Below are 72,089 nucleotides of genomic sequence, written 5' to 3'. Positions count from 1 at the left end.
ACATCCCCAAACACATTGCTAATGGTTGTTGTTAAACAACGACGGATATATTGACAAAATAATATATATATATATATATAATATAGTATAATATATATAATATAATATATATATATATATATATAATATATATAATATAATATATATAATATTATATATATACAGGGTGTCCTAGACCATTCGTACACCCCTTTTCTTTCAAAAACTAAGCATTTTAGAGAAAAACGTTTTGAACAAAAATTGTATGGTTTTGAGGGGAACATAAGATGGTGTCATTGGTTTGACCTTGGATGGCATCGTTAAGGTCAAATCAAGGACACCTTTAATTTCTTAAATGGAACCCCCTACTTCTTATTACATATTCTTATGACTTATCTCAAGAGCTTTCCAAAACACTATAATAAAGTGTTTTTCCATTAAATACTTTTTAAGTTATTTTATATTTTAATGTGACATGTTTTGATATAAAAAATTAAATATCTTGTAAAATATTTAGTTTTCGATAATCTTACCGTAATACTTTTATGTACAGAATAACGAAACAAATCAATTAGTATAAAAAAATAATTGTTTTTAAGAAAATTATATACAATATATTTTTTAAATAATTGTTTTTTTTTGGCACTAATTGATTTGTCTCATTATTCTGTACATGAAAGTGTTACGGTAAGATTATTGAAAACTGAATATTTTACAAAATATTTTATTTTTTATATCAAAATATGTCAGATTAAAATATAAAATAACTCAAAAAGTACTTAATGAAAAAAATACTTTATTATAGTGTTTTGAAAAGCTCCCGAGATAAGCTACAAGAATATGTAATGAAAAATAAGGGGTTCCATTTAAGAAATTAAAGGTGTCCTTGACTTGATCTTAACGATGCCATCCAAGGTCAAACCAATGATACCATCTTATGTTCCCCTCAAAACCATACAATATTTGTTCAAAACGTTTTTCTCTAAAATGCTTTTTGAAAGAAAAAGGGTGTACGGGTGGTCTAGGACACCCTGTGTATATATACAATATATACAGGGTGGCCCATTTTAATCCATCCAGTCGAATATCTCAAAAACCAAGCCCGGAAGAAAAAACTGTTTCAAACAAAAGTTGTGTGGCTTCAAGGGGGCCATAAGATGGTGATAATGACTTGATCTTGGAAAATCATTTGAAGGTCATGTGAAGGTCAACTTTAAAATCTTAAATGGAAACCCCCATTTTTTATTTAGTATTCTTGTAGCTGACATCGAGAGCTTTCCAAAACACTATAATAAAATATTTTTTCATTAAGTACTTTTTGAGTTATTTTATATTTTATTCTGACATATTTTGATATAAAAAATAAAATATTTCGTAAAATATTCAGTTTTTGATCATTTTACCGTAATACTTCTATGTACAGAATAATAAGACAAATTAATTAATGCAAAAAAAAAACAAATAATTGTTTAAAAAATACATTGTAAATAATTTTCTTAAAAACAATTTTTTTTTATACTAATTGATTTATCTCATTATTCTGTACATAAAAGTATTACGATAAGATTATCAAAAACTAAATATTTTACGAGATATTTAATTTTTTATATCAAAATATGTCAGAATAAAATATAAAATAACTCAAAAAGTACTTAATGAAAAAATATTTTATTATAGTGTTTTGGAAAGCTCTCGATGTCAGCTACAAGAATACTAAATAAAAAATGGGGATTTCTGTTTAAGATTTTAAAGTTGACCTTCACGTGATCTTCAAATGATTTTCCAAGGTCAAATCATTGTCACCATCTTATGGCCTCCTTGAAGCCACACAACTTTTGTTTGAAACATTTTTCTCTTCCGGGCTTCGTTTTTGAAATATTCGACTGGATGGATTAAAATGGGCCACCCATATTATTTTGATGTAATGTATGTAAATGATAATATATGTAGATAATATAGTTTTTGGTAAAGAATAACGCTATGAACTTAATGGCCGGTCATTGCGGGTCATCTTATATATAGCAGATTGATCATATGGGGTGCGTTTGGGGAGCTTACTGTCGCGATGTAGATGCAAACGCTGCAAGATCTGTTCGGAGAGCCAATAAGGCACTGGCGATTATGAACTCCATGAACAGCCTTAGCGCAGTATCATGACGCCTCCTAACACATGATACTGTACGTGATAGTACCCGTTGAAATCATGGAGCAAGATAGACAAACTTTATTAACAGCAGTAGCATTTATAGCGCGAGAATTTATAGATTTATCAATAAAACCATTTATAAAATCTTTTATAAATCATATAAAATTATATTAGCATTTATTATCGTTACACCTTTTACATTTCTTTTCTTCTTATATTTTTAAATCTTTTCCAGGATTTTGTCAAGCTTCTCTATTAATTGAAATTTTGTCTCCATTCTTTCCTTGTACCTTCTTTCTTTTTTTAGTTCAGCCATTCGACGACTTTCCAAAATTGCTTGAGCAATATCATTAGTTTTACATTTACCTAAAAATAAATAAATTTGAACTGCTCTTCAGATTCGGCGCCCTGACGATTTACTTCAACATAATAGTCATCCATAATGCAAAATCAAATCAATCAAATCAATAATGCAAATCGCAAATCAAAAGTCACGTCTAAACTTGCACCAAAAAGGTACATATGTACAACTTAAATTGATAGTGCTACCACCGTTCAGAGAGCTCACAAACGCTAACGCTATCATTACACCACCTCGAAAGAAATTGCGTTGATAGCGCGCAGTTATGACATAGCACACTACCATTAATGACGTCATGATTGCGTTTGATAGCGCTATCAGCTCCGCGAACAGCTGATAGCGCTAAATAGCGCGAATAGCGTCTCCCCGAACGCACCCATAGTATATCAAGCGACGCGGTAGCGTCGCGACGCTATATATATGAAAAATTCGTTCCAGCTTGTCAACGGTTTGACTATGTACAGGGGCTGCGGCGCGCTACCGAATTTTAATAGGTCTAGTAAACCTTCGATTAAGATTTTAATAACTAAAGCCGTAATAAAAAAATCTAATGGCACTTTTATTATACAATGTAAATACAAGCTTTCGATTGCGACCGGTTCGAATAAGATTGGTGCAGTCAATCCCGAGAAATGATAATCGTATATCATAGAATTGTGACATTTTTTGTTCTTCATCATTATTATCATCATAAGTTTCAGACTCTCACGTACGCTTGCACGCACACACGCAAAGCGATTTTGTCCTTCAAGGTGCGTTCGCAGCGCTCATGTATGATTATTCGTTGAGTGTGCAAATACGCCTTGAGAGACAATGTGTTGTGCCTCCGGAGAGGCATGGTAGTTGGGATCGTTTGCCGGAAGGAATTTGGGAATTCGGGCTCCGCCTGAGAACTTTATTTAAGTAATTCGGACACTTTCCACATTAAATAAATAGATTAATATCAGATTTATTTGTGGTTTGGTTTATTTACAATGTTCCCGCACTTTCGCTCACGTCGCGTATCACGATAACGGTTATCTTAACGTGCGCGTGTCTAGAGTCGAGTTTCGGTCTCGAGACTCGCCTCTCGCTTCTTCGTGTATATTTCTGCCGACTGCGTGGCTATTTAATATTATAATAATTATTGATATTCGTTTTGACACTCGCGGTTGTTAGAGATATTACTCGCGTAAAGGAATAAAGATTGCCCGCGTAATATTTATGGTAAAGACTGCCCGCGTAATATTAATGGTAAAGACTGCCCGCCGTTCGTTAGCGGTGGGCCTTTTTATTAACTCCCCTTGGCTTCCCGGGAGGGGGTCGTTTAGCGACAAGGCTGTGTGTCGTGTCGCTTGATTTTGGCAATATCCGGATGCAAGCTAAGAAGTTCTAAGTAGGACTTCTTTGCTTGCACTTTCGCAATTTCTTTATTCCTTTTTATTTCGCTTTTAAGTAGGACTTCTACGTTGCATTTTCGCAATGTCCTTCTTCCGCTTGCCCTAATTTCCGCGTTTTCGCAATGAAATGATTGCACGGTCGCTCGGGCTTAGCACGTGGCTCGCGTTGTCAGCGCTTTGTTCGGTCAACGCTCGTAACGTGATCTGTGTTCGCGTTACACGTTGAGCAATCATATAAAATAATATGTATTTAGAATAATATATTTAATAATTCGTGTATAGCCTGTTCGGGCTATAACAAATGTGTATGTGCGTGCATACGTATATGATATGTATCAAGCGACGCGGTACGCGGTAGCATCGCGATGTTAAGATTACTTCGTGTAATTTTATGATTAGGACTGCCTGGCGCTCGTTCGAAATGGATAGTTTTACCTCCTTTTCGATTAGTTTTTGAAGGGAATCGTTCAGCGCCAGGACCATAGATGGTCGTGTCGCTCGTTTTCGGCTGGAAGAAACCCAGATGCAAGCTATGTAAAGTCTTTGCTTTGCATTTCCGGCACGTCGTCCTTCGAGTCTCGCGATCGCGTGGTCTCCGCGCGTGACTCGCTTGTCAGTGATTGCGTTCGTAACTCTATACGTCTTCCTCGGCTTCGAGTTATAGTCAGAAGATGTATGTTAAATAATATTTAATAATTAATAATTATATTAATTTGGTTGTAGCCGTTTTGGGCTATAAGTGCTATAACATCCCTCCCCCGTTGAAAAAAGAAAAACGGGGATAGAACGTTTTTCTTTAGTTATATCCTTTCTTATTGTAATATATATTATTTCTCCCGTGTATAATATTTAATATAATCGTTTTTTACTATCTAAAATCGCGTACTTATTGTTAGACTACGCTTTAGTATGCATCTTGGGAGTCCGTAAGATATGCGTGGTTCTTCATCGTATATCCTGATAGTCGTTTTATTTTCCTCTTTTTATTTTTTATAATTATATAAATTATTACTATTACTTCGTTACTTACATATTTCCGCGTGAGTAAATATATTCTTGTGGTAGTAAGTAGGTGTGGGATTACCTTTATTATAAAGGTTGTGAAATTAGCGGAATACAGTAAATATGATTGACCCTTCACATAATTATTTTAACATATTTTTCTAATGCTAACCATTCATCGTTTCGGATTTCGAAAGGGAAATATAAGCCGTGAGGTAATTGAATAACTGCTTCTTTTAAGTGTGTTATGATATTGTTGATAAGCGTTAGTACGGGATGCATCGTGTGCTTGCGTACATACATAAGATATTCGCATCTCGAATAAAATCTATGATCATTGCAGTGATTAACAGTAACATATTCGGTTATTTCTTCACGAGTATTATATTCTCGAACATAATGATTTAATTATTTAATAATTTGCCGTTATGGTCTAATATATTTTCTAATTGGTCTAGATGTATTATTGTACTATTTAAGATTTTTATTTGATTTTTCGCGACATGTTGAATGGTTTGCTGGTTATTTTGTAAGAGGTTTAGGTTTAACTATTCGTTTATTAATTCTCTATCGTTTGCATCCATTATCCCGAACAATGTTTTTGCTATTGTACCTATCTTGTCGACAAAGTCTCTACGTCCATTCGTCCGTCTCTTGTATAGCGTGTGTATTAAATTGATTAATTTTGCTAATTGTTTCGACTCATTTTTTATGATTTTTTTTTAATTGTCACAAGTACGTCTATTGCGGAGTTCCAATTTTAATTGTTTGTACCTTCCGGTCGTTTGAATAACGAATAAGGTGTGTTTATTTAATTTTCGATAAATTGTTTTAATTTATTTGTATGCATGCGCACCGCTTTTCTTCCTTTCCTAATTGTATAATTCACGTCCGAATTTTTCTCGATTATTGTATACGGTCCGATCCATAGAGATTCGAGTTTTTTAGATCGTCCGCGGCGGAGTGTCTCGTCGTATACTAATATTTTATCACCGACTTTAAATTTTATTTCCCTAGTATTTTTATCGTACTGTTGTTTAGCTTTAATTTTTTCTTCTTTAACATACTCTTTTGCGAGCTGGTTTGTTGCCCGTAACTTTTAATTCTTGCGCGTAATCGTCATAATTATATGTCAGCTTGTTAGGCGGTCTCGTCAGTGACGTAGATAGATCCGCTTAGTGCCCGTAGACTAATTCAAAGGGTGTATATTCCGTAGCTGTATGTGGCGCCGTGTTATACGTGAACATCGCAAACGGTATCCACTCGTCCCAATCTGTCTGATCTTCGTTTATATAATGTCTTAGATATTCAACTAATGTTCAATGCGATCTGACAACGTCTAACGCGCCATTACTTTCCGGATGATAGGCAGTTGTTTGTATTTTATTTATTTTTAATAGTTTGCATGTTTTTTTAAATATTTCTCTAAAAAAAAGAACAATTTTTGTAACGAATTCTTTATTGACCGTGTTCGCTTCTTGATTTGGAATCGGTATCGCTTTATTGAATTTCGTTATATTGTCTGGAAAAGTTAATAAATATTTATTTCCGTTGGTCGTTACTGTAAACAGTCCTACGATATCTAACGCGCATTTTTCGAAAGGTTTTGTCGGTGTTTCCGTGATTGTTAACGGTACTTAATTTTTTCGCGATAATTTATTTTTTTGGCAAAATTCGCATTTTGATATATATTTTTCGACGTCTTTTGTTAATCCATGTCAATTATGATTTAGGCGGTTTCTTTTTAATGTTCGCTCCTTGATGTCCTCCTGTGGGTGCATCATGATATTCGTGTAGTATCTGTTTCTTCTCTTCCTCCGTATATTTTTTCTCTTCGTCAGAATTCGTCTCTTCTTCTATTGCAAGGACTTCTCGCTCTTCTTCTGTTTCATGTGCGTTTCTTTTTACATTGCGGCTTAGTGCATCGGCATTCGCGTTCGCTCGTCTAGCTTTATGAATGATTTCATATTCTTCGAGTTTTAATCTCCATCGGATTAATCTTGATCCAGAATCGTTCACGTTAAATAACCAGATTAATGGTTTATGATCGGTTACGATTTTGAATTTCGTACCGTATACATATGGCCTAAAATGTTTTACAGCCCATGCAATTGCTAATAATTCTTTCTCTGTTGTATTACAATTCTACTCCGCCCGGGATAAAATTATGCTAGTGTAAGCAATTGGCCGGTCATTGCCTACTTTTCCTTGTGACAATACTGATCCAATGGCATAGTCGGAGGCATCGGTGGTCGCTATAAATTCTTGAGTAAAGTCTGGATATTGTAGCACTGGCGCTGTCATTAATATTTCTTTTAATATTTCAAAAGCATTTTGCTGTTCCATTGTCCACTCGAATTTTTCTGTTTTCTTCGTGAATTTAGTGGCTTGGCTATTCTAGAAAAGTCTTCTATAAATTTTCTATAATATCCGGCTAGTCGTATGAAAGATTGTACATCCTTCACTTTCTTCGGCATCGGAAATTCTTTTATTGTCGTTAATTTTGACGGATTCGGGGATATTCCATTCTCCGAAATAATATGACCTAAATAAATCACTTCTTTGCGTAAAAATTCGCATTTATCCGGCTGTAATTTTAGATTTTTTTTTCGAAGTTTCTGTAGTACTTCCTTGAGTCGTTTGTTGTGGTCCTCTAGACGTGATCCATATATAACGATATCATTCAGATAAATTAGACATTTTAGTCATTGTATTCCTGTCAAAACTGAATTCATCAATCGCTGGAATATCGCTGGCGCATTCTTTAGTCCAAACGGCATTCTATTAAACTCATAATGTTCGTAGGGCGTTGAAAATGCTGTGTTCGTAGTAATTGTCAAATTTGCGAATATCGTGAGGAAGTAGATTTAGAATTTTTTCTCGTTTGTATGATGTGTATTCCGGATTCGCGGTCGTATTCTACATCTTCGAGAATAACATACGGCATCTATATTTCGACTTTTGTATCAGTGTCGTGTTCATTACACTAAGGGGGTATGCGTTATTTTTTGATTCTACTATGAAATTTCCGATATAGATTTCTGGAACTGTTTCTTCTACTCGTACTATTCCTATCCAATTTTGATTGGTCGCCGCTTTAACAATGGTTTCACTGCGCGTTTTTAGAATTATGTTATTAAACGAATGGAATTTTAGCACAGCGTTTCATTTTTAATTGATTTTGTTTGTAGTCGCAGGATACTGAGTGTTGTCGGAGGAAATTGATCTCTAGAATCCCTTTGTATTCGATCGGAATGTCATTCTTTATTTTTATTACATAAAATGCATGTTTTAATTTTTGTCCATCTACTTTAATTATGACGTACATTTTTCCTATTGTGTGTACTTTGTGTCCGATTAATCCGGTGAGCGCGATTTTACCCTCGTATATGAGGGTGTCATTCTTTAATTGTTTTAATTTTATTAACAAGATGGTCGATTCTGAATCGTATAACATCCGAACTTTTTCATTCTTGGCGCATGGGTAATGCTATTAACAATAAATCCGTCTTCTTCTGTGTGGTCGGCATATCTTTAATATGCGTAATGCGATATTCGGATGCAGGTCATGGTTTTCCTTTAGATTCGCTTTTATCGTCTTCGCTGCTGTTACTGTCGGATTTGAAATCTCGTTTTAGTAGTCGCAGATTCTTTTGATCGCATATATTTTCTTCTCGTTTTTTCTGGTTTCCGTCTTTTATTTTATTTGTATTAGTTTTCGGTTTACCGTTCAAACTCCAGCATTCATCGCGAATGTGCCCGGATTTTTTACAATGTTTGCAATATTTATTTATTGCATTTATCCGCGAAAATTTTTCCGGTTTAGGAAGTGCGTATCGACTACTTCGACAATCGCGTCCGTAATGTCCGTCTTTTCCGCATTTAAAGCATTTTGGAGTCGAACTTCGAATCTGTCGCGAATTACTCGATTCATATTTATTTTTATTCGGAACGTTGCTTGTTCTTACCGTCGGTCCGATAAGTTTTTTTTGGCGTTCGCGCCCGTTATCGCTTCTTGGAGCGTTGTATATCGTTGCGCGCGTGTGAGTACTAATAATTCGTCGCGTAATCCGATTTGGAAGTTTATTAATGCCTGTTTTTTAATCGTGTGTTGGATTTTGATGAATGAGGAGTTCTCTTCTCCTTCAATCATAGAATCGTACAATTTCATTGATAGTGACTCAACGCGTTGTCCAAAAGCGTACGCCGTTTCATTAGATTTTTGTCTTAATGAATTGAACTCAATTTGTAAATGTGTTACTTTACTTAGACTGATAACAAGTTTCGAGTTGCTGTTTTAATTCGTCGAACGTTTCATATCTCGCGTTTCAAAATCCTGTATCGCTTTCCCTTTTAATTTGTATATAAAATTGCTTGAATTAACGATTCTTCGTCCGCGGGATTTATATTCTGAACAACGTACATACATGCGTTTAAAAATTCTTGCAATTTATGTCGCGATGTTCCGTCGAACGAAAAGTTAATGAAAATTGGCGCCGTAAGAATACTCTACTCGGAGTTCTGCTAATATATCGATCGCGTTCCTTTAGTCTCGCGTTGAGTGTTGTCAGCGCTTTGTTCGGTCAACGCTCGTAACGTGATCTGTATTCGCGTTACACGTTGAGCAATCATATAAAATAATATGTATTTAGAATAATATATTTAATAATTCGTGTATAGACTGTTCGGGCTATAACAGTATGTATGTATGTATGTATGTATGTATGTATGTATGTATGTGTGTATGTGTATGTGTGTGTATGTGCGTGCGTGCGTGCGTGCGTGCGTGCGTGCGTGCGTGCGTGCGTGCGTGCGTGCGTGCGTGCGTGCGTGCGTGCGTGCGTGCGTGCGTGCGTGCGTGCGTGCGTGCGTGCGTGCGTGCGTGCGTGCGTGCGTGCGTGCGTGCGTGCGTGCGTGCGTGCGTGCGTGCGTGCGTGCGTGCGTGCGTGCGTGCGTGCGTGCGTGCGTGCGTGCGTGCGTGCGTGCGTGCGTGCGTGCGTGCGTGCGTGCGTGCGTGCGTGCGTGCGTGCGTGCGTGCGTGCGTGCGTGCGTGCGTGCGTGCGTGCGTGCGTGCGTGCGTGCGTGCGTGCGTGCGTGCGTGCGTGCGTGCGTGCGTGCGTGCGTGCGTGCGTGCGTGCGTGCGTGCGTGCGTGCGTGCGTGCGTGCGTGCGTGCGTGCGTGCGTGCGTGCGTGCGTGCGTGCGTGCGTGCGTGCGTGCGTGCGTGCGTGCGTGCGTGCGTGCGTGCGTGCGTGCGTGCGTGCGTGCGTGCGTGCGTGCGTGCGTGCGTGCGTGCGTGCGTGCGTGCGTGCGTGCGTGCGTGCGTGCGTGCGTGCGTGCGTGCGTGCGTGCGTGCGTGCGTGCGTGCGTGCGTGCGTGCGTGCGTGCGTGCGTGCGTGCGTGCGTGCGTGCGTGCGTGCGTGCGTGCGTGCGTGCGTGCGTGCGTGCGTGCGTGCGTGCGTGCGTGCGTGCGTGCGTGCGTGCGTGCGTGCGTGCGTGCGTGCGTGCGTGCGTGCGTGCGTGCGTGCGTGCGTGCGTGCGTGCGTGCGTGCGTGCGTGCGTGCGTGCGTGCGTGCGTGCGTGCGTGCGTGCGTGCGTGCGTGCGTGCGTGCGTGCGTGCGTGCGTGCGTGCGTGCGTGCGTGCGTGCGTGCGTGCGTGCGTGCGTGCGTGCGTGCGTGCGTGCGTGCGTGCGTGCGTGCGTGCGTGCGTGCGTGCGTGCGTGCGTGCGTGCGTGCGTGCGTGCGTGCGTGCGTGCGTGCGTGCGTGCGTGCGTGCGTGCGTGCGTGCGTGCGTGCGTGCGTGCGTGCGTGCGTGCGTGCGTGCGTGCGTGCGTGCGTGCGTGCGTGCGTGCGTGCGTGCGTGCGTGCGTGCGTGCGTGCGTGCGTGCGTGCGTGCGTGCGTGCGTGCGTGCGTGCGTGCGTGCGTGCGTGCGTGCGTGCGTGCGTGCGTGCGTGCGTGCGTGCGTGCGTGCGTGCGTGCGTGCGTGCGTGCGTGCGTGCGTGCGTGCGTGCGTGCGTGCGTGCGTGCGTGCGTGCGTGCGTGCGTGCGTGCGTGCGTGCGTGTGTGTACGTGCGTACGTGCGTACGTGTGTACGTATGTACGTGTGTACGTATGTACGTGTGTACGTATGTATGTATGTATGTATGTATATATATACAGGGTGTCCCATTTTAATCTCCTTAGGAAAATATCTCAAAAACCAAGCCCGGAAGAGAAAAATGTTTCAGACAAAAGTTGTTTGGTTTCGAGGGGGCCATAAGATGGTGACAATGATTTGACCTTGGAAAATCATTTGAAGGTCATGTGAAGGTCAACTTTAAAATCTTAAATGGAAACCCCCATTTTTTATTAAGTATTCTTATAGCTGACATCGAGAGCTTTCCAAAACACTATAATAAAGTGTTTTTTTATTAAGTACTTTTTGAGTTATTTTATATTTTAATCTGACATATTTTAATATAAAAAATTAAATATCTCGTAAAATATTTAGTTTTTGATAATCTTACCGTAATACTTCTATGTACAGAATAATGAGACAAATCAATTAGTATAAAAAAAATTGTTTTTAAAATTGTTTTTAAAATTATTTACAATGTATTTTTTTAAACAATTATTTGTTTTTTTTTGGCACTAATTAATTTGTCTCATTATTCTATACATAAAAGTAAGTAGTTAGAGTAGGCCGTTCCTAACTCACGGCTCCATGAGTGCGAGAGAGAAGTACCCATAAGAGAAAAAGAGATAGTGAACGCTTGTCGGCAAATTCGGGGAGGAGTTCGGGCCGGGGGGAGCCGGGAGGAGGATCAGGGGGTACGTAGGGAGAGGGGGAAGCGTGGCGCCAAGAGTGCTCAAGAGATAGCGCTCGGCTCGATCGGGGCCATGCTTCCTCCTCGCCCTACGTACCCCCTGATTCTCCCCACGGCTCCCCCCGGCCCGAACTCCCCCCGAATTTGCCTACAAGCGTTCGCTGTCTCTCGTTCTCCAAGGGTACCTCTCTCTCGCACTCATGGAGCCGTGAGTTAGGGACGGCCTACACAATTTCTTTCACTCGCGAGGCAGAGCGATCAACGCGCTCGGCGTACCCGCGACAACTGACCGTTCTACGGTGCGGCTAAGTTATTAAATTCTCTTCTATATTTTCCCGCGCGAAGCGTTTCTCCCGGCGCGACTCGACCTTGATGCAACTCGTTTCCAAGGGGGGCGATGACGATCTCTCGCGCTGCTTTTAGCGCGCGATCCGCTATCGCGATTCTTAAGGAACGCGCGTTGCTTCTAGCGCGCGATCCGCGAGCGGACGCCGGGTATCCGGCGTCGAGGGAGACGGAGGATTATCGGAAGACAGTCGAACAAAGAGAGGAACGGTTAGCGGCGATACGAGCGCGCTTCTCGCGTTTCGGGGCGAGTTTTTCTTCGTTTTCCAGCGATACGAGCGCGCTTATCGCGTTTCGGGGCGAGTTTTTTTTCGTTTCTTGGCGACGACGCGCTTCCGGTGGCGAGACGCATCCGAGAGCGAATATCTAGCTCGATTAATCGGGGTGCGTCATCGCTATTTGTTCCGTTATAAAAGGATGCCGCGACGATCTCGAGATATTAGTACGTTCGAGAATATTCGCGGCGCGATGAAGCGCGCACCGAGCGCTTTATCGAGATTAGCTGGAAAAGTGGTGAATATTCGAATTAGAAGTATCGAGAATATACAGAATTTGGAAATACCGAATTGTTTGAAGAAGGAACTAAGCGAATGTTATATAGAGGACTGTCTGTACTGTAGAGAAAAGATCGGCTTCGCGGAAGAGTTCATGCGAGAGGCGAGCGAGGCGCGATTCGACGAGCCTTTCTCGAATGTCGGAGCCGATGGCTATCTGCTTTATCGCAATTGGAAACGGAGATACGGAGTTCCGAGATTTTCGTGGGAGGTGAATCACGTTGTGCATTGCTTCTATACATTCGGTTGCCGATTCGAGAACGGAAATTATTTCGAGGAGGACGTGAGATATTGCGTGGAATGCGCGCATAGATCGAGCTTCGTGAGAAGCGTATCGACGCATATGAAAAAATCGGTGTATAGCGAGAGAGTGCTCGCCTGCGATCTTATCGACGAAGTCTTCGACGTGTCGAATAATTGGTGCGGCGGCTGCGCGACGAGAGCTTTGTTCTACATCGAGAGTTACGACGAGGAAGAGACGTGGTTTATCAATAAAAGATTTTGGTTTTCGTTAAACGACGAGTGATGAATCGAGAAACGATAGAGGAGCGCGATCTTCTTAATAGCGCGCGGGATGTCGCGACGGTGGACGCGTATCGCGCGTGGGCGAGACGGTGCGACGAGTGTCGCAAGTTTCTGCGGGAGGGGTGTCGAGCCGCGCGCCGGGGGAGATCCACCGGAGCGATCAATTCTCTGATCGCTCGAACCGTTCGATTGACGGGCGCGAGAGACGATCGACGTTTCGAACGCGTGGGAGGCGGCGTAGAGAGGCGCGAAGGATTCTCGTGGTTTGAGATGGAGACAGCTTTCTCTAGACGCATTTTAACTGGCGCGGTTATCAACTTCGATTATATCGAACCTTCGCGATTTCTCGAGGACGCTAGAGATACCGTGCTCGATAGAGTACGTGATGCTGTACATGAATATAACAGTGTTAAGGTCAATACCGTGTTTATCGGTGAATTCGTCTCAGACGACAAGATTGATATTAAGACTATCGCCACGAAGAATTATCCGCTTTTACCTCTTTCCGATTTGCAAGAGTGGTACGGAAAGCGTGTGATCGACGCTACTTTAGCTTCGCTGGAGGAGTTTCAAGAGCGTGAGAGCGGATGGGCGTTATCGCGAATTCTAAATTTAACGGTGAATGTGAATAAATATAATCCTATGCATGCTGGATGTCACGTCCAGATACCGCGAGAGATTGCGTTGAAGAAAGCAGTGGTTAATGTGCGATCTGCGGATAACGCGTGTTTTGCGTGGGCGATAGTCGCCGCTTTATATCCGGTCGAGAAAAACACGGAAAGAAGCTCGCGGTATCCTCACTACTCGACGGTGCTGAATTTGGAGGGTGTCGAGTTTCCTATGAGTTTAAACAGAATTACTAGATTCGAGCGTATTAACAGCATATCTATCAACGTGTACACCGTTCGGGATAAGAAGGACGGGAAAGGTAGCTGCCGTATCGTTCCTCTGCGTCTCACCGGTGATAAGAAGGACAGACACGTTAATCTGCTCTATTTGAGCGATATGACGCAACGAGATAATACGGCGCATTTCGCATGGATTAAGAATTTGTCTCGACTCATCGGATCGCAACTGAGCAATAGGCAACATAAAACGCATATATGCGATGAGTACGAATTAAAAAATTTGTCGCGTAGTGTGGATAATATACTCGATTTAAAAAATATGTTTTATGTCACAGATGCATGCATTATTTTCGAACGAGCGATAAATTATCAGCTCACAGCGCGGACTGTGGAAGGATGAATGAGTGCGCTATAGTTCTTTCTACCGAAGATGACAAATGGTTAGAATTTTGCAATTACTGTAGAAAGGAGAGACTTCCATTCGTGGTGTACGCCGATCTCGAATGCGTGCTGGAGAAGAAAGAGGAGAAGAAAACGCTGAACACGTCTATCGTTCAGCATCACAAAGTCTATAGCGCTGGATATTACGCGCGATGCGCGTTCGATGATGCTGGTTCGACTTATAAAGCCTATCGCGGCGAGAATTGCGTATCATGGTTCGTTAAAGAATTGTACGATTTAGCGCTTCGCGCGAAGACTATTCTCAGCACCGATGCGCCTATGACGGATCTTACACCGGATGAATGGGAGAGATTCATGAGCGCGACACACTGCCGCGTATGCGAAAAACCGTTCGAATCGGAAGACGCTCGCGTGCGCGATCACTGTCATCTAACTGGACGGTATAGAGGTCCGGCGCATTCGAATTGTAATTTAAATTATAAGGAGACTTACGTAATTCCCATATTCTTTCACAATTTATCGGGCTACGACGCGCATTTCATTATTAAAGATGTGGCTAATGCTTTTCCCGGCAGCATCGAGTTATTGCCGCTAACGAAGGAAATGTATATCTCTTTTACGAAGAACGTTGAGGATGCGTTGAACGAGGGATGGTTCGGGAAACGCCTGAAATTGCGCTTCGTAGATTCTTTCAAGTTTCTAAGCGCGAGTCTCGAAAAATTGGCGTCGTATCTTGACAAGAGCGAGCTGAGGATCGCGCGTTCGGAATTTTCCGATCTTGACGACGTTGATTTCGAGCTTCTCGCGCGAAAAGGCGTGTTTCCTTATGAGTACGTCGACGACGTCGATAAATTACTGGAGACTCGTCTACCACCGCGCGAGGCTTTCTATAGTTCGCTGACCGGTGACGCAATATCCGAGAGCGATTATGCGCGCGCGATAAGAGTCTGGGAGCGATTTCGCGTCGAGACGTTGGGCGACTATAGCGATTTGTATTTAAAAACCGACGTTCTTTTATTAGCCGATGTCTTTGAAAATTTTTGCGACGCGTGTATAAGAAGTTATAATTTAGATCCCGCATACTATTACACATTACCTGGATATACGTGGGACGCTATGTTAAAGCACACGGATGTTCGATTCGAGTTATTAACCGATATCGATATGGTAATGTTCGTGGAACGCGGGATACGCGGCGGGCTAAGTCAATGTTCCAATAGGTACGCGCGCGCTAATAACAAGTATTTGCAGACTTACGGTCCTTCGGAACCGTCTTCTTATCTTATGTATTTCGATATAAATAATTTATACGGATGGGCGATGTGTCAATCTTTACCGTACGAAGATTTTCGATGGGTCGACGATGTCACGAGTATCAACTTAATGTCCGTGACATCGAACTCGCCTATCGGTTACATTCTAGAGGTCGACCTTGCGTATCCGCCCAACCTTTACGATTCTCACGCGGACTTGCCATTCTGCCCGACGCGCGATAAGCCGCCCGGAAAACGCGACGAGAAACTTCTCACCACGCTGTGCGATAAGAGTCGTTACGTAATATATTATCGCAATTTGCAGCAATGCATTCGGCACGGATTACGCGTTACGAGGATACACAGAATATTACAATTCGCGCAATCTTCATGGCTGTGCGGATACATCGAATTAAACACGCGACTACGAATTAACGCGAAAAACGAGTTCGAGAAAAATCTTTACAAATTGATGAATAACGCCGTGTTCGGTAAGACTATGGAGAATGTGCGCAATCACTCGAATGTCCGGCTCGTGACTCGATGGGACGGGCGATACGGCGCGGAGGCGATGATCGCGGAGCCGAACTTTCATAGTAGAAGCGTCTTCGCGGAGAATCTCGTAGCCGTGGAATTGCGCAAACTCGAGGTTAAGTTCAACAAACCGATCTATGTGGGTATGTATATTCTCGATGTATCTAAGATTCATTTATACGAATTTCACTACGAGTATATGCTACCGTTGTATCGAGATAAATGTAAAATAATGTATACCGATACGGATAGCCTCATTTATCGCATCGAGTGCGAGGATGTGTATGAAGATATGAAGCGCGACATTGACAGATTTGATACGAGCGATTACGCGGTGGACAATGCGTATGGTATGCCTCCAGCTAATAAAAAAATACCTGGTGCTATGAAGGACGAGAATGCCGGCGCGATTATGACGGAATTCGTCGGGCTTAGATGTACGCTAGAGCGAAGATGTACGCGCTACGAGTCGAAGGTAGAGACGATACGAAAAGAATTAAGGGTGTTAAGAGCGGCGTTGTCGCGAGAACGATAACGTTTGAAGATTACGCGCGCTGTCTTCGACGAAGAATCGAGATGAGGCGCGAACAATCTTGCATAAGATCTAAGTTACACGAGGTGTATACGGTGTCGGAATTGAAAGTTGCGCTCAGCCCACATGACGATAAACGATATGTGATATCCAGAACTGCGGATACTTTACCATGGGGGCATTATAAAATACCGCGGTAAGGAGCGAGGAAAACGTCGTATATCGAGAATGTAATAAATAATATTTGCGTTTAATATAGTTTATTTTAATATAGCTCATTTTAATAAAATACTCCGAGAGCGCGATATAAGAGAATAACGAGTGCATGTCTCGCGAAAATCGCGAGAATATTGTAATAAACCGCTTTCGCGAGGCGGTCGTGGATAACTCGGTCGGGATCCGGGGCTCATGAAAAAGTATCGAGAGACGAACGATAGATACGTTAGGTAAAATATAATTTATTTCGTGTAAGTATGTGTGTATACAGAGTGAGTGTATGTGTATAAATGTTGTGTGTGTGTGAGCGTGTGCGCTGGTGTGGGAGTGAGAGGCTAAACGAGCGAGTGCGTGTGCGAACGCGGAATATTTACGTATGGTTTACAATGTGTCGAAAGTATATGGGCGAGGCGAATGATGATGTGTATGACAAAACGCACTCGTGTATGCGTGAGTGTCGGAATTGGCTAGCGGTGTGGTCGTGCCGGTCGCGATGCATCCGGATTACAATGCACGGGGTGTGTTGCGGAGCGCGCTTTCAGCGATTCGATACAATATCGATTACGTGCGCGGATCGGGATTTCGGCAGAGGCCGCTAACTACCGGGCGGTAATTTCGGTCGGGCCGGTGGGCGGTCCTTAGACGTGTCGGTATCGATCTGATTGCGTCGATCGATGTCGCGGCCGGGTTAGATCCTCCCCCTTGAGCGGGATTTGGCGCGCTGTATTAATGGCGAGTCCGATCGCGGTAATGGCGGTCGCGGAATTACTGCGAGTTCGTGGCTATCGCGGTATTGTTTCGTCGGGGATGGTCTTCCCGTAGAATGCAGAAGTGCAACGGCCGACGGAACTCCCGTCAATGGCAGGGAACTCCCTACCACTGGATGATCGCCGTTGCACTTAGGTGGACGGATGCGTGCGAGGTGTCGAGAACTCCCGACGGAGGCTGAGTACGCCCAACCTCGTGTTCCTCGGTCGCAGAGATTTCAAAGGATCGCTTTTAGAGATGCCGCAAACTCTCGGCGGAGGCTGGGTACTCCCAACCCCGTTTTCTCTCTCTTTGAGCGTGTTTTCAGGATCGTTCTGGATTCCAGGCGTCTTACAGACTCTGGCGGTGGTTGCGGAAAATCTGGTCTCGAGATGGAAAATTGGCTCTTATTTATACCGCTTTTTCCGGCGGGTGCGCGTGCGTAATATGCCTGATTGTTTTAAGGCATATTGTTTCAAGTTGAACCGTCGCGCGCAACTCGGGTGGTTTCGGGAACGGTCGGTACGGTTACCCGAGCGCGGCGACGATTCCCGGTAAACAACGCGTCTTGACGGCGGTTATAAATTCGAACGTCTTGCTTTATATCTTAAAAATGGGCGCTCAGCGCCTCCGCATTATGCCCGACCGGTGTTTGTCGGGCGGCGGACTTCCGGCGGATCGACGGCCGGGTAACGGTGGAGGGATGTGCATCGTTACATCATTTATAAACGAACGCGAGGATCGAACTCGCGAGATCGCGTTTTTTCGCGAATGCTTTGTAATTTCGCGAGACGCGCGTTCGCCATTCTATTTACGACGCTCTCGGAGATGCTTTTTAAAATGTTCAAACAATAGTAGTTTATTGTTAGTATAAACATATTTTATAAATAATATAACATATTTTATATATTCAGCATAGTATTGCCATCGCATTTTCGATATAATATTTCGCGGTCGCGCCGAAGATAGTTCGAGAAGAATCGAAATGTGTGTTTTTAACCAAGATTTTCGAAACCTGAGGTTTCTATATCGAAGGAAAGTATATTTCGATCTAAAATGTTAGGGTGAGAAACATCGGTTAACATTCTACGAATTATCGCGTCGAAAATGGTTCGAGAAGGACTGAAACACATGTTTTTAACTCAAAAAGAAAAGATTATATATTTCGATTTGAACTATTTGGGTGAGAAAACGTTGGTTAACATTCTACGAATTATCGCGAAGAGACGCGCTTCTAAATTTCACATCAAAGTATACAAGTTTTACATCACAGGCTTGTATTCTTTGACTGGGAATTTCGAGATTCGAAACATCGGTGGACGTTCTACGAATCGTCTCGAAGAACGCGCGTTTTGCGCGAATAATATAATTTGTTTTTATAAATAATATAATTTGTATATCCGAAAATGTAATAAATATTCGCGTTTAATATAGTTTACTTTAATAAAATGCTTCGAGAGAGAAATAACAAAGGCGGGTCGAGTATTTCTACATTATAAAAAATTGCGGAAACATCCGATCAGTCCTATATATAATAGATTTTAAGTCAGATCCGACAAACTATTCTAGCTCAAGATTTGTAGAGCTAGAATAACTTTTCATTCTTGCTAAAGATTTATTCACAAATCTTGAGCTAGAATAGTTTATCGGATCTGCATCAAAATCTATCATAAATAGGACTGATCAGACATTTTCACAATCCTTCTATTATGTTCTCGGAAGTATTATATATCGAGCAACGCGAAAAAAGGTTAATGCGAGATACGACGTTCGCGTAACAATGTGATAAAAGAATTCATATAGAGCGTGAGAAAGAGTTCGTATAAAGCGCGAAAGAGAAAACGCAGGAGGCTATGTAGCGGCGCGAGAAAGAATCTGTATGAAGCGCGAGAGAGAACCCGTATGGAACGCGAGAAGGACGAACGTATTATAAAAAATCGTGGAAATCGCCGCTCTGTCTAATTCGCGGCGAATCTGGATCCAGATTTGGTAAGTTACTCCAAATTTTGACTGGAACAATTTACCAAATCTAAGTCAAGATTTGTCGCAAGTTAAACAGAGCGACGATTTCCATGATCTCTTTATTATGTTCTCGGAAGCATTATATATATCGAGCAACGCGAAAAAAGGTTACCGCGAGATACGACGTTCGCTTAATGACGCGATGAAGAATTCATATAGAGCGGGAGAAAGAGTCCGTATAAAGCGCGAAAGAGAAAACGCAGGACGCGGCGGCCACGTAGCGGCGCGAGAAAGAATCTGTATGGAGCGCGAGAGAGAACCTGTATGGAACGCGATAATTTTTATTTTTCTAACGAATAATTTTATTTAATATATGTAGTTGTATTTAAAATATGTAGTTTTATTTAATATATGTAGTTTTATTTAATATATGTAGTTTTATTTAATATATGTAGTTTTATTTAATATATGTAGTTTTATTAAATAAAAATACATTTTTATCATAATACAGCCGTTTTATTTATCCAAGAATTGTGCGACTCGTCCATTCCCAGCCATTTCACGTAAACTTCGTTGCCTCTTCGACGCAGCACCTTTTCCACGAGATACACGTCGGGATCGTTGACACGCATCAACTCGTGCTCGTAAAATCCTCCGGCGATTGGTTCGCCGCGCGAATCCTTCAGCAGATACGTTACGGGATTAGTTCGTTGTATCTTGGCTATTCGAAAAATCTCGGTGGTCCAGTTAAGTGTGAAGCCTTTCTCGAAGATCGTCTTAAACTTGCTGACGCGTACCGGATCGGCTACTTTGAATTTCGCCGGAGTTGCGATTTTTATATTGCTGTATACCGTATTTAAAAGTTTATCGGCGATCGCTGGAGATACGTCGACGGGTCTCATACCTATAGTGCGATGTTTTCGCGCGTTATATTCCTCGATGAGTTGAGGTAATTCGTCGATCCACTTATACGTTCCTCTTAGCGTGAAATATTTCCACATAGAATTTTTGAGCGTGCGATTGAATCGTTCGACGATCGACGCTTTCATCACCGAGTACGTCGAGTAATGATTCACTTCGCGCTTTTCCGCGAATTTTTTCACCTCAGCGTTGTAGAATTCCTTTCCTTTGTCGGTCTGCAGATTGTTCGGACACCGCTTAGAGCACTATCTTATACCCGTATTCATAGTCCGTCCTTGAGGAATAAGGATTCCTTGTTCCTCGTTCCACGTTTCATAAACTTTCCTTGACCGAACAAGAAATCTTATTGGCTCCCTTATCTCAAGGAAGGTCACGAGCTTCCTCGAGGAGTGATGCGACCTTTTTAGCAGATGATACGCAGAATATAACCAAATATAATCTCCAAAAGTTAGTTTCGTTACATTTGTGGTTTTGTGGTTATTTGTTGTCGCGCTCTCAAACTGAAAGTGTATAAAGGAAAAAGGGATAATGGACAATGAATTTTTAAATGATTCTGACGATGGATTTGAACACGAAAATCCAGAGAATCGGATTCTGTGGCGGATTCCGAAAAGATACATTCGCGATTGGGAAAATCCCGTGGAATTTTTTGAAGATACGAAAAAGTTTTCATATGTATTATATGAAATTAGTTGCAGGCAGCATAAAACGGTGCTGCCTCCAGTCGGTCACTAAAAATCCCTAAAATATTCCTTCCTTCTGAAAGGGAGACTCGAGGTCCATCCATGAAACAAGGTGGCCTTGCAGATTCAAGGAATCCTTCATGGAGGCTTCCTCCGTCCTTAAAATAAGGAAGGACTATGAATACGGGTATTAGTTAACGCTCGGATAACCTCGTTCGCGTTCTTGCTTTTAAGCGGTACGGCCCAAGCGTATTTGCTTAACGCGTCGATAACGGTGAGTATGTAGTTGTGGCCTTTGTTGAGTCTCGCGTAAGGACGCATCTCGACCACATCCGCTTGCCATAGGTCGTCGTACCCGCGTATCGCGACACGACGACGCAGAAAGTTTCTTCTCGCGGGCGCGTGCAATTCCTCGACTAGTCTTCGTTTTTCGGCGCTCATAATTCTCTTTTCTTTCTCTCAAGGATGATGTTGGGCGTGATCTCTCTCTCGAGCGACTCGCCGCTCCGAGTGTCACTGCTGGTCTCGCGAATCTTTGCTAGTTCCGTCACTCTCCCCGATAGCTCGTCCGCGTCTCTCTTCAATCGCGAGGTTGAATTTTCCAATTCTCGTATTTTCGCCGCGGAATTCGCCGCGACGCGCGATTTTTGGGTTAGTTTCGACTCTCGCCGTGACGGCTGTATGGATAGCTATGAAATCGAAAACAAAACTTGGAATGGGCGCGACGAGAATCAAGAGAAAGAAGAGCAATAGGAGGACGACCGCTACGAGGAAAAGAACGCTTCCGATAGCGAAACGCGGCGGCTTCTTGTCCCTGCTGCCGTTATTGGGAGCTCTCGGTTCTTTGGCTGGAGGAGCGGCGGGAATCGCGAAAGCGGTGAACGATCGCAAAGCGGCGCGACGACAGCTGGAGGAATTGCAGCGTCACGATCGCGCAATGGAGAGTCGCGGTTTATACCTCGCACCGTACAAGCGTGGAAGTGGCGCGTCCATTGCGGCGCGCCCGCAATGAGAGCGGCATTGTGAATTTAGACGACGCATCCGGCCCGGGTACTCATTGAGTGGCATATGCGAAAAAAGGGGGCGACGCGATCTATTACGACGGTTTCGGCAATCTTCGTCCTCCGCGCGAACTCGCGCGTTATCTCGGGCGCGATGCAAATATTCGATACAATCGTCGCTCTGAGCAAACGTGCGATCAGAATATCTGTGGACAATTGAGTCTTCGATTTCTCCGGGGGGGTTGATTGGAGGAATCGCGCGCTATAATATCGACCGTCGCTCGTCGATTGAGCGCAGTTCGACTGTTCTCGTCAATCATGTCGCTAACTCTTATTCTTTCCGGACGAAGCAGCATTCTCGCGGCGAGTTACTTTCCGCCTCTGGATTTAAACGACGATGATTACGAGTTAGGTTTAACTAATTTTGAGACTTATAACACGATACCGAATGTAAATTCCACGAATAATAAATTTTACTTCGACGAGATTATCGCGATTCCAGTGGGATCTTACGAGTTAAGCGCTATAAGCGCGTATCTAAGAGCCGCGATTCATAGCAAACGACGAGCGACAGAGGAGATACGAGAGCGCGGGAACGAGGAACCGGAAACGAGCGATGACGATTATATATACAGTGTCGACGACAACCGCGACGACTATTTCGAAGACGATAACAACGGTGATAAGAGTGAAAATTCTATAACGCTTCGCGGTAATGATAACACTATGAGAAGCGAGATTAAGTGCGCGTATCGAGTAAATTTTACAAAACCCAATAACATCGGTTCACTACTGGGTTTCTTGTCTCGCGTATTACAATCGAATAAATGGTACGCGTCCGATAAGCCGATAAATATTATGGCTATTAATCTCATTAGAGTAGAGTACAACGTCACGACAGGGGCGTATCACAATGACAAATCCGCGCATACTATACACGAGTTCGCGCCTAATGTTCCACCCGGATATAAAGTGTCGGAGATTCCAGCGCAGATCATTTACCTCCCGATCATCGCGCGGACTATTACTGATATAAATGTGCGTGTCGTGGATCAGAACGGAAAACTAATCGATTTTCGCGGCGAAGAGATTACGGTTCGTCTGCATGTGCGGCGAAGACGATATTCCTTTCGACGCGCGATGCTCGTAGTGAACGGATCGAATGCGAGAAACGCGCCCATCGTCGCTATCGCGTCGCCCCTAGACGCGAAAAAGAGAAAGAAAAAGGGAGGAAGGTTAACCGCCTCTAACGCGGCTTTCCTGCGCTCTTTAGGCTTCGTCGTACCAAGAACTGTTTCTCCATAAAAGCGGAATGTGCGATATTCTAAGCATTGGCGGGGAGCCGATCTTCGACGATCGTATCGTCAAGATCGAAACTCACACTAACAATCCTTACGCCAATACTACGTTTGGGAATAGCGACGAGATACGAATTCCTATACAACAGCAAGATCTGTACACATTACCATGTGTTGCGGCAAAAACCGCGTATCGCGCATTTGCGACTACCCGCACGCTCTCCGCGGTGGTATGCGTACTCGCGCGCTCTGCCTGTCCTCTCCGCTCCCCGCGATCCGGTGGATCGAGGAGCTGGTGAGCGGGGACGGAGGGGCGGTCAGAGATGTCGCGCTTTTCCGCGCCGCGGTGGGCCTATGTGCGCTAATCTGAGAGTTCAATGGCCGCCCTTGGGCCAAGTGCCACGCGAACGTCGTCGCTCTCAAAAGGTTACCGATTTTGCACTACCGCCGCGCGCTTGCATTGTATACCGGCTGGTCAGCGTGATCGCGCCCCGCGTATAATCTCGCACGCCAGAAATTGAGTTAATCGCGCTCGTGATGGATAAGGTTTACGAAACATTCACTGTGCGAATAAATGCGCTGCAAGGAAAGGACCACGGTAGTGCGCTCATCATTAACCCGTTCCACAATTTCCCGATTTCGAGTGTCTGACTCATCAGCATCGCGAATTCTTAAAGCCCGCTGCCGCCCAAACCGGTCGACAAGGGTGTAGAACAAACATTTGGTCCTTCGAGCCGGATACGATCGGATTCTCGATATCGGTTTCGTTAAGGAAGGACGTGGAACATTCGATCCGGTGCTTTACTGCCACGTGGCAGTGTTCGGGACGACCAGCATCGCGCGGGACCTTCGGCAGCCTGCTGAAGGACTCCAGTGGAGTGAAAGTGGTGGTGTTGCAAACACCGATAGTGTCCGCGACACAAGTGCAAGCGCTGATTGCACAATTAATCGTGGTGCATCAGCGACGTGCGCGCTCGCGCACGCGAAATTGCTCCCCGCGCCTCTCACGCCTCTCGCCTGCGCGCTCGCGCACGCGAAATCGCTCCCCACGCCTCTCGCGCCGAACGCCTACGAGCTCGCGCTCCGCGCCTCTCGCGCCGATCGCCTACGAGCTCGCGCTCCGCGCCTCTCGCGCCTCTCGCGTACCACGAGCGCGCTCGCGCTCTACGATACGCGCATCCACCGCGTCATCGTACAGAACTTTGAAACGTTAACTGGACGTTTCGTTTTATTGCACTGGTGCAGTGTTAATCTTGACTCCTTTGTTAAACTACGTTCTACGGACATGGAATCGACATTGAAGATGCAGATAGCCACAGGGGGCTACATTGACAGGTTTTGGGATAACCTCGTCAAGGCCGGAAAGGATAAGATCACGCAATCGTATTTGAAGACACGTCTCGCACTATTGGAGACGTACTGGCAGCGGTTCGTGGATGGCCACTACACCTTGATTAAGAATGAGGATGCAACGGCGGCCGCTTATTTTAAGGACGATGTCTACACGCGAACGGAGGATAATTATGTGTCAACTAAGACGAAGATTACGTCAACGTTACGTGATGCCTCGGCTGATGTACGGCAAGATTCTGGCGCGACCACTGCGTCGTTTATGCGACAAATCCAATTACCCAAAATAAGCCTGCCTACCTTTTCAGGTGAACAATTGGATTGGGAAGGCTTCCGGGATCTGTTCCGTTCGTTAGTGGGTGACGTGCCGGACTTAGCGCCTGTTCAAAAACTGCAATATTTGAAAGCCAGCCTCACCGGTGAGGCGGCGGCAATCGTGACCAGTGTGGAACTCAGTGACAAGGGTTACGAGATGGCGTGGACAGAATTAACCTCTCGTTACAATAACAAGCGAGTTCTGCTCACAACTCACATGCGCGCGTTTCTGAACAGTGCCGCGATAGTAAAACCTTCCTCCACGGAGATCAAACGCTTGATCAGTGTCGCACTTCAGGCACGCCGGTCGTTCGCATCTCTTCAGCGTCCGGTGGACCACTGGGACGACTGGTTCGTCCACGTTACAGTGGAAAAATTGGATTCGTCCTCGCGCCTCTTCTGGGAGGCCTCTCTGCAAACGAGTGACGAGTTCCCGACCTTTGGTCAGCTGCAGGACTTCCTGCACACGCGCATCCGCGCGCTGGACGCGGCCAGCCTCAAGCCGATGTCTGCGTCGGCCGTGGCCACGAAAGCTCCAGATCGAAAGGGCAAGGTAAATGCGCTTACGACTTCCGCCTCTGGAGAGCAGAAATCGTTCAAACGCTGCTCGCTGTGTCAAGGTACCCACGCATTTAATTACTGTTCGCGCTTCAAGGCTCTTTCGGTGCCCCAACGTCGGGAGCACGTGAAGAAACAGGGAGCTTGCTTCAACTGCCTCAGATTGAAGCACGGTGTGTCGAGCTGTCCGTCTGGCTCGCGGTGTTTACGTTGCCAAGGCAAGCATCATTCAATGCTTCATAATTCTGATGACTCTTCTCATGCTAGTACAGATGCGGGCGAGAGCGTCACGACAGCGGAGACCCAGGCCAAGGCGAAGGACGCCCCGTCCACAACGGCGATACACTCAAACGTCGCAGCTCTTGCGGCGGCCTCGAGGCGGCAGATACTCCTGTCTACCGCTCTAGCGACGTGCTCCAACGACCAGGGGAGGTCGGTGGTAATCCGTGCGCTTCTGGACTCGGGATCCGAGGCGACATTTCTGAGCGAGCGCGTAGCTCAGGCGCTGAGATTGCCAAGGCGGCGAGTCCACGTCCCGGTTGCGGGAATCCAGGGAGCGCCCTCGGGCGTGGTCTACCACTCCGTAGCCCTCACGGTGGGCTCGCCTCGCGCCACAGGACTGCAGGTCCGATTGCCTGCGGCTCTGGTACTGCCAAGGCTGACTGCGATGCTACCGTCGCGCAAGGTGACGCGAGGTGACTGGCCTCACTTGAACGGATTGGCTCTTGCTGATCCTCGCTTTGATCAGCCCGCTGGAGTGGACGCGATTCTTGGAGCTGATGCTTATGGGCTCCTTCTGAGAGAAGGACTGAAGACGGGACCGGCTGGCGCTCCCTCCGCACAGGCGACCGCACTCGGTTGGGTGCTGATGGGCCAAGCGTCGAATCCCGTTCCGGCGACCACGGACCAGGGTGTCTCTGCATTGCACGTTGCAACAGCGGACGTCGATCTCAATCGGGCGTTGCAGCGATTCTGGACGCTGGAGGAGGTGGAGGCTACTCCGATCCTAACGCCGGAGGACGACTACTGCGAGTCGCTCTTTGCGACCACGCACGCTCGCGATACGCATGGGCGTTACACCCTCCGTCTGCCTCGACGACAGGATCCACAACTGAAATTGGGCAACAATCGTTACGAAGCGCTCAACATATTCGTCCGATCGGAAAGCAGGTTGCGGCGTAACCCGTGTACTCTAAGGCTGTACACGGACTTTATGGACGAATACAAGGCACTAGGCCACATGGAACTTGTTCCGGCTACGGAACTGTATCGCGAAGATGCATACTACTTGCCGCATCACGCGGTCTTCAAGACTACGGGCGAAGAGAATAAGATACGCGTGGTATTTAACGCTTCGCATCGTACGGACACCGGGGTCTCTCTCAATGACACGCTGCTTGCAGGGCCCAAGCTGCAGTCGGAGCTCTGGTTGATATTGTCGCGCTGGCGACTCTATCGCTACGCCTTTACGTCTGACATCGTTAAGATGTTCAGACAAATTCGTGTGCATCCAAAGGACGTCGACCTTCAGCGCATTCTGTGGCGTTCTGACCCCACGGCGGAAGTGCAGGATTTCCGTCTAACGACCGTGGTCTACGGAACATCCTCGGCTCCTTACATGGCATTGCGCACGCTCAAGCAACTCGCGGATGATGAGCGGTCCGCTTATCCTCTGGGGGCCAACGCGATTGATTCACACTCTTATGTGGATGACATTCTTGCAGGTGGCCACACTCATGTAGATGCGATGGAGGTTCAACGTCAGCTAGTGGCGCTCCTCGCAGCTGGTGGGTTCCAGCTGAGCAAGTGGGCGGCGAACGCTCCGGAACTGTTTCCGGATGGGGAAGCAAGCGACAAACTATTTCACGCTCGTGAAGGAGTGAGTACTCTAGGCGTGCTGTGGAGCCCGTCCACTGACAGTTTTTCGCTGCGCGTCACCCCCTCGGTGAGTTCTAACTCGTCTACTAAAAGGTCAGTTCTTTCGGTCGTCGCGCGATTTTTTGATCCCCTCGGTTGGGCCGCACCAGTTCTCGTCTACGGGAAGATTTTCGTACAAGATCTCTGGGCACACGGTCTCTCATGGGATCAACCTCTTCCGACGGAGTTGCAAGCTAAGTGGACAAAGTTCGCGGATTCACTACCGCGATTAAATAAACTGCATACGCCTCGCTCGGTTAACTATTACGGGAATGGAACTACCGTCGAGGTTCACGGGTTCTCGGACGCATCTAGTCGTGCTTACGCAGCTGCCGTGTACTTGCGTACCACGGGTGTTAACGGCAACATCCAAGTCTCCCTCTTGGTGGTGAAGACTAAGGTCGCTCCGGTTAAGTCGGTTACTATTCCGAGGTTGGAGCTATGTGGCGCGTTGCTGTTGGCCCGCTTATTGCATCGCACGATCAAGGGTCTCGGCCTCGACGATGCGCCTGTATTCGCCTGGACTGATGCTGCGGTGGCTCTATGCTGGATCCGAGCCCACCCCTCCCGGTGGCCGACCTTCGTCTCGAACAGGGTGGCTGAGGTACAAGGGCTGGTGCCCCCGCATCGATGGCGGTATGTGCCAACAGCCGACAACCCGGCCGATGCCGCAACCCGTGGCATAGACCCGGACGAGCTGATGTCGCTTAAACTCTGGTGGTCTGGACCACCCTGGCTTGGTCGCGAAGATTATCCGGAACCCACTCACCCCTCGCTCAGTGGCACCGGTCATGTGGAGGAGCTGCGCGCAACGGCGACTCACCTTGCGCGTCCCATGGAGGAGAACGACGTGCTGTGTCGTTTCTCCACAATGCAACGCTTACTCCGAGTAACCGCGCTCTGCGCGCGGTTTTTGAGCAATGCGCGGCATGCTCAGGATCGACTTCTGGGCTTTATAACGAGCGCCGAACTGAATTCGGCCCGTACCCGCTGGGTACGCGTTGCTCAACGCCAAGACTATGAGGAGGAGATCACGAGGCTTGAAAGGGGACAACCACTTCTGGCCCGGTCTACCCTCAGGCCGCTACGGCCATTCTTGGACGACGAAGGACTGCTGCGCGTCGGCGGACGACTTCAGCGAGCCTTGCTGCCGTTCAACGAAAAACACCCGCTCATCCTCAGCAAGACCAACCACTTATCCTTGCTCTTCGTGCGGGAAGCGCACGCTATGTCGCTTCACGGAGGGCCTCAACTTACCCGGAGTCTTCTGCTGAGACGGGTGTGGATCCTGAGAGCCAATTCATTGGCTAGATCCGTAATCCACGCGTGCGTACGCTGTACGCGCTTCCGAGCTGTTGCTGCGGACCAGCAGATGGGGCAGCTCCCTGCGGAAAGACTTGAGCCCATACGACCCTTCCGGAGGTCCGGGGTCGACTACGCGGGTCCTGTACAGATGTGCGCCTCGACTGGTCGAGGTCACAGGACCGTCAAGGGCTACATCTGTCTCTTCGTTTGTTTGACGTCCAAAGCGGTTCATCTGGAACCTGTAACTAGTCTTACTTCTGTCTCCTTTTTAGCCGCGTTCAGGAGGTTTACCTCGCGACGGGGCCATTGCCAACAATTGCTCAGTGACAACGGCACCAACTTTCGGGGCGCTGCCAAGGAGTTGGCTTCCATGTTCCGAGCTGCTTCCGACTTCTATAAGGAGAGTGTGACGTCCCTCGCCAACGACGGCACGACCTGGTCCTTCATACCACCAGGAGCGCCGCACTTCGGCGGCCTTTGGGAGGCCGGCGTGAAGTCGGTGAAGTACCACCTGCGGCGAGTCATCGGCGACCACACACTCTCCTATGAGGAGCTCGCGACCGTGTTAACTCAAGTTGAGGCCTGTCTCAACTCGCGTCCGTTGTACGCCCTTAGCAACGATCCCTCCGATCTAAGCGCCCTGACTCCAGGGCATCTGTTAATTGGCGAACCCCTTGTGAATATCGCGGAAAAACCCGCGCAAGACGACCACCTATGTCGTTTAACAAATCGCTGGGCACTGACCTCTGCCATGCGCGATCATTTTTGGAAAAGATGGTCGACCGAGTACCTTCACCATTTGCAACAGCTTAGAAAATGGATGAAGCCGGCGTCGAATCTCTCGATAGGCGATCTAGTATTAATTAAGAGCGAGCTTCAACCCCCCGCGAAATGGGCTCTCGCTCGTGTTACCGCGTTGCACCCGGGACCGGATGGTCTCGTCCGTGTCGTTTCATTGAAGACAGCGAACTCCACTCTAAAACGACCGGTCGCGAAACTGTGCCCGTTGCCACTTGAACCGACGCCTATCGCCTAAAGTTCTTTATGTTTAAGCTAGTTTGGGTTGCGCTGTTTGCGCCTCGCAATTGTTAAGGTTTATAATACTGCGCCTTTTATTTGTAGTTCGTAGTTCTTTAAGTGCCTTATTAACGGCATTCCGCGTTTGCCGTACAAACTCTGTTTTGGATCAACCCGGCCGTCACCTTATGGCGGGCGGCGCTCCACTATAACCGTTTGTTTCGTCCACTGGACGAGGCGGGCTGTAATGTTGCGGCAAAAACCGCGTATCGCGCATTTGCGACTACCCGCACGCTCTCCGCGGTGGTATGCGTACTCGCGCGCTCTGCCTGTCCTCTCCGCTCCCCGCGATCCGGTGGATCGAGGAGCTGGTGAGCGGGGACGGAGGGGCGGTCAGAGATGTCGCGCTTTTCCGCGCCGCGGTGGGCCTATGTGCGCTAATCTGAGAGTTCAATGGCCGCCCTTGGGCCAAGTGCCACGCGAACGTCGTCGCTCTCAAAAGGTTACCGATTTTGCACTACCGCCGCGCGCTTGCATTGTATACCGGCTGGTCAGCGTGATCGCGCCCCGCGTATAATCTCGCACGCCAGAAATTGAGTTAATCGCGCTCGTGATGGATAAGGTTTACGAAACATTCACTGTGCGAATAAATGCGCTGCAAGGAAAGGACCACGGTAGTGCGCTCATCATTAACCCGTTCCACAATTTCCCGATTTCGAGTGTCTGACTCATCAGCATCGCGAATTCTTAAAGCCCGCTGCCGCCCAAACCGGTCGACAAGGGTGTAGAGCAAACACCATGCGATAGTTTTCTCTACATAGAAGGTAGACTCGAGTCTAAAGAGTCGCCGAATGCGCAAGAGGAAACCGCGTCGGTGACGAGGCTAGTGAACAATTGTGCGGCATTTATGTTCGAGGAGATTCGCTACGAGCTCGACGGAGTGGAAATCGATCGAAGCAGAAATGTTGGGATAACGAGCACGATTAAGAATTACGTGTCACTGTCAGTCGAAAAAGGCAAGATATTAAATAACGCCGGATGGGACTTATCGGCGGCAACTCATTCGTCGATCAACGATTTCAACTTTTGCGTACCTCTCAGCGTGTTATTAGGTTTTTGCGAGGATTACAAGCGTGTCGTGATCAATGCGCGACACGAACTTATTCTGATACGAGCGCGTAATGATAATAATTATATCATATCGCGCGAAACGCATAGCCTAAAATCGTTTTATTAAAGATATAGTGGCGAATGCCTCATATAGTGTTGTAACGGGGTTACTTTTCGCGAGTGCGTGGATGAGCTCGGTCGGGATCAGGGCTCGTGAAAAGGTGAGACACACGAAAAGATTTAGTTAACAGATATCGTCTTTATTTTCCTCGTTCGGCAATGGTCGGTTTACAATAGTTAACGCGTGGCGAATGATGCAATGCGCTAGATGCAATGCGCGTTTGTGATTCGGGGCGCGATATTCGATATATCGAACCGCTTATAATATTCGCGAAACTGTGTTTATTTTGACGGCACGCGGAACGCGCAAGAAATCGGGCGCGGTCGGTCGGCGCGTGTATGGCAAGGCCGTGTTTATTGTGACGGCGCGCGGAATAGAATGGAATATTAGGTGATAGGTATTTCGGCGCGGTGATTATAATTCGCAAGTATTAAAATAGCGTTGATCGTTGTCGCGGGATTTATCGCGTATTCCCAGTGGTAGGGGAGTGCGATCGGAGATCGAGTACCCTCGACCGGGCGGAGAACTCTCCGTCCCTGCTTCCGTTCGCGGAGTTGCGGATAGCGCGGCGGAGTCGAGAAAACTCGACGGGGCAGCGAACTCGCAAACCCACGGTCCGGCTGGCTGGAGTGGTCGGATGAGTGACCGTAAACTAGGAGAGCGGCGAACACTCCGCTCTCATCGAGTTAGTCGGATTCGTGTCAGGAGTTCGGAAACTGCACGGAAACGGAGAATGCTCGGCGGAGGCTGCGAATACGTCAACCTCACGTTCCGTCGTTGCTGCGAATTTCAGGATCGGTTCTGGTATCTCGAAGCGTACTGCTCGAGCGGATTCAGGAATCGTTCTGGTCCCGAGATGCCGAAACGCTGTCTTTTTATACCCGAGCGTCTATCGGTAATTGCGTCGTTCGCCCCCGGGTGGGGATAACGACGCGTTGTTTTCGGCGGGTAATTACGGTAAACGCGTCGCTTCCCCTGGGCGAAACGACGCGGCGTTTCGGCGGGTGACGCTTGGGATCTTCCGGCAGCGTTCAGCTATGCTCGGTCTTCGGCGTAACGGCGGCCGTATAACGGCCGTATGGTTGTTTATCACAACCGCGGTGATTGAAGTCTTAAAAAAGGGCGCTGGGCGCCTCTGCCACTGCTCAGCTGGTGTTCGCCGGGCGGCAGACTTCCGGCTGGCTACGTGCCGGGTAACGATGGGGGGTGCATCGTTACATCACCCCCCCGCCTACTGTGCCTGAATTTTGAGGCACTCGCTGCGTCTACTCTATTTTTCGGCGGTAACGCAGTTTTCCGGCGCTGTTAAACCGCAGCGTCCATCGTCCGTGCGGTGTGCGGACCTTATATCGCCGGGACACGTGGATCGCGAAATACGGGATCGGCGCTATGAGTCCCGGCTCTACTTCCACCATGATCGGCAGTGGCGGCGCGGGGCCCATCGGGACCAGGATTTCGGGCATGGGAGGGCGGGTGGTGTTTCCCCCGTTGCTCGTCCCTCTGGCTGCTCCTGGCCCGATGGCGACCTTGGTCGCTTGGCTGGCGTCCTCCTCGGTACCCCGGCGTGGCATCGGCGTCGACAGGCGGATAGCGGCGGCGGCTGTGTGGCCAGCATGGCCAGCTTCCGTTGATTCGTCCTGTCGGACCGCTGGATGGTGGTACCGACTTTCGGCGGCCGTTTCGGTGGTGGCGGCCGTGAGATCGGCGGTGCTTCTAGCACGCCTGTGCCATACGGCGGCTCGGGCTCTCCCAGGATCTCGTTAATACCTTCCAGGATGTCTCTTTCGATGCTCATCTTGAAAGCTTCGGAGCTCTTGCTTTTTCCTGGTTGCTTCTTTCCTTCGGATTTTTGCTTTTAATCCGTGGTGGGGTTGTTTTCCTCGTTTCCATATTCGTCTTCCTCGTCATTGTATTCGTCAATATTGATGTTATTGTCGTCCGGATCCTCTGTATTGTTGTTATTGTCGTCGGTGTCCATGTTTTTGTTTTCGCCGGGAGCGGGTTTTAGGTCCTGTATATGCGTATGACGATACCATTTTCCGCGTTGACTCCGGAGATCGACGATTACCGGCGAAATAAACTGACGTACTTCTAGCGGGCCGATGAACTTTGGCGCGAGCTTTGCATTAAATGCGTTCGCTTTGTTAGAGAGCGGGTAGTTTCGCTTCCAAACGTAATCGCCTAGCTTTGGTCGCAATTCTCGCCGTCGTAGATCGTAGTATCGCTGCTGTCGCTGGAATCCCCTGGCCAGGTTGATGCGTACGACCTCCTCGGCGTCTTGTAGTCGGACGATGTCGGGTTCTGGGGCCTCCGTAGGTGTCGGGAGGGCGGCACTAATTCGCGGTCATGAATTAGATATGCCGGCGTGTATCCGGTGGCGTCGTGCTTGGTGGTGTTGTACGCGAATTGTAGCGCAGCGAGATGTTCGTCCCACTCTCGGTGGTCGCGGTCTACGTACTGCGCCACCATTGTTTTTATTGTGCGGTTGGTGCGCTCTACGGGGTTACAATGCGGGCTGCGGATGGGTGCTCGATGCTCGATATTGAAGGCCTTGAGCCTCGCGGTTAGCGGTGCGGACTTGAATTGCGTCCCGTTATCCGATATAATGATATCGGGACGGCCGTGTCGCAGGATTACGTTTTCCGTGATTTCGCGTGTTACGGCCGGTGCCGTGACTTTTCTTAGCGGCGAAAGTTCTACCCATTTTGAGAACCGGTCTTGCATAACTAATAGCCATACGTGTCCTCGGCGCGATCGGGGAAGCGGTCCTACAAGGTCGACCGTGACGTGTTCCCAGGGGTTAACGTGTGTCGCGTGCATGTGTCCCGCCGGTTTTTGCTGGAGTGCCTTATGCGCTAGGCATTTGGTGCAGTGTCGGACGTAATTGGCGATTTCCCACAACATCCCGGGCCAGTATAAATTTTCGACAATGCGGGCGATAGTTTTCGCGACCCCCCGTGCCCGGCCGTGGGGGCATCATGGTACTGCCGGAGGATCTCTCCGCGTTGCTCGCGGGGCACGCACCGCTTTCACTGTTCGTCGGCGGATGTTTCTTTGAAGTTTAAACTGTGGAGGGGGTGCCGGTAGAGTTCGTTGTTCGTGATTCGGTAATCCAGGTGCGCGGCGGGGTTGCGCCGGACGTTGTTTAGTAAACAGTTATACCAGCGGCAACGTATCGGTTGAAAGCGCGTCGGCTACTCGGTTTAGCGCTCCTCGTCGGTATTTGATTTTGTAATCAAATTGCTGGAGCTCGAATAGCCAGCGGGCGAGTCGTCCCGCCGGGGTTTCGAGTTTTTGCAACCACCGTAAAGACTGATGGTCTGTGATGATGGTGAAGGCGTACCTTTCCAGGTAATTTCGCATTTTCCGTATGCCCCAGACGACCGCCAGACATTCGAGTTCCGTGGCGCTATAATTTTTCTCGGCGCCGGATAACGTGCGGCTTGCGTAGGCGATGACGCGTTCGCCGTCCTCGTGATATTGCGTAAGGACGGCTCCGAGCCCGCTGGTACTCGCGTCCGTTTGTAAGAGGAACCGGCGGGTAAAGTCCGGGCATGCGAGTACGGGCGCGGTGGTTAACGCGTGTTTCAGTTGTTGAAACGCGGCGGTTTCTTCCGCTCCCCATGCCCAGCGGGCGTTCTTCTTAGTTAACTGCGTGAGGGGTGCGGCTAGCGTCGAGAAATTTTTGATGAATCGTCGATATCACGACGAGGAACTGCCGGATTTGTTTCACCGAACGCGGTTTGGCCCAATTCGCGACCGCGCTGACTTTGTCGGGGTCAGTGTGGATGCCGGTACGGTCAACAACGTGCCCCAGGTATTTCAGGTTGTCGACGCAAAATCGACATTTGTCGGGGTTTAACCGGAGGCGGGCTTGACGGAGGCGGCGGAAAACTTCGGCGAGCAAGTCTAAATGTTCGTTGAACGTGCGGCTAATTATTATGATGTCGTCCAAATACACGAAAACGTTCGGTTCGAGCGCGGGTTCGATGACAGTATCGAGCAGGCGCTGGAACGTGGCCGGGGCGGAGTGCAGCCCGAACGGCATCACCCGGAACTGCATTAAACCTTTACCCGGTACGGTAAAGGCTGTGATCGGTCGGTTTTCGGGTGTCAAAGGTACTTGCCAGTACCCGTTCTTTAAGTCGAGCGTCGTTAGATAGCGGGCGCCGCGTAGTTTGTCCAAGGTGGCGGTGACTTGCGGCAGTGGGTAGGCATCTTTCTCGGTGACCTCGTTGACCTTCCGAAAATCGATGCAGAAGCGGTGCTTCCCGTCCTTCTTCCGGACGACCACTACGGGCGAGCTCCAGGCACTTCGAGATGGCTCGATTACTCCCGCCCTTTCCATCTTTTCGACTTCCGTGTCGATAATGGCTTGCATGGCCGGGTTGCGTGGCCGGTATCGTTGTTTGATTGGTGTGGCCCGGGTTAATCGGATCTGGTGCTCGACCAGCGGAGTCGGCCCCGTGACCGTCTGGAATTTCTGGAGTTCGCGGTTCAGGAAGTTACTCAGGCGGTTCTCCTCTTCTTCTGTCCTCTTAGCCAGGCCGCTGGTTTTCCCGCATGTCGGCTATCGGTGTCGGGCTCGCCGTTGCCGGGGCGGGGTGATCGCGAGCCCTAAGCAATCCCATAGATCGATCCCGATTAACGCTGCCTCGCGGTGTGTTGGCAGGATCCAAAAGTCGTGGATGTACGTCCGTCCCTGCAGGTATACTGGTAGTCGGACCTTCCCGAGGGTCCGGGCGGCGGTACCGTCGGCCATCTGTATTTGGCCGTCTTCTTCGCTGAGTGTGATGCCGAGTTTCTTCATCGTCTTGACGGTTTCGGCATCGATGAAGGAAACCTCTGAGCCTGAGTCCAGTAGGGCCTCCACGGGATGCCCGTGCACGGTTGCCGTAATGTGTGGCCGCGGTGTATATCTCACTTCGTTCTGTGCGTCCGGGATGCGGCCATGGTACTCCCGGCGCGTTTGGCGTTTCCCGGCGGTGGATGGCAGTTGGCGGTCAGTATGCCATCCTTCCCGCACTGCGAGCAGAATCGTCGTGGGGTTTGCCGGCATTGAAACCGGGTGTGCCCCCGCTGTTTGCAACGCCAACAGCACTCCTCCCGGTTATATGCGATCGCTACGGTCGGTGTTGTAGCCCCGTGCGGTCTTCGGTTCGGCTGTTCCTGCTCGATCCGCTCGAACTCCGCGGCGTCATCGAACAATTCATTTAGGTCGTGCACGTCCCGGCGTTTGACATACCTCTTGTATTCGGGCCGCATATTTGCGTCAATTCGCGACAGTCTCTGGTCGCGGGTGAACCCCCCAGCTCGGCGTATGAGGGTCATCATCTCGTCCGCGTACGGCGCGAATTTTTCGTTATCCCTCTGTTTTCGTTCGGCGATTTGTTGCTGGAGCTCCTCGCTATACCGTGGGGGTAGATACCGCCGCCGGATGGCGTTGCAAAAATCCCCCCACGTCCTCCAGTCTTCGCGGTTATTTCGCGCCCATGCGACGGCCTCTCCGCGTAGGAGCTCGGACAGCCCCTTCATAAGTTGCTCGCCGGAGTACCCGTCGTCCGCGCGGAGGTCGTCTACGCGTTCTAGGAACGCGATGGGGTCGCGACCGTCGAATGGACGTCCCCATTTCCGCAGCTTCTCTAGCATTTACATGGTTGCGGATGGTTCGCTTTCGCGTCTTTCGTCGCGGTGTGCGCTCGGCGGCGCGATCTCTATTCGTGGGGGCGTCCGCGTGTTCCGAGTGTCTGGGCCTTGGGCCCCAAACTCGTCTGGGTGTGAGTCTATATATTGGCTCATCCGGCTGCGGATGACATCGAGTGTGCCGGACGTCTCGATGTCATATTGCGTGGCTATATTCGTTAGTTGCTCTTTCGAGAGCGTGTATAGCCAGGCCTTCATAACGCTTGGTGATCGACCAGTCCGTTCGAGAAAAAAAAATCGTGTTTCCCGGACGGTCCTACTGTTCGGGCGCCAATGTAACGAGGTCACTTTTCGCGAGTGCGTGGATGAGCTCGGTCGGGATCAGGGCTCGTAAAAAGGTGAGACACACGAAAAGATTTAGTTAACAGATATCGTCTTTATTTGCCTCGTTCGGCAATGGTCGGTTTACAATAGTTAACGCGTGGCGAATGATGCAATGCGCTAGATGCAATGCGCGTTTGTGATTCGGGGCGCGATATTCGATATATCGAACCGCTTATAATATTCGCGAAACTGTGTTTATTTTGACGGCACGCGGAACGCGCAAGAAATCGGGCGCGGTCGGTCGGCGCGTGTATGGCAAGGCCGTGTTTATTGTGACGGCGCGCGGAATAGAATGGAATATTAGGTGATAGGTATTTCGGCGCGGTGATTATAATTCGCAAGTATTAAAATAGCGTTGATCGTTGTCGCGGGATTTATCGCGTATTCCCAGTGGTAGGGGAGTGCGATCGGAGATCGAGTACCCTCGACCGGGCGGAGAACTCTCCGTCCCTGCTTCCGTTCGCGGAGTTGCGGATAGCGCGGCGGAGTCGAGAAAACTCGACGGGGCAGCGAACTCGCAAACCCACGGTCCGGCTGGCTGGAGTGGTCGGATGAGTGACCGTAAACTAGGAGTCTTAAAAAAGGGCGCTGGGCGCCTCTGCCACTGCTCGGCTGGTGTTCGCCGGGCGGCAGACTTCCGGCTGGCTACGTGCCGGGTAACGATGGGGGGTGCATCGTTACAGTGTTAAACGATATTAATAAATTAAGGTTATTGCGCACGTTGGATAGCGGACGATATCTGAGCGTCGCTTTTCGCTCGTGGGATCTCTACGAGTTTCCGCTTCTACAAAGCACGACTAAACATTCATGGGCTGTCAAAGCGGCGACGCAACTCGAAAAAGCGCGATATGTTATCTTCGCGCTACAGTCCGGAAAGGAGAACGTTCTATCCGAGGAGCCTTCTTTATTCGACGATTGCAAACTAACTAATGTCAAACTGTATCTTAATTCCGATTTTTTTCCTTACGATGATATGAATTTAGATTTTGATAAGCGCAAAGTCGCAGTGCTATACAATATGTACTCGAAATTTCGAACGTACTACGGATGCGAGAATGACGAAACGCTCTTAAATATGAATAAATTTTTATTCTACGGCCCGCTCGTAGTCATCGACTGTTCTCGCCAAAACGAATCGATTAAAAGCGCCATCGTGGACGTTCGCATAGAGTTCGATTGCAAGGAGAACATTCCCTCTAATACCATAGCTTACTGTTTTATCATTCACGATCGAGTGGTGGAGTACAATCCGCCCACGTTGTGCGCAGAATCGTATAAGCGCGATGATATTCAAAATATGAAGAGAGAATAATAGAGGCGCGTACTTCGAGTACCGCTAATAACGACGATGGACGCACCGATCTTCGTCGATCTTCAAGGTTTTGTAGTTAATAAGAAATTCGTCGCGAAAGAAGTAGCCGTGTTAAGAAATGGCGCGGAATTGACACATCACATCTTTCGCCCACCGATTGGGCGAAAGATGTGATGCGTCTTGGGATCTGCTAACGAGAGCGGAAAAATCGCGAGCGTGTTGGTTGACATCTAATCATCATCAATTAAAGTGGAATGACGGACACGTGAATTACGGGTCGATGAAAAGACTCGTTCGGGACGCCGTATGCCGAAAATCTAGCCCCGATTCAACGATAAGAATCTACGTCAAAGGTCACGAGAAGAAAAAATGGCTGATCGAGATCTTAGGAAGCGTCGCCGACGATTGCGATGTAGCCGTCTCCGTCGACACTATCGACGCTGATTACGAGGATATCGAACGTTTGGAAACTCTAAACGCTTCGCGGGCCTTTCGTTGCGGATATTATGCGAAGAATTGCGCGTTAGATAACGCTTATAAATTGCACGATTGGTGGTTCGAACGACGCGATCATTTGCGTAATATGTGCGATTGATTCTATATTATATTACTTTATATCTACTCGTTTATATTATAAATTATATCGAATTATTGTATATTATGCATCATAATATATTATATAGTATATATTATATAGCATATCGAGTCAATTATTTAATCTATAAATTTAATTATATTTTAAACTTTATATAATGTATCGAATTTATTATCAATTATATAACCTATAAATTTAATCATTTATTTTAAGCTTTAATAAATGTATTCGTCATACTGTCGCAAAATACACGCTATACGAACGAACCGCGTTTTTCTTTTATCGCGGTCGCGTATCCTTTCCCACGATAATAGCTCACGCATCTTCTATTTTATAGATGTCCGTCAGAAAAGTGTTCGATTATCTAACTGACTAGTATTATTATAATAAAATTAAAATAAATCTTTTATTTTAGTATTTTATATTAAACGTATATTTTTTAAAATAAGTTTATTTTTACATATTAAACGAATACTATTTTTATCGCGAGCGCGTATCATTTCGTGATAAGAGAGCGCCAACGCTTACTACGAAAGGCGCGAAAGAAGGCGCGAGAACGAGAGGATGTCGAAGAAGGAAAGAGAAGCGAAAAGAATCGACGCTTCCTTTAATATATAGCATTTATTCATAAAGAATCGCATTTTATAAATGCGCTCGTGCGATACACGAAATATAAATAAAAATCAAATTTTATTAATGCGTAAAGTTACAGCTCGAAGAACGGCTGCGATTCGGGCTCGTAACTCTCCAATTGTATACTCGCCGGCGATTCATCCTCGTCGCCCGTCGACGGTTCAGCCTCGTTTTCCATCGGCTGCAATTCGGGCTCCTCGCCGATTAACTGTGATTCGAGCTTCTCGTCGATCGGTCGCGATTCGAACTCCTCATCGATTGGTCGTGATTCGGGCTCCTCGCTGATTGGCCGTGATTCGGGCTCCTCGCTGATTGGCCGCGATTCGAGTTCCTTGTCGATCGGTGACGCGACGACTCGCCTATCTTCGCGTTCGTGAAGCCTGTCGATTAATTCAGGGATGGCGAAGTCGCGATCGCGAAACTCAAATTGCTCGGGGGCTAGCGCGACGTCGCGTCGGCGAGCGTCGCGCAACGCGCTGTGCACGCTTTGCGCCTGCGCGAGCATAGTCCTCGTCTTCGTTAATAAATCATAGAGCGATTCTCGCGCCGTTCTTATACAATCTTCTATCTGTTGTCTAAAGTAAAAAAGTAAAAAAAGTAAAAAGATTATTAAAAATTATAATTTATTATAAAAAGTATTATAAAAATTTTGATCGAATACTTACATTGAACGCGCGATATCGATGTCTCCATCCAACTGAAAGTTCAGTCTGAACAAATCCGGACTGTTTTCGATAACGCCTCGCGCCTCCTCGCGCAAATCCGAGGCGAGATCTCCCAAAACGTAAGCCTTTATTGCAATTAAATCGCCGTTCACGTTAATATAATCGGCCGCGTTAATTATCTGCTCGATTCGTTCCATATCGAGCAGTTCGTGACCGATTTTAATTCTCGTTATTTCGCGCCTCGCCACTTTGCTCTTATACTGTTTCGCGCTTCGTCGATTCGTCACTTTACTATTTCGCGAGCGAGAATACTTTGACGATCTCGCGTTTATAAGGATCGACGCGCGGATGTCGCGATACGAGCGAAGATAAAGGAGTAATAAAAATAGATTATAGAGGAAAATATATAACAAAGAATAATGCAATAAGAGGAATTTGAGCGCCCGCTAAATAACGCGCATCTCGGATACGCGATAAATGTTTATCGTCGCCGGAAAGGGTACGTTTCTCTAATCGCTCGTCGAGTGTTCTTTTTAGAAGATAAACGCATAATAAAAATAGAAATAATAAAAAAAGTAAAACCGCGAGAGGAACTCGAGCGTCCGTTAGATAACGCGCGTCCCGGACGCTCGGCCGATATTCGCTCGTCGTCGAAAGGGCGCGTCCCTCTAATCGAGACGGACCGCGACTCTTTTTCGAACGAATCGTCGACGCATTTCCCCCTCCCCCATCCGCGCTAAATTCGCCGACGATAAAAATAAGCATCTCGCCGAACGCGCGAATCAATCGCGCTCGGCGTCTCTCGATAGTTTTCCGCGTCTTTCCCCGCTCCGCGCGATGACTAACGTGAAGACGGTTTTTCTTGTCTTAGCGACGACGCTCATCGCCGCGACGGCCGCCGCGCCCGTTAACTCGGAGAAGGCCGAGGCGCTCCGTTTCCTGCGCGCGTACGGTTTTCTAAAGGACGACGGAGAATCGCTATCGTCCGATAACGCGACATCTCTGCGTCGCGCTTTGTCGCTGTTTCAGGAATACTATCAATTATCAGGAAACGGCGAGTTAGACGCAGTTACGCTTAACCTTATGCGCAAATCGCGATGTGGTCTCGCGGATATTCCCGATCGCGTGTATAGTCCGATTGCGCGAAAATGGCTGAAAACGCATCTCATGTGGAATTTTCAGATAGCTAGCGAGGAACTCTCGCGAACGGCCGAAGCGGCGTTCGCGTTATGGGCGGTGAATTCGTCGCTAACCTTCGCGCGCGACCCGCTGCGACCCGATATATTGATATCGTATCGAACGGGCGCGCACACTTACGCGAATTGCAGGAATATAGGCATTTGCCCGGCGACCTTCGACGGTCCCGGGGGAGCTCTAGCTCACGCGTTCTTTCCCTCTGGAATGACCGATTTCGCGTCAGAGGTACACGTTGACGATTCGGAATCGTGGCATGTGTATCTAAATAAAAATCCTCCCAACACGCATCATTTGTTGCAAATGCTGACGCACGAGATTGGCCACGCTTTGAGTTTATAACACAGCATGCGCAACGACTCGATAATGTTTCCGTATATACCCGATATCGAGAATCAATTTCCGGTTAAGCTGAGCATAGAGGATATACAGAATCTGTACAGATCTCACGACGACGGAAACTATCCAACGGCGACTCCCGCGACTACCGCGGCGCCCGCTACGACGAGCGTTGCGCCAATCGACCCCGCGCGCGCGGATCTCTGCGCTTTACGGCGCGTGGACGCCGCGCTGATAATGAATCACCGATTATATATAGTTAATCGCCGTAATGTGTGGTCAATCGACGTGATGGAGAAACGCTACGGTAGGCCCATGACGCTCACGGATTACGCGGTGTTTCTCCCAGCGAATTTCACGCGCCTATCCGTCGCGTATCGAAGACCCTCGGGCGATCTCGCGCTATTCGCGGACGATTCGATCTATCTCTCGGAATATCTCAGCCTTAAGCTAAAATCGGGTTGGCCGAGATATCTTCACGATATCGGACTTCCTCGAAATGTTAAGATTAACGCTGCGATAAACATGCACACGGGACGAACCTACGCGATCTACGACGACCACAAGGTAGCGGAGATCGACGAGTGCCGTATGATAGTTATTAGACACGCTCCATTAAAAGATATATTTCCCGGAATACCGCCCGCGATAACATCAGCCTTTCGATATATCGACGGCAATCTATATTTCTTCGCCAAACGTCAGTTTTACGCCTTTAACGAATTTACGAATATCGTAACTTCGGCGGGTCCTTTCGATCTACACGCGCTCGGTATCGAGTGTCCTACGGATGGGCTGCTAAGACAATGCGTGATCTCCTCAGTCGCGTTTATCATCTCAGCGACGCGACCGAGAGAGAGAGAATCGACGAGGAGGACGACTAGAGCGATTCTGCCGTCATTTAAAAAAAATAGAATATAAGAGAGGACGCGCGCGAAAGAGGAAGAAGCAATCTCTACGCGAATATATAAAGACCATCCATCAGTTAAGCGCTTCATTGTCGACGGAGAACGCCAAAGCCTACGAACGAAAAAAAACGAGCGATAATGTACGCGACAATGGGTTAGGCCACCGCAACAGCAGCACTCATTCGACAATCGATCGAAGCTAACCGAGCGAGACCGCGAGGATAGCGCGGGATATGCTAAAAGAGCTAAACAGGACAATGGGTAAGACTATTAAACGTTTATTCGAACTAATAATCCGCTAGCGTCGTTTCTCTTATCGCCCGTATCTATTTTCAGACGAGATCGCGACCGAACGCCTGGACGCGACGCGGATGTTTCGATTGTGCGGCCGCTCAGAATCTTAGGAAGACGTTACCCATTGACCAAAACTGCGTACAAACATCTCGAAGTCAGCGTTAACGTTAGTCGACCCTCTTTTGTGGAGATCGTCCTTGGAGATTGCCAGGCATGGCAAGGAGATCTCGCTAACGCTGGATATGTGGAAGGAACTGCTCGATCTACGATCTACGCTTCTATCATATTTTCGCTCCGACGAGCGCGATGAGGCGCGTCCCCCGGCGCCGATATATATCGAACAGTTAACACTGCGATTCGGTAAACTCAACAATCTCCGAATACTCCGTCTCGAAACACCCAAGGTTCGTCTGGCTGTATCGAAGAGTACCGTTCTAACTATATTAAATCTAGAACTTTGCGTTAACCGCATCGTTACATCTTTAAGCGGTTTAATCGCGCATGTGGATAACAAGCTGACTCGTTCTCTCGATATTGCGGCAGGCGATATATCTCTTGTTATCTCACGATTCGGCGCTTATTCCCGCGATGATACGCGATAACGAGAACTTCAACGATATCGTCGATTGTGAGCTGCAGGCTCTGCTCTTCGGAGAATCGTGATACGCTTATTCGCGTACTCGTATTATCACATTATTAATATATTAAAAATATTGTAAAAGGAAACAATAAAAACGCTCTTCCTCTCGTGTGAAAAACGATCTCTCTTTATTCCACAACCTTTCAACGATTCGCCATCTCGCTCGAGCGATAAGCGCGCTCGTATCGCCGCTAACCGTTCCTCTCTCCGTCTCCCACGACGCCGAATACCCGGCGTCCGCTCGCGGATCGTGCGCTAGAAGCGACGCGCGTCCTTAAAGAATCGCGATAGCGGATTGCGCGCTAGAAACGGTGCGAAAGATCGCCGTCGCCTTCTTAAAGAACGAGTCGCGTCAAGGTCGACTCGCGCCAAGGTCAAATCGCGCTGGGAGAAACCGCGACCTCGATCGAGTCAAGCGTCATCTCCCGGGCAATCTCAGCGATTTTGTTGGGCGTCTAGATAGGCCGGCGCTAACTCACTTTCATGAGAGCGAGAGAGATGGATAGAGAGATGAAAAGGATGGAGATATGAGTTAGAACAGTTTGTAGACGACGAGGGGGAAAGTGCGGACAGGGGTGAAGAGGGGGGGGTACGTAGGGCGAGCCGGTAAGCGCGACCCCCGATCGAGCTGAACGCCATCTCACGAGCAATCTTAGCGATTCGTACCCGCTCCCTCCCGTGACGTCACGCGCTCCCCCGACCCCCTTCGCCCTACGTACCCCCCTCCTCTCCCCCCTGTCCACACTTTCCCCCTCGGTCGTCTACAAACTGTTCTAACTCATATCTCCATCCTTTTCTATCTCTCTATCTATCTCTCTCGCTCTCATTGTAAAAGTGAGTTAGCGGCGGTCTATCTCACCTACTAAAGTATTACGGTAAGATGATCGAAAACTGAATATTTTACGAAATATTTTATTTTTTATATCAAAATATGTCAGATTAAAATATAAAATAACTTAAAAAGTACTTAATGAAAAAATACTTTATTATAGTGTTTTGGAAAGCCCTTGATGTCAGCTACAAGAATACTAAATAAAAAATGGGGATTTCCATTTAAGATTTTAAAGTTGACCTTCACATGACCTTCAAATGATTTTCCAAGGTCAAACCAATGGTACCATCTTATGGCCTCCTTGAAGCCACACAACTTTTGTTTGAAACATTTTTCGATTTAACGCAGTGTTTCTGAGATATTTGAGTGGGTCTTTTAAAATAGGACACCCTGTATAAAAGCTAAAAATATGGAAAACGATGTACAGTATTTTCGCCAAAACTACTGGTTATCGCGCAATTCAAGGTTACATAACCTGAAATATGCCTACAGCACGTGTCGTTTGGGATACATTCTTCAACCAAAGCATATATGTAAAATGTTTTTGGTGAGAAATATTTCTTTCGACAATCAGTTCACGAAATTATCGCTTCTGGGATACATTCTTCAACCAAAGCGTACATGCAAAACGTTTTTGGTGAGAAATATTTCTTTTGACAACCAGTTCATAAATTGATCGCTTCTGGGATACATTCTTCAACCAAAACGTACATGCAAAACGTTTTTGATGGGAAATATTTCTTTCAACAACCAGTTTACGAATTGATCGCTTCTGGGAAATATTCTTCAACCAAAGCGCACATGCAAAACGCATATGATGGGAAATATTTCTTTCAAGAACTAGCTCACGAATTGATCGCCTCTGGCTAACTAATTACTGTGACACAACTACTATTGCAAAATAAATATAATCAATTTTCAGTGAAATATACAAATAAGCAAAAGATTAATTATATTTTAATAAATTTGAAGTTACTATTATATATACACAAACATATACACACACGTAGATAATATATGACACACATATAGTATGCTCGGATAAAAAAGAGATGGACAGAGAAGAATGGACAAAAAGAGAAAAAAGATATGAGTATAACTGAGCAAGTATCTGTACAAGTGCAAAAAGTAAGAAAAAAAAAGGAAATAGTTATATCTTTTTCTGTAGCAATACTTTATGCTCACTAATGTCTAGTGACTGATGTGAATTATCTATCGATACATCGTTTCACAGCCGTTTTACTCTTCCTTTTTCTTTTTTTGCCCATATGTGTCTATTTATTTATAATAAAAATACTATATGAGTATTAAATACTATGTATATCAAATATGCATCATGTATGTTTATGTGTATACAATCATTCTAAATTCCATTTGAAGATCAATTTTATATTACAATTTTTTATATAAAAATCTTTATGTTGTTTTCTATTTAGGAATTGCTTTAAAGATATAATAAAAAAAAAGAAATTTGGAATATTATATTTTTACATAATATTACATTATAATATTTATATTTTTGAGTAGACTGCATGGAAATAAAATTAAATAATATCTACAACATATTAGTATATAGTATACATTAAAACAATTCCTTCTAAAATTATGATATATAAATATACTAACTTTTTGACCCTTATTCTTTTTGAGGAAAGTCTGCGGGCAAGCGTCTCTCGAAAGTTTTATTTTCGTCCCAGTATGTGGGGGGACACTATTAAAACCACACTACAAAAACATAATACTCGTTTTTTAAATTCAACGCGTTATAACAGTTGAGCGTATTTCTGCGGTAATCTCTTGTTACGCGTATGTACACAACACGCGCGATTGAGTACCTGCCGCACACTGATATGATCGCGTGGGCCTGCCTGCGTGTGTGTGTGCATGGTACAGTCGACTTATTCCCCGATATATACATACATACATACTTACATACACGCATGCTACAAATATCGCGTAATAATAAAAACAAATGCGCATCTTTATAAACGCATATTCTCTAACCGAATAAAAAAATTATTTTCATATTGATTAAAATTAATTCGATATATAAAACCATTATTCATAAATATTCTACGACAAAAATTAAATTTCTAAATTTTTGCTTTAAAAAAAGTTTATTTTCTATAAATATAGGCAAGCTTATACAAATATGCAAATGTTTGGTAACATAAGAAGATAAAATATATCAAATTTTCTTTTCTCATTTATATATATTACTAAATATAACTATGAATAATAATAAATTGTCATAAAGATTATATGTATATGTATATATCATGTTCCTCGCACATTCGTTTATACGTTTATTCACGCTCTCTCTCTCTCTCTCTCTCTCTCTCTCTCTCTCTCTCTCTCTCTCTCTCTTTCTTTGCTCGTTCTTTTTATTGTATTTTTTCTTTTCCATTAGTATATTCTCTTATTTATTCGACTTTTATTCTTTTTATTTTCGTCTTCCTATATAATAATAATTATTAGTTTAATCATTAATTTATTCATCTTTATTTTATAGAATATAAATGAGATATTGTGTATTATAAATAGAAAAAGTAATTAATCATGTGTATTTTTGTATGCACATGTGCTGTATTTAATTATAGTTAAATAGAAAAAGAAAATAACTTATTGTTGTATATCTTATTTATGCTTTATAAAATAAAAATAAATAAATAAATTTATTTATTTTCATGTAGGGAGACGAGAATAGAAAGAATAAAAGTTGAGAAAATAAAAGAATATAATAATGGGAATAAATAAATAAAAGAATATAATAATGAACGAGCAGAGAGAGAGAGAGAGAGAGAGAGAGAGAGAGAGAGAAGCGCGAGAGAACGCATAAGTGAATATGCGAGAAGCATGAAGTTAAGCGATACGCGATATGTAATAGACAGTGAGCGAGCGATTAGAAAGAGACAGAGTGTATGATCGAGAGAGAAAAGATACTGTAATAATGTTAGTGCATACATGTATATTACTCTCCCATCCATGAAAGAAACAAAGATGGTATGATTATGTTTGTCCTTGTCATGTAAGATTGCAGCTCCGTTTATCGCGACATCACGCAACTAATCTACTGCTCTGTTTTACTCTTGAGCCTCGATCTCGCACACACACATACGCACGAAAATTTTATTTTGCAAAATCCTTTTTATAAAGCTTCTAAACTCACTTCTCTAAGTTTAATTATACTCTTTGATGAAATGCCGAGTGCGGAGTTTACTAATTAGGCACGTGTAGATTACAAATTTGTTATATTAAGTAAATGTTGACGCAGAAGCCGATAACAAAACTGTAATTTTCTCATTTTTTTTTCAATTTTCATATGAAATCGTGAACTCCGCACTTCGTTATTATGTATACTTTGTAACGATACGTTACTAGCCTCGCGGGCCGACCAGCCGCCCGCAATTCTGAGGCTCGGCGCCTATGGCGCCCCTAAACTTCCACACCCGTGTCTCAGCCCCACCGTGGGGCCACCCCACCACGCACCGACTCGCGTGAGGGAGAGGCCGGCCGCCGGTATATAAGGCGCTCCGGCGAGCGTACCGTTAGTAACGGTCCGTTACCAGTTTCCGATCCCGATTCCTGTCACATACAACTCTTCGGATCCCGAACCGACTCTCGTGTTACACCAGGCTACAGGCTTCCCGTAGTTAGGCCGGGCTTCTCGGTTGCTGGGACGGCGCATCCTGATACCCCGCGTTACACCAGGCTATGGGCTTCCCATAGTTAGGCCGGGCTTCCCGGTTGCTGGGACGGCGCTTCCTGCTAGTTGATAAATCCGCATCGCGTTAAATCATAAGACCGTTTGTATATACCGCGACCCGTTTGTACCGAAAGACCGCTTTGGTCTTCGCGCTCTAATAGATTCTAGTATCGTCTTGTATATACCGCGACCTGTTTGTATTGTAAGACCGCACTGTATATACCGCGCATTATAATTGTAGAGCCATATTACGATTTCCGTCAGTATCGCGCCGACTCCACCTGTACACCCGGCCTTCAAACTACACAAGTGCGCTAGCCCTTCTAACGGCAGGCCGCAGAAAGCGCCGACGCCCCGTCCTTCTCAGGATAAGGTGGTCAGGCCGTTGGAATTACGAACGAAGGCCACGCGACACCCGTAGTATTTAAGATCCATTCTGTCCCGCTTAGAATAACCCTAGTTTACTCGCATGTGAACATCGCGATAGCAGAACACGTCCGCATGAGCCGCGCTCGCTTCCCGAGCTCCACGCGCACCAGCCACACGCGCAGCTCTGTACGCGAAACTCTGTACGCACCGCTCCCGCATGTTTCATTGTACATATAATATAGCTCAATGTTAGACTTTGATAATCGCTTGAATAAACCTGATTGTTAAACCGCTTATACCGAGGTAAAGTAAGTTGAAGTTTCCCTCTTCTCCCGAATCCTGGCACCGGCAAGCCTCGATCCGCGGCGTACGGGAAAGGAGAACCGTTACAACTTTAATTATGGAAAAGGATTTGTTGATGTCTATCATCAACGAAAAGATTTTGCAAAATAACTGATATTCGCATTCTGTCGGTAATCCGGCATCTTCTTAAACTCGAAATTGATAATCGATGTGATCATTATTACAGTAAGGGTTAAGCAGTTTTATAATGTATTTGTAATAATATATTTGTAATAAAATCCGCAGTATAATTGCTATTTTATATATTATATATTATATTTATTTGAGGGGGACATAATAGCGTAATTTTATAAAAATAAAATGCAGTTTAATTTTCTCGAGAGAATCTATAATATTTCTAAATGCAAGACTGATTTTATCAAACAAATACTATTTCAAATTACAAACTCTAACAAACTAAACTGCTTCTAAGTACTTGGCTAGTTCACTTGATTTCATATTTAGTTTTGATTTTTGATTTTTTAAAGATTTTGATTTTTTAAAAGAAAATCATTTTTTAGTTTTTTATTTTGTATGAAAATTACTTTTCAAGGAAAAATTTTTTAAAATGTTTTTTAGAGGTAGATATTAAACTTTTTTTTGCATACAAGATGGGATTTTTTTATATATTGGCGTATTTTTTGTTACCTTTGTGAGGTTTTTTTAAGTGATACAATTATTCTTTAACATTTAGATATTGCTAAACATAGTTGAAAATCATATATGGTATAAAACGATCAACCAAATGCCAATATCCCTCTGAATAAGAAGATATTGTTTACCATATGATTGCTAAGTAAACCCAAGTCTTTCTTGATGATCGGTTTGATATATCGACAAGCACGGATAGTATATTTAAATCAATAATATGTGCTTTAGCAGAATTAATACCACAATATATTCAATGGCCGAATGCTGTACGCCAAACTATTTTATCGCAGATGAGAATTACAATAATGTGTATTTTATATAAGTTTAATTTTATTAAGATTTCTTTTTGTACTATTGTACTTTGTACTATTATACTTTAGTTATGTACTTTTAATATTGTAGGTATTCGCAGAACATTCATACGGCATACGAAATGTTGTGGGGACAATTAATGCCATATACCAATAAAGCAACTACTTGAAAATGCGAATGATTATTTCCGTTAAAATCTGAGGTTTGGTTGTAATGAAACTCGTTGTTTTTATCTTAAAATGCAGATATATTCTCTATCACGTTTATTGCACATAAAGTAGGGAGGACTTGCGCGGGAAGAAAATGTTTAACCTGATTGTCTAGTAACTAGTGATATAATAGTGATATTCAATTTTCGCGCCTAAGTAGTTTAATACCCTCACATGGGCGAACAATAGAATTCTAGAAAAATGCTAAGCCCATATTTTTAATACAGTCTTTAAACTTTGGCACAAAAAGTCCCTTTGTCAATGCATCAGTAGTTATCCTCACAGTCGAGACGTATTCGATTTTGACCTCGCTGCTGTCAACATTTTCTCTGATAAAATGATGACAAGTGTCGATACGTTTGGTTCGAGGCTTGTATCTGCTGTTCTTGGATAAATCAATAGTCCCCTTGTCGTTAAATGCATGTAACCAGTGGAAGTGCTTTCTGGCATGTAGTTGAGAACGCCATGTATTCGATCTGTATAGTAGAGAGTGCCACGGGACTCTGCTTTTTGCTCTGATATACGAGCGGTCCTCCCTAGAACATAAAAATGCTGTCCGTGATAAAGCGACGGGTGTTGCTGTCATTGGCCTAATCTGCATCACAATAACCAAAGCATTCCTCGAATTCTGCTGTCGATTCGCGATTGGACTCAGGCTTTGCTCCCACGTACCCCTAAGATACTTGAAAACATGTTGCACTGCTGACCAATATCCTTTTCCAGGATTTTACATATGTGTAGTGACTAACAATAAAAGAGTTGACCGCGAATGAAATGTTTAGTCTTGTGTCCTGTATACAAAAGAATGCCTATTGTTTTTCGGTATGGGATTTTGCTCATTTGGCTAGTCTCTTCTGATCTTTTCGGGTCCATTTCGTTGTTTAACTTGTTGCTGGAATGGAGAGGCGTCAAGACTGATTCGATCATATCGTATTTCAATAGCATTTTCTAAATATACGTGCTCTGATCCAACTAAACTTTTTTTATCTCGCGATCTCTGATATTGGTCATACCGCGCAAGTATTTTGCTCCTCCGAGATTCTTCATGTTGAATGTTTGTGACAGCTTCCTCTTCAATAATAATTTCTGTTTCTCATTGCTGGCCAAAATTAACAAATCATCGATGTAGACAGCAATGATTACAAGACTCTTGTTGTGCTGTTTACAATACACACAGAGGTCAGCCTGTGATCTTGTGAATTCCATATTCGTCAATGCATCGTGAAGTTTCTTGTTCCAGGCTCGTCCGCTTTACTTCAGTTCATACATGGATTTTATGAGTTATGATTTTATGGTTTTATAAGTTTTTCGGTGGCTTTACGTAGATCTCTTCTTCGATGTCCCTGTCCAGGTAGGTTGTCACATCCATTTGATCCATGTAGAGATTATGTTTTACTGCCAAAATACACAGGAAACGGATCGACGTGTATCGCATCACTGGAGAATATGTTTCATTGTAGTCGATCCCTTTAATTTATCCATCTGACAACAAGTCTTGCTTTATAATGCTGTGTTTGCCCAGTTGAGTCTCATTTTATTTTGAACACTCACTTCATGTCGAGTGCTCTCTTGTCTTTTGGAAAATCAACCAGCTGCCGTTCTTGGCAAAAAAATCGCGTTCCTCTTCCTAATCTTTATCCACTTTACTCCGTCTGAAGAATTTAGAACTACCTCTAGGTCTATATCATCTACGCTCTCTGGATCTGTGACATCGCTATTTAGAGTAAAGTATGTCACGTAATCGCTCCTGTTGACTGATTTAGACCATCGTGTAGACCTGCGAAGTGGAATGGCTTCGATGGCCGCTTCTTGTCGAGTACTCTCGTCAACATTTTCGACACTGTCGGAGCATTCAGTATACTCGGATAACGTTTTGAAGTTGATTTTGTTGTTTTCTTCATGCTCTCGTTCAATGTTGCCATTTAGAAGTTTGCCCTGCAGGACACTATCTTCTTTGAACTTTGAAATTCTCTAAGAAGATTTTGCGACTTTTCGTATCTTTCTTCGTTTCAAGATCCATAAGCCAGTAGCCCTTTGAGTCTTCGCAGTAGCTCAGCAGCTCTTCCCCTTTGGAATCCAACTTCTGTCTTTTGATACATGAGCGTAGGCTCTGCAGCCAAAAGTTTTCAAATGTGTTAAGCTTGATGTTGATCCAGACCACAATTCCTCTGGCATTTTATCTCTAATGGCGGAGTTTGGTGATAGATTTGCTAAGTAAATAGCGGTTGTTACTGCTTCAGTCCAGTAAATCTTTGGAAGTTTAGCTTCAAATAGCATACTCTTTGTTTTCACAATGATGGCCCTATTTTCACGCATGGCTATATCATTCTATTGCAGAATTTAAGTAATCGTGAACTGATGTTTTATTCCAGACTTCATATATCTCTCGAACTTCTTATTGACGTTTTCTTGTGCGTTGCCGATTCTCAGAATCTTGATTCTCTTCTCAATCTGGTTTTCAACCAAGATTTTGAACTCGATGAAAATTTCATTGACCTGGCTTTTCTCTTTCAGGAAATAAACAAATGATTTTCTGTTGAAGTCGTCAATAAACATAAGAAAATACCTTGATGTTCCGATTGATGTATTTTCCATAAAACCGCAAATGTCAAAATAGAATCTATAAAATTTCTCTCGAGCGAATTTTACTATGTGAAAAGGGTTATCGATGCTGCTTATCTTTCCTACAAGAAACACATGTAGGTGCGTCCGTGTTCTTAATTTTTATTTCCATCGCAGGATTCTTACAAACAATAAGTGCAATCATACTTTTGTAATTCAAATGCCTGAAGTACTTGTGTCAAAATTCTGCATTCGGTATTTCTGCAGTAGACCTTCGCTTTTGATATGTCCAATTTATAAATGGCATTTTCTTCTGACATTGTTGCGGTTTGAGTTCCCTTCATATCACTGATGTAGCTACCTTTCGATGTAAATATAACAGAAAATCCTTTATTTACTATTTTATTGACCGATAATAAATTTACAGCAACAACCTCGTCCACGCCGTTTTCCGTCATCATAGGGATTTTCACATTACTAATCACTTTGGCAGAATTTTTGTTGGCTATAATGATATTTATATTGCTATAATTCTTGTTATCCTGTAAACTAACTTTCGTTTTGATAGAGTCAACTATGATTGCTGTTCCTGAGTTTTCAATGCCCATTATTATTGGTTTGTATCCATTCGAAAGACCTGCCAACATTAAAGCGCCTATCCACTCGTCGGGTACATTGAAACCATCTAATTTATAGACTGCCGTCTTTCGTTATTTTATTACTATTACATACTCTTCAACACAACTGTATTTTTTGAATTGTGCTGTAATAAGGGTGCGAGATAAGCTTATTCTTCTGGTAAGTCCTGAATCCTCGAACGCTGCTCTTAATCTGTTCCAGACATCCTTGGCTATAGTTGCTGACTGAATATGGGAATAGTTCATTACGTTTATGCAAAGAATTATTTTGGATTTCGCCCTTGCAATTTTCCGAGCGTTGGTGCCAGGGGCGGATTGATCCATAGAGACCTTTTTCGGTGGGCCACTATCCATGAAGGGGTTGTGGTGGGCCACATTCGCTTCAACTGAAGCCGAATCTGGCGAGATATTAAGAAAGTTTTCTCTTTTCTGTATAATTATTTCCCATATAATTTATATATAGGTATTGAGCGATAAGCCATCTACATTATTCACACTTTGTGAGATCTTTATATCCATAAATATAGTTGAAAGAGTATTCCTGTGGCATTATTTAAACCCGTTCTACAGTAGAGGCACTGTACACATCCATATAACTACAGTGACGGAGCGTGTATTGACATATGTGTGACCGTGTTCATGCAGCAAAAAAAGAACAATTGCATACATTATGCCTATTCGCTATATTTTGCAAGAGTATAACGAGCGTCTCGAGCAGAAACTTGACAAACTCGAGAGGACGAGATAGTATAGAACCTTAGCGGCTTAATTAAATCATTATTTAACTAATTAGTTTGACCGATTCTGTGCGAACAAATTTTTTCGATTCCACAATTAATATATGCGATAGCATCGTGGTTTTTTTCTTTTACAGCAAATTAAATTTAAGAAAATTCCGCTTTTTCATAAGTTGTTTGATTCACTTGTCATCGTGTTTATACCACGAAATATTTGGAACTGCAAAAATCTTTAATTCATGGTTTGACCGCTAGATTCGCTGCGATGTAGAGGTTTTCATGCGATAAAGACAGAAATGTAATCTATAGCGCTGGAGATATTTAGATCATAGCGAACCTAGCGGTTAAACTCTAAGCTGATGATTGCAGCACACCTAGCGGTCAAATTCTGAATGGAAGATCGCATCTAACCTACGATCAAAACCCGAATTATTTCGAGGAAACCCAGAAAACCTACGGTTATACACTGAACCCATTAAATGTAAGTGACACTCTCATGATAATATTTCCAAGCTTATATGTAAGACCACTTTATAGTTGCAACACTTGCAGTTATCGTACCAATATTAGGAGTAAAATGCTCGTACGTTTATATTTTATTCTCGTAGGTACCGATGTAGTACCATTTTCAGGTTAAAGTGGCTTCACGCATTTATTCTATCTTTTACATTTTCTACATGACCGAGAAACGTAAAAGTGGCCCTGAAAAGTTGCATGAAAGGAAAAAAACTGATGGTTCTCAACGCTCAGAAATGCCCTAAGTTAACAGACATGTTTAAAAATAAAAGTGTAGATGCTACTGGAGATGGATCAAGCGCACATCATATAATCGATATCATAACGACCATACGAGACAAATATCATATAATTGACGACCGAAGCGATTACGATGCATGTAATAAGAATAATGAATATAAACAAAAAAAACTGCTGTATAGCAGAAACTACAAAAACCCAGTCCTCAGAAAAACCTGGAGAAAGATATTGGTGAAGAATACGAAGAAAAAATAAACCGATCACGTCACAAGAAAACACAGACGCAGTGCTCAAAATTCGAGTAAACATCCAAAAAGTTGTCACTCGGGAAGAAAGAAATGAAACTGCTAAAAACGAAGAAGAAATAGAAAAAACTGTGGATTTTTTCGTAAAACCATATATTTCCGACAGAGCATTTTTCTTTGTATTTCATCCAAAACAACCGATTGACAATCATTCTCTTCCATTTTCTGCCGAAAAAGTATTTAAACGAAAAGATGTCTCTTAGCGGTACTGGTTTTCTTATCTCTAATTCGAATCGAGCCGTTTACTGTATGATCTGTTTAGCGTAAAAAGGGGGAGAATAATAAGTTTATGAGAGAGATGAGCGATTGGAAACACATTCATTAAAGAATACAAGAACACGAAAATAGCAGCTGCCACAATACTTGTGCTGAGGCTCATTTTTCAAGTTTGAAAAACAAAAATGTCCAACAACTATTATTTTCTGATAAAGAGAAGAAACGTCGAAACCGGATTCATAATAATCGATAGATTGTTAATAGAATAGTCGAGGTAATTAGATTCATTGAAAAACAAGGATTAAGTTATCGAAGTAATACAGCCGAAACTGCATACGATTTGAATAATCCATTCGTAAATCACGGAAACTTCTTGGAATTTCTTATTCTCCTCGACAAGTATGATCCTATGTTAAGCGCCCATTTAAAATCTGTGCAGGAAGACAATTCAATAGCGCAACGAGCAGGTAGCAAAGGCCAAAGCAGTTTGCTGACATTTATATTGAAGACCACAGTAAATAACGTAATAAAAACAATCACTACACTAATAAAGAGAGAATCTAGTATGTTTTCCGTACAACTAAATACGACCCAAGATATAACAACTAAGGACCAATATTCGGTTGTAATTCGATATGTGGGCAAATTTGTCGGCCCTCAGGAATGACTGTTAGCAGTAGTCAACTCCGCAGATGCAACAGACAAAGGTTTTCTCGAGCTTTTGACAAAGGTTCTTATCGATAATGATATGCATCGGTGATGCGACTGATGGTATAGCAAACATGCATTACATATATAAGTGTTTCTCCGCTTGGCTATCCCGTGAGTTACCTGCACAAATTCACGTTTGGTGTTATAGTCATGTACTAAATTTGGTAATTTCGAACACGACTCAAACATTCATTGCTGTGGCATCACTTTTCCATCTCCTCAATTCTGTAGTAGTTTTCTTCAGAGAATCTTATAAGAATATGCAAGTATGGGAGGAATCCAGCAAATTCATAACATGTAGGTTGCAAACAATCGGTGAAACTCGTTGGTGGGCAAGGGATGTTGCGCTGTCAAAAATATTTGGTTCTATTGATAACCATCGGGATGCGCTATATGTCAACTTGATACTAGTTTTGGATAACATAAAAAATTCCGAGCAAGCAGCATCTGGAGCGAGACCCAAAGCGAGATCTTTTAAAGGCGCTCTGCTTAAGTATGAAGTCATTATAACCGTTTCTATTTATTTGAGCATATTTAATATCACATCTCCTCTTTCGAAATATTTACAAACGATTGGAATCGATTTATTGAAAGCTCATCAGCTTGCTACGGATACCTTGACCAGTGTTGTTGTTCGGGCCGGGTTTTTTCGCGCATGTGTGGCAAACGCGGTATCAGTACAGTGCTTAGTTGACCAAAAAGAAGTACCATTAATCACCCGCACAAAAATATCTAATAATTGTTAAAAATCTATTATAAAAATATTAAATATTCAAATAAACACATATATTATAAATAAAATATAAATAAACTGAAAAAGGAAAGGGTAATGAAATAATTAACTAAAAAAACATTTTAATATAAACAAAAATAAAATTTTATTTTTGACAGAATCTCAGAGAATACCAACATTTGTTGCAAGGGTAAGCAAAACTGCCAAAAACCTCACCAGTATTCTTACAAAAAATACAAAATATAAAAATATTTATTTGTTTAAATGAACATAAATAAAATTCATTAAATATAAAAATATCTTTTTAAAAATAATTAATTAAATAATCAATTAAATAAATAAAAAACATTTTTTCTACAAATACTAATTTTAATTATAATGTAATTTATACTATTTTTTTTATTAAAAGAGACAATATAATAATTAAATAAAATAAATTCTAAAAATAATTACAAAATCTAAAAATAATTACAAACTAATTAATTGCACATAAATATTAAAATTAATTGCACATAAAATTTGGTTTTTATTATACAGATATAAATTTATAATAAAACTTAAATTTTATTAAACTGTAAAAAACAAAACAATAATAAAGATACAATAAAAACAAAAACAACATTGACTAGATGTGTAATTGTACTTTATGCAAAATAAAATATATAAAAGCAATAAAAATGATTGTACATGACGCAAAATAAAATATATAAAAGCAATAAAAAAATATTAAGATCCATCAGATTGCAAATCGTTGCATGACTTACTTCTCCATATATTGTTATGCAGCGCTAAATGTCTAGAATCTACTTTAAAAGTAGTACAGTTAATATTTTCAGCCTCAAAACTTGATCGAATTATACAAATTGCAGAAACCATATCATTAGATAATCGATTTCTTTTTTTAATTTTTACATCTGTTACTACAGAAAAAATACGTTCTGCTTCGGCATTTGAATGTGGAAAAGAAAGAACTATTTGAACTAATAAATCTAAATTTATAAATACTTTTTCATCATTAAAATCTTTATATTCTACAATTTTTTTTCCACATTTCATCAATTTCTTTTTTTGTTCTTCATCAAAAATAGACGGTAAAATTCTCCATTCGAAAGATAATTTAGTAATATCAATATTAATAGATTTTATTTGATTAGCAATATAAGTTAAATCTTTAATTTTAACTCGACCTTCATCATATAAAGCATACTTAGGTTCTAAAAAAGATAATTGTTCAAAAAGAGTATTATTATATGGTAAACGTTTTAACATTTGCCGAGTTGCTGTTTTATAGAAATCTAGACATTTTAGTTTTATTTGTTGACTGCATTCTGGAGATAAGGTGTTCAAAAAGTTCTCACATTTAGGTCCAACATATATATTTTCTACAGGCTGTATATTTTCTTCATTATCAATATCTAAAGATGAAATATTCTTAATTGCATTAGAAATCAGAAAATTTTGTATTAATTGTCGTATCAATTGTTGGCTATTTTCAAATAATTTATGAATTAAAATCTTACGCAATTGAAACAAAGCGTTAAAATTATTTAAAAAATGTAATGCATATTTAAAAAATAATAAATAAGCTTTAATTGAATTATCGTTTAATTCCGTTAAAATTATTTCCACAGATTTAGTTTTATCTTCGACAACTGCTAAAGTAAAATAATTTTTCAAAACATCCCAATTTTCAAGTAATCTAACAACGCACTTTTGTAAAACAAGCCATCCAGTATTTGACAATTTTAATAATTTATGTCTTTCCACATTGAAAAAATCTTGGAATTCACCTAAAATTGCACATCTCTTTGCACTGCCGGAAATGTAAGTAGAAACCCCTCTAATTAAATTTTCACACGACGAAGGTAATGTTTCGCAAGATTTACTAGCTACAAGCGCGGAAGAATGGCATATACAATTTAATGTTATTAATCCCGGTACTTCTAATTTTAAACGATACATAAAAGAATTATTGCATCCAGTTGTAACAATGCATCCCTCCACCGTTACCCGGTCGTCGATCCGCCGGAAGTCCGCTGCCCGACAAACACCGGTCGGGCATAATGCGGAGGCGCCGAGCGCCCATTTTTAAGAACATAAAAAAAGTTCCGATTTGTAACCGCCGTTTAGACGGTTTATCCGGAACCGTCGCGCTCGGGTAACCGTACCGACCGTTCCCGAAACCACCCGAGTCGCGCGCGGCGGTTCACCGTTAAACAATATGCCTTAAACATTAAGGCATATTACGCACGCGCACCCGTCGAAAAGTGATATAAATAGAGCACGTTTTATATCTTGAGACCAGATCTTCCGCAACCGCCAGAGTCTGTAAGACGCTTGGAAATCCAGAACGATCCTAAAAGCACGCTCAAAGAGAGAGAAAACGGGGTTGGGAGTACCCAGCCTCCGCCGAGAGTTTGCGGCATCTCCGAGAGCGATCCTTCCGATCTTATACGAACAGAGGAAAACGGGGTTGGGCGTACTCAACCTCCGTCGAGAGTTCTCGACACCTCAAATAACTCCGTCCACCTATGTGCAACCATCCGACGATCATCCAGTGGTAAGGAGTTCCCTGCCATTGACGGGTGTTCCCGTCGGCCGTTGCACTCCTGAATTCCACGGGAAAGACCATCCCGGACGAAGCAATAACGCGCTATCCGCGAATCGGCAGTAATTCCGCGACCGCCATTTCCGCGATCGTACTCGCCATTAATATGGCGCGCTAAGTCCCGTTTAGGGGGAGGATCTTTATCCTGCCGCGACACCGATCGACGTACACGAATCGATACAGGCGCGTTTAAGGACCGCCCACCGGCCCGACCGAAATTACCGCCCGATAACTGGCGGCCTCTGCCGAAATCACGATCCGCGATATTATATCGAATATAATCGATATTATATCGAACCGCCGAAATCGCGCTCCACTCCGCGCATATGTGCATTGATTCGGATGCACAGCACCCGACACGACCGCATCACTATCCGATTCCATATCTTACACCCACTCGTTTGCATTATTGTAACACACCGATCGTCATTCGCATTACAGTTATACACGCACGTCTGCATTCTTGTCAACCACACACCGCTATTCGCATTATATACATACTATCGATATTCTGATAATTTATTATAGGTCTATATTATACATTCGCGCAGGCACTCACTCACCTCTCGTCTCACACGCACGCAACTACACACGCCCACACACACACACCGTTTATACACATATATTCACTTTGTACACACATACATTTATACGCAATAAATTACATTCTACCTCACAATACTTTCGTTCGTCTCTCGATACCCTTTCACGAGCCCCGGATCCCGACCGAGTTATCCGCGACCGCCTCGCGAAAGCAGTTTATTGCACAGTCATAACTGATGCATTATCACATGCCATTCCAACAATATTTGTTATAGGGATTTCTTTTTCGTCTAAAAGGTTTTTAAATGTTTCGAAAAGTTTGCTCGCGGAACAATCTGTAGCGTTTAATGAAACTAAATCTAATAATTGCGTTACGACTTTTTTATTTGAAGGTGAAACATAGCGAACAAGGATACACATTAATTTTGTATCTGATATATCGGTACTCTCATCAATTAAAATAGAAAATTTGCAAATTCGTAAATTTATAATAAGTTTTTCATTTTCTCTTTTAGCGATAACATTTTTAACAATATTCGCGCATTATAATCGGCCCAGTGACATCTCTTGTACAATTTTAGGATCTATACAAATATCTTTCAATAATGGAATCAAATGATCTGCGGTATAAAAAGCTACATTATGTTCGACAAAAAATGCTGCTAATTTAATTTCTGCACGTTTGACTTTATCTTTATATGATAATATATCTGCAACGTTATCAACTGCGTTGTTATTATTATTATTATTAATGTTTTTATTATGTTTGACCGTTTGCGAATGTTGAACTAAATCTGTCTTACAACATCTGATGGTCTTATTACATGCAGTACAAAAAGCTTTATTTTCTACATGATGGGGAGCTAACCATTCTTTAAAATTATCCTCATGCAGCCATGCATTTTGAAAGTCTCTAACTTTCGGTCGTTTAATTGCTCCTTTTCTTTGCGCATGCATTATTTATAAATATACTTATCTACTCACCTTAACCTAGCCTGTCTTTATTGCCGGGCCCGCTAAGACTTTCGCGCCCAAACACTACTCCTCTTATATACACCGCTGCTTCGGCTGCCATCTACCACGCATGCGCGAGAAAACCCGGCCCGAACAACAACACTGACCTTGACCTTGACCTTGAAATGATCCACAGTAAGATTATGATGATGCAAAGTGCCAAGCAAATAAATTCATTAAATATGTAACTGATAAGCTCAAAAAACAAGCCAAACCTGCAGAGGAGCCAATTCTTATCCAACAGCACTTTCCCGAAAAAAAACAAAGATACTTGGGGAACTTGCTAGTGATGAAATAATCGCAGATGCTTCCAAGGATTTCGAGGTATCGGTACATAATCATATATTAGATAAATCAATCGAAAGCTTGCGGTCCCGGTTAGAAAATAATGGTGCAATATACAGAGATCTTGCTTGCTTGTCATCTGTTGAATTTCCAAACATAAAAAAATCTCTACCAATCAATGCTTCGGGATACTTGCATACTGTACTGGTCAAATACTGGACAATACCATAAAAAAGGAACAGTTGCAATCCGAACTTGTGAGTTTGGCGCAGAATTGACACAGATTGAAAGTTTCATTACCTGAGGAATATTCACTACAAAAGAGTACCGAAAGTACAGAGGAAGATGGAACGAGTAGGACTAATGAGATGAAGAAATCTGAGACATAAAGCTCTGTCTGCAAGTGATGTCAGAATTGTGCAGTATGCGTTTACATGACATTGGAACGATATAATTTGTTTACTGCGGCGTATAAGCATATAGGTCTAGCCTACAAGTACCTCCTCACAATTTCAACAATACAGATCGCATGTGAAAGAAGCTTCTCGACACTTAAATTAATAAAAAACAGGCTTAAAAGCAGGCTGAGTGTTGATAATTTGGAAGCATTTCTGCTTATGTCGATTGAAAACAATGTATTATGTAGCATAGAGACAAATGTGATAATCAACTATGTGTCGAATCAAAGTTTACTGCTAAGAAAGTTGTACAAAAAAAATGAACGACCAAGATTTTATAAACAAAGGATTATATTTTATATCAACGTGCTGTGAAATAAAACCAAAGTTTTGTAATAGTTAGCACTGCTCTTTCCATTAAATCTCCAATAAACGAATAAAAGCATGACTTTTTGATTTCCTATTGGCTATTAGCATGGACTGTGCTTTACCTTTTTTTCCAAGCCAGTTTGGGCTACCAATCCGCTCCTGGTCGGTGCTTTTCTCCACTTCCCAATCGGATAATTCTCACGTGCTTTCAGCTTTTCAATTGCTGAGATTCTTTGCAGGGACAAAGTCATTTTAAATCTGTGCTGCTGCTTTTGTTGAACATATGCTCGCAAGTTCTTTTAGGTTACATTTTCCGCGACCGATTCTTATAAATTTTCGCATCACTTCAATTTTTAATACACGAATTCCAAAAAATGAAATTAAGTTCGGGTCCATAATCTGTTAAAATCTGAGGTTTGGGTGTAATGAAATTCGTGGTTTGTTTCTTAAAATGCATATATTCTCTATCACATTTATTCCACATAAAATAGGAAGGCTTTGCGCGGGAAATAAATGCTTATCAACCTATCTAATAACTAGTGATACAATAGTGATATTTAATTTTCGCCAAAATACTTTAAAAATTTCAACAGAAAACAATTTCATTCAATAATATTACAAAATAATTAATATAAGCACTATTTAAATAAGCACTATTTTCAAATTTTACGCAATCCATCAAAATAAATTATTAATAAACTAGGAAATTGTAAATTGAGAAATAAAAGATTTCTTACAAGTGTTAACAATCATTCTGCGCGGTTTATCGATGTATTCATAGAAATGCCAGGAAAAGTGCACGATGCACGCGTGTTCAGAAACAGTAGACTATTTCAAATGTTGACGGATCGGGACAATCCAATTCTTCAGCGCCACGAACATTTAATCGGAAACTGCGCATATATGTTAATGTTAATCTTAATGATCCTATTTCGGGATAATGGACATCTTCCCGCAGCTCACGTTCGTTATAATATCAGACTAAGTTTTGTTCGATGTTCATGAGCAAAATGTAGTCCAGGATAGGTCTCAGATACAGAAAACAATAGAAAAAAGGAATGCTATTGTAGATGATTTATAAATAAATTTGTAAATAAGCAATTTTTTTTATAAAAATAAAATAAATATTTATTTTTAATGACTGAATGAATGAATGATAAATTATAAAATCTCATTTTTTAATGGATATCCATATTTTAGAAAATAGAGAGAAATTGAGAGTACGATTACAATTATTACCCATTCTGTGTTTCTTGTTTAATTGTGTTCCGTTGTGTTATTATTAAAGTTCTTTGTTTTTTAAAAAGAGTGTTAATTATTTACATCGCGGTACGCGAGTGCCAGTTGTGTCGCGCGTGTTCGAGTAATATCGATTTCAATCCGCGGACGTAATATTTTGATAGTGTTGCGTCCCTGCGAATCGTCTGTGGCGGTTGTTCCTAAATCTGCCGTAGCCGTCTCTGAGAGAACATCCCCAAACACGTTGCTAAGGGTTGTTGTTAAACAACGGCGGACATCTTGAGAGAGATCAGCCATCTTGGTGTCTTGCGTCGGTGGTGATTCCGAGCGGATGGATTGACGGATTACGAGACTAACTGTTCTGTGCTTTGTGTTCTGTGTTCTAACCTGTTATTAAAGTTCCTTTTGTTCTTTTTAATAAAGTGTTCTTTATTTATGACGCGGTACGCGAGTGCCGGTTGTGCCGCGCATGTTCGAGTAATATCGATTTCGACGCGTGGATGCAATATATTTTAAGAGATATTTAATTTTTTATATGAAAATATGTCAGATTAAAATATAAAAGAACTCGAAAAGTATTTAATAAAGAATACTTTATTATAGTGTATTGGAAAGCTCTCGAGGTAAGCTACAAGAATGTGTAATGAAAAATAAGGGGTTCCATTTAAGAAATTAAAGGTGTTCTTGATTTGACCCTAACGATGCCATCCAAGATCAAACCAATGACACCGTCTTATGTTCCTCTCAAAACCATACAATTTTTGTTCAAAACGTTTTTTTCTAAAATGCTTAGTTTTTGAAAGAAAAGGGGTGTACGGGTGGTCTAGGACACCCTGTATATATATATATATATATATATATATATATATATATATATATATATATATATATACAGGGTGATTCAAAACAACCTTCTGTCCTTACAATGTCATATACTTGACATTATTCTAAGACGATTTTTCCTTTGCCAAAATTTTTTCCGAGGCTTAGTTTTTAAATTATAAGCCAAAATAGTTAACGAATTACGGGCCGCGTACACAAGGCAGGCAGGAGCGGAGCAACTCACCGTCCCATACTGGTGATTACGTGAGGCGCTCGCTGCGATTAACTGTTTGCTACATGGGGTGTATGTGTGAGAGAGAACGTATACGCGCCCGGTCAGCCAGGTCTGTTCTGACAGATATTGCCAAGTGCTTGCTACAAATTATTGTTAGCAAGAAGGCTACAAATTTGGTACAAGAGTTGTTATTACCGATTAAGCTGGCAGATTGTCGGCAAGAATCAAGCAAAGCTTGCTAACATAACTACACAGCAAATTGGCGGCAGAAACCGAGCAAAGCTTGCTGACATGACTGACATCAGATTGTCGACATAAAACTGAGCAGGATCTAGAGTGCGCAATCTGATGGCAAATTGGCAGCAAAAACCGAACAAAATCTGCAGCTTATTACAAAGTATTATAAAATAGTTCAGTCGCTTATCGCTATGCGGCGCGTTATTCATTATCAAATCAATTAATGTAAAAAAAAACAAATAATTGTAAAAAATACATTGTAAATAATTACATACTTTTTCTTAAAAACAATTATTTTTTTATATTAATTGATTTGTTTCATTATTCTGAACATAAAAATATTACGGTAAGATTATCGAAAACTAAATATTTTACGAGATATTTTAATTTTTATATCAAAATATGTCAGATTAAAATATAAAATAACTCAAAAAGTACTCATTAAAAAAAATTATTATAGTGTTTTGAAAAGCTGTCGATGTCAGCTACAAAAATACTAAATAAAAAATGGAGGTTTCCATTTAAGATTTTAAAGTTGCCCCCCCTCCCCCCCAGGAGGTGGGGGGTGGGGGACGAATTTTAACACTAATGTATTTCCCCCGCGGAAGGATTAAATTTTGATTATCAACATTTTTTTCGTTCAGTGCTTATTTTTCGAGATATTTTAAAGTTTCAGGTTAAAAAACTCACCCTGTATATACGTATGTGTATGTATTTAATTAATTTAATGATAGAACTGCATAAAAAGTAACATATCTACAATTTTATCGCTACTTAAATATGTTGTAAGGGAGATTTATCTGATTAATTCCCCCCAAAAAATAAGTAGGGTACAGCATCGATTGAGATATAACAAATTAAAGTTTCACAGTTTTAATGCTTTCTCTCAGGTATTATAATGTAATATTAGGAAAAGTGAAGTTTGCGTATGTTGTATTTGTTGTAGAACAAACGTGGAAAAAGTGTTTGTTCACATTTACGGGACAGGTACACGGTTATGAATATTTTGTTAATAATATGTTTCACTTATTTCTCGGAGTTCGTTAACAGTTTTCAAAATGAAAAATATTATTTATTGAATGCATGGGCGGGAAAGAGTGAAGCCCCTGCACCTCCACCCCCGAAAAAATCTAATCTAACCCAAACCTATTTTCAGTTTTAAGAGGATCCTAAAGTGACGGCCGAACTCCGATGGGTTAGCGCCCTCATCTAAGCGTAACTAAAATTATCAATAATACCGACCGAAAGAGTATTATTATAGCAGCACGCACGCACGCACATACACACACAATCACGTGCACACACACACACACACACATACACACACACACACACACACACATACATACACACACACACACATTGTATAAAATTCACAATTCACCTCACAAATAAAATATAAAAGTTCTTTTTCAAATATTGTATATTTCATTTATTTAAATTCCTTATTCCCATCCTAATATTCTTATCCTTATTTTATAACATTATATGGTAATCAAAATTATATACAAAAAATTATACATATACAAAATTATATCATATTTCTCGCTTATTTGTTTAGACGTTCAGTCATGCTGCTTTCTCTCTCTCTTTCTCTTTCTTTCTTTCTCTTTCTCTTCTTGTTCTTTATTGTATAATTCATTCCCATTATTATATTCTTTTAAATTAAATATAAATAAGGCTCTCAAATTAAAAATCTAAAGGGATATATTGGCAATAAAAGCCCAGCGCAGTATTAGAGGCGCATAAAAGTATATTACAGAAATAACTCAGTGTTACATAAATAAACGTAAAGCGGACGTTTCGGCTAATCTTTTAGCCATTCTCGGCAGTTACAAGACACAACAGATGTCGAGGAACAAAAATAGTATGTCAAACGGCTAAAAACAAACGTAACGTTCTTTGCGATTTTCCAGTTAATTTTAATTTAATTTGTTGCGCTGAGGATGGCTAAAAGATTAGCTGAAACGTCCGCTTTACGTTTATTTATGTAACATTGAATTATTTCTGTAATATACTTTTATGCGCTTCTAATACTGCGCTGGGCTCTTATTGCCAATATATCCCTTTAATATATTCTTTTATTTGTTTGATTTTTATTTTTTCTATTTTTGTTTTCCTACACGATAATAAATTAATTTATTCATCTTTATTTTATAGAGCATAAATGAAACATTGTGTATTTTATAAATAAAAAAAGTATTATACATGTGTGTATTTTTGTATGTACATGTGTTGTATTAACTATAATAAAATAAAAAAAGAAAATAACTTATATTGTATATCTCATTTATGCTGTATAAAATAAAAATAAATAAATTTATTTATTTACTTACGTATACAGAGATAAGAATAAAATAGAAGAATAAATGTTGAACAAATACAAAAATATAATAATGGGAATGACAGAATATTGAATGAACAAAAGGAGAGAGAGAGAGAAGCGCGAATGAACGTGTAAGTGAATATGCAAGGAGCATGAAACGATACATAGTACATAGTGAGCGAGCGATTAGAAAGAGACAGAGTGTATGATTGAAAGAAAAAAGATATAGAGATATAGAGAAGCTGCAATAATGTTAGTGCGTACTCTGCATACATGTATATTACTCTCCACGCATGAAAGAGACAAAGATAGTACGATTATGTCTGTCCTTGTCATGTAAGATTGCAGCTCCGTCTATCGCGACATCACGCAACTAATCTACTGCTCTGTTTTACTCTTTTGCCTCAATCTCGCACGCACACATATGCATGAAAGCATTTCGAGTGAAAATCTTTTTTACTAGACTAATAAACTTATTTCTAAGAGTTCACTAATATTCCTTCATGTTATCCCGAGGCGGGGAGCTATATCTTATGCACAAACAAACTGCAGAACTTTTATATTAAATAAATATTGTTACGACTTGACGCAAGAAGTCGATAACAAAACTGTAATTGTTTAATTTTTCTTTGATTTGTTATATGAAATATAGCTCCCCGTCTTTATTATTATCAATACTTTAAGTGTGGAAAAGGATTTATCAATCTGTGTGGCCAAAAAAAAGATTTTCACTTGAAACGACTTTCGCGTTTTGTCGGTAATTTTGGATCCCCTTAAAAGTAAAGTTGGGTTAGGTTAGGTTAAATTTTTTTTCAGAACTGGTGTGCAGGGAGAAAGGTGGAGCCCCTTCCCTACCCTTGTGTAAATGTCATGAACAGTTTCGGATAAAGTTCCGAAAAGGGCTTATCTCCGATTTTGATGAAACTTTGTGAAAAGCTTTCTTTCAGATTAAAATGAAAGCCTCTAAAACGAATTTTGGTGACTTCTACAAGAGAGTCATTTTTTAAGAGAAAATGGTGAAAAGTATAATAATTGTAATAAACCGCTTTCGCGAGACGGTCGTGGATAACTCGGTCGGGATCCGGGCTCGTGAAAGGGTATCGAGAGACGAACGATAGAGGCGTTAGGTAAAATATAATTTATTGCGTTTAAATATATGTGTGTATACAGAGTGAGTGTGTGTGTGTAATTATTGTGTGTGTCGGTGTGTATGCGCTTGTATGTGAGTGTGTGATAAGCGAGCGAGTGCGTGTGCGAACGTGTAATATCTGCGTGGGATTTACAATGTATATCGCAAGTATGTGGGTGTGATCGTGTGTATGCAGCCAAACGCCCTCGCGTAGGTGTGAATGTCGGAATGGTCTAGCGGCGGTCGCGTCGGTCGCTGTGCGTCCGAATTATATGCACGGATTCACGGATGCACGGTGCGGAATGCGATTTCGGCGGATTCGCAAATATATCGATTACTTTGCGCGGATCTGGATTTCGGCAGGAGCCGCTAGCTACCGGGCGGTAATTTCGGTCGGGTCGGTGGGCGGTCCTTAAACGCGTCGGTATCGATCTGATTGCGTCGATCGATGTCGCGGCCGGTTAGATCCTCCCCCTTGAGCGGGACTTAGCGCGCCGTATTAATGGTGATTCCGATCGCGGTAATGGCGGTCGCGGAATTACTACAAGTTCGCGGATATCGCGGTATTGTTCCGTCGGGGATGATTTTCCCGTAGAATGCAGGAGTGCAACGGCCGACGGGAACACCTGTCAACGGCAGGGAACTCCCTACCGCTGGATAATTGCCGTTGCACGCAGGTGGACGGATGCGCGTGAGGTGTCGAGAACTCCCGACGGAGGCTGAGTACGCCCAACCCCGTTTTCCTCTTTTCGCAATAGATCGGAAGGATCGCTCGTGGAGATGCCGCAAACTCTCGGCGGAGGCTGGGTACTCCCAACCCCGTTTTCTCTCTCTTTGAGCGGTTATAGGATCGTAGCGGATTTCCAGGCGTCTTACAGACTCTGGCGGTTGCGGAAGATCTGGTCTCGAGATAGAAAATTGGCTCTTATTTATACCGCTTTCTCCGGCGGGTGCGCGTGCGTAATATGCCTGATTGTTTTAAGGCATATTGTTTCAAGTTGAACCGCCGCGCGCGGCTCGGGCGGTTTCGGGAACGGTCGGTACGGTTACCCGAGCGCGGCGACGATTCCCGGTAAACAACGCGTATTGTCGGCGGTTATAAATTCGAACGTCTTATCAATCTTTAAAAATGGGCGCTCGGCGCCTCCGCATTATGCCCGACCGGTGTTTGTCGGGCGGCGGACTTCCGGCGGATCGACGGCCGGGTAACGGTGGAGGGATGCATCGTTACATAATTATGGTATTGATTTACATTAGACGACATCTTGCCGATGATCTTGACCTTCATACGTGTTACAAAAGTGAGGTTATTGATTAAGATTCACATTGTTTTATTTAGCGATCTCGTATACTTTTTAAGATATTTAACGAAAAAAATTTACTGAATAAAATATTATCCGACATCATATACATTTAATAGAGCGTGCTTTTAGTATTAGGGGGACCGGAAAGTAATGTCGTTTTTTTTACATTAAATTCAAACAGATAAATTTTCAACAAGTTTTTATTTTTAATCAATGATGTAATCACCCTCGTTATCAACAATCTTTTGCCATCTAGTGTGCAAATTTTCAATGCCGGATCGATAAAAATCAAGTGGTTTTTGAGCAAAATATCTGGAGATGGCATTTTGGACATCCAAATTTTCAAATCTTTTGCCACTTAAAAAATGTTGTAGCGATCGGAATAAATGGAAATCCGATGGCGCAATATCGGGCGAGTATAGTAGGTGAGGCAATACCTCCCACCCCAATTCATTAATTTTTTCAAGGGTTCGTCTTGCGCAGTGCGGTCTTGCATTATCGTGTTGCAGAATAACGCCTTTTCTGTTGTCAATCGCTGGGCACTTTTCAATTAAAGATTGATTTACTCGATCCAATTGTTTACAGTAAAGGTCTGCATTCACAGTTTGTCCAGGTTTCAGCACTTCAAAATGAACGACCCCTCGAATACTCCACCAAACACACAAAAGCGCCTTTTTGGGGTGTAAACCTGGCTTAGCTGTACTTCGTGGCGATTCATTCAGAGAGAGCCACTGCCTTTTGCGTTTTAAATTATCATAGAGGACCCATTTTTCATCTCCAGTGATCAAGCAATCAAAAAACGCTTCTGTATTGTGCCGCTGAAGCAATAAGTTGCACGTGGTGGACCGGTTAGCTTTGTTTTCTTCGGACAGATTATGCGGGACCCAAACACCTGGTCTGCTTACTTTACCAATCTGCTGCAAATGTTCTTGGATGGTCGACCAAGGTTGGTTAAGAGTGTTTGACAGTTCCTCGATTGTCTGACACGGATTTACTTTCACTTCCGCCCTTAACATGTCATTGTCTAAAGTTGTTGATCTTCCTGATCGATACGAGTCGAAAAGATCAAAATTACCGGATTTGAACTTAGAAAACCACCTTTGGCATTTACGAACGTCTAATGCACTTGGATAAACATCGCAAATGTTTTTGGTAGCAACTGTTGCGTTACTACCCTTGTGAAACTCAAAAAGCATACAATGCCGGATATGTACCTCTTCTGGCATTTGGCTGGCCATTTCACCATAAATTGCAAAAAAAAATTTAAAATTTAATTATTTACGAGTAAACAAGTTACTCTAACCTTAAAATGTCTTTGGCACGACTTTGAAGTACACAATGAGCTGATAAATGACAAACGAATATCGACATGCGCAGAAACGACATTACTTTCCGGTCCCCCTAATAGATTAATTATTTAAACAAGGCAAATAAAATGCGAGGGGCGGAGCTTCTCCCCCACCCACGCGTAAAAGTCATAAGCTTTTGTATTTTTATAATTTTGATAAAAGATCACTATATTATTACTAATATTTACTATTATTAAAATTACTACAATTAAAATTATTTTTATATGAAAACCCTTGCACAAGCGTATAATTGTATATCTCGTTTTGTGTTTAAAGCACAAGGCGATATGGAATGGACCTCGCTTCGTGCAGAAAGTTGCTGACCTATGTAAAATCATATAATTATAAACCTCATTTCGTGTCCGAAACACAGAGCAATATGGGATGGACCTCGCTTTACACAGTAAGTTGCAAGCCCATATGAAATCGTATAATTATAAACCTCGTTTCGCGTCCGAAGCATAAAGCGATATGGAATGGATTTGTCTTTGCGTAGAAAGTTGCAAACCCCTGTAAAATCGTATAATTATTAATCTCGTTTCGCGTCCGAAGCACAAGGCGATATAGGATGGACCTGGTTTCGCGCAGAAAATTGCGAATCCACGTAAAATCGTACAATTATAAACCTCGTTTCGCGTCAAGCACAGGGCGATATGAGATGGACTTCGCTTTGCGCAGGAAGCAAACTCATATAAAATCGTATAACTCGTATAACTCGTATACTAAACCTTTTTTGTTAAATATCTCAAAAACTACACAAGATCGCCGAATAAAACAAAGTGAATATTAATTAACAATCTTACCCTTACAATATATGTAAAAATCAAGATCATCAGTGAGGTGTTCCCTAATGTAAATAATTACAGATTCGGTACCATTTTCTTTTAAAAAATGACTTTCTTATAGGAGTCGCCAAAATTCCCTTTCGAAGCTTTTATTTTAATCTGAAAGGAAGCTTTTCATAAAGTTTCAACGAAATCAGAGCTAGGCTCTTTTCAAAACTCCACCCACTTTTTTAATGAAAAAGTAACAAATTATACACCATACACATACTTTAATGTCAAACTTCAATTTATTATATCTTTTAAACTAATACCGTTCCCTATTTATTTCTTACAGAGAATTATTCAGAAGAACCTATCCTACAACATATTTAAATAGCTTAAAATCGGAGGTATGTTACCCTTTATGCAATTTTACCAATTTAATAATTTTATATAACTTATATATAAAATAAAAAACGTAGAAATTACCTCCATTAATTTTAAATAATATATATACTCCTTTTCCCACAACTCGATAGGAGTAAATATCATCTCATCTGGACTATATTGCGTCACTCCGGTCACATCGATCGTC

General features: G+C 43.2%; 3 protein-coding genes and 1 pseudogene across 3 annotated transcripts; 3 read left to right on the top strand and 1 right to left on the bottom strand.

The window, feature by feature from the left end:
- Positions 1 to 13,366: 13,366 nt before the first annotated feature.
- On the top strand, positions 13,367 to 16,865 carry LOC138939550 (uncharacterized). The gene is made up of 3 exons (XM_070307418.1): positions 13,367 to 14,208; positions 14,280 to 16,570; positions 16,678 to 16,865. The coding sequence occupies exons 1-3, from the start codon at positions 13,367 to 13,369 to the stop codon at positions 16,863 to 16,865; spliced, it is 3,321 nt and encodes a 1,106-aa protein (XP_070163519.1).
- A 6,642-nt stretch (positions 16,866 to 23,507) lies between these two features.
- LOC138939549 (uncharacterized) lies at positions 23,508 to 29,974 on the top strand. The gene is made up of 3 exons (XM_070307417.1): positions 23,508 to 23,723; positions 24,171 to 24,446; positions 24,692 to 29,974. Exons 1-3 carry the CDS (start codon positions 23,508 to 23,510, stop codon positions 29,972 to 29,974), a joined length of 5,775 nt encoding a protein of 1,924 aa, XP_070163518.1.
- An 11,281-nt stretch (positions 29,975 to 41,255) lies between these two features.
- LOC138939548 (interstitial collagenase-like) lies at positions 41,256 to 41,954 on the top strand. Its single transcript, XM_070307416.1, has one exon. The coding sequence runs from the start codon at positions 41,256 to 41,258 to the stop codon at positions 41,952 to 41,954; it is 699 nt and encodes a 232-aa protein (XP_070163517.1).
- Positions 41,955 to 70,165: 28,211 nt separating this feature from the next.
- LOC138939341 (uncharacterized) lies at positions 70,166 to 70,767 on the bottom strand (annotated as a pseudogene).
- Between the last annotated feature and the right edge of the window lie 1,322 nt (positions 70,768 to 72,089).

Source organism: Polyergus mexicanus, unplaced genomic scaffold (assembly GCF_030449975.1).
Source record: "Polyergus mexicanus isolate NDT 795.1 unplaced genomic scaffold, iyPolMexi1.0 SCAF_14, whole genome shotgun sequence".
Taxonomy (NCBI): domain Eukaryota; kingdom Metazoa; phylum Arthropoda; class Insecta; order Hymenoptera; family Formicidae; genus Polyergus; species Polyergus mexicanus.
The sequence above is the reverse complement of the archived record's forward strand: the minus strand, read 5'-3'. Positions and strand labels throughout refer to the sequence as shown.

What these genes read in the sequence shown, in the direction of transcription:
- LOC138939550 (XM_070307418.1), top strand. Translation starts at nt 13,367, where the DNA reads ATGGAGACAGCTTTCTCTAGACGCATTTTAACTGGCGCGGTTATCAAC. An exon ending in AAAACGCATATATGCGATGA is followed by an intron (nt 14,209 to 14,279) that starts GTACGAATTAAA and finishes TTTATGTCACAG; the next exon opens with ATGCATGCATTATTTTCGAA. An exon ending in GGAATTCGTCGGGCTTAGAT is followed by an intron (nt 16,571 to 16,677) that starts GTACGCTAGAGC and finishes TAACGTTTGAAG; the next exon opens with ATTACGCGCGCTGTCTTCGA.
- LOC138939549 (XM_070307417.1), top strand. Translation starts at nt 23,508, where the DNA reads ATGTGCGATATTCTAAGCATTGGCGGGGAGCCGATCTTCGACGATCGT. An exon ending in CCCGCACGCTCTCCGCGGTG is followed by an intron (nt 23,724 to 24,170) that starts GTATGCGTACTC and finishes GAATTCTTAAAG; the next exon opens with CCCGCTGCCGCCCAAACCGG. An exon ending in TGATTGCACAATTAATCGTG is followed by an intron (nt 24,447 to 24,691) that starts GTGCATCAGCGA and finishes GTCATCGTACAG; the next exon opens with AACTTTGAAACGTTAACTGG.
- LOC138939548 (XM_070307416.1), top strand. Translation starts at nt 41,256, where the DNA reads ATGACTAACGTGAAGACGGTTTTTCTTGTCTTAGCGACGACGCTCATC.